General features: G+C 40.8%; 3 protein-coding genes across 3 annotated transcripts in view; all 3 read left to right on the top strand.

The window, feature by feature from the left end:
* The first annotated feature begins 27194 nt into the window (after positions 1 to 27194).
* On the top strand, positions 27195 to 54327 carry ercc6 (excision repair cross-complementation group 6). The gene is given in 24 exon segments (XM_034184311.1): positions 27195 to 27213; positions 27898 to 28103; positions 28220 to 28448; positions 31030 to 31150; positions 31267 to 31381; positions 31686 to 32403; positions 36165 to 36244; positions 36247 to 36295; positions 37373 to 37445; positions 37447 to 37529; positions 38344 to 38479; positions 38976 to 39146; positions 39652 to 39828; positions 44704 to 44820; positions 45226 to 45321; positions 46059 to 46277; positions 48068 to 48178; positions 49232 to 49351; positions 49597 to 49691; positions 50188 to 50333; positions 51501 to 52007; positions 52099 to 52267; positions 52381 to 52459; positions 52539 to 54327. Coding segments are annotated over 23 exon segments (4245 nt in total). The 5' UTR covers positions 27195 to 27213; positions 27898 to 27907; the 3' UTR covers positions 52977 to 54327.
* A 3346-nt stretch (positions 54328 to 57673) lies between these two features.
* On the top strand, positions 57674 to 62658 carry drgx (dorsal root ganglia homeobox). The gene is given in 8 exon segments (XM_034185071.1): positions 57674 to 57778; positions 58438 to 58538; positions 58953 to 59054; positions 60550 to 60725; positions 62095 to 62138; positions 62141 to 62178; positions 62180 to 62207; positions 62294 to 62658. Coding segments are annotated over 8 exon segments (912 nt in total). The 5' UTR covers positions 57674 to 57720.
* A 9193-nt stretch (positions 62659 to 71851) lies between these two features.
* Positions 71852 to 72089, top strand: part of LOC117523455 (titin homolog) — a 16289-nt gene continuing 16051 nt past the window's right edge. The window contains exon 1 of the mRNA XM_034184997.1: positions 71852 to 71880. The gene's annotated coding sequence lies outside the window, so the exon portion shown is untranslated. The remainder of the gene's footprint in view (positions 71881 to 72089) is intronic.

Raw genomic sequence — 72089 nt, 5'->3', positions numbered from 1 at the left:
AACAAACAGTCCAGCGTCACGTGTTTAACGAGGTGCTGCTCCATGCGTCCACGAGGTGGATGAAGTTAAGCTAACTACCTCAATAGTACACCAGTTAAGGATTAAAACATAAGAAAAACCTAAAGCATGCTCAAAATGTGATCAACATCTTCATAAAACACATACCGAATGACCCAGAGAGCATAAACACTTTTTACATACCTAAAAGGGGGAAATATCAATAAAGACGCTCAGACACGACGTTTCCTCGCTGGCAGCTTCATTGAGAATGAAGCATCGTGACCGCGAGCTCCCCCTCCTGGTCCCTGCAGGCATAACTAATCAATCACCATCAATCTCTCTGAAGGCTCAACAGGTGGATCCCAGATAAAATAACCTGACCTGTATATTTATGGCCATTTTAACCTTGTTTTAACCCATTTTTAGCTCTTTCCTAGCACTTAACATTTTAACAGCTCTCAGTTTTAATGTAATTCAAAATGAATTTTAAAATCATTAATGATGAAAGAGTCTTACATTTCAAGCATTTGTTCATACACTCAACAAAAATATAAACGCAACACTTTTGGTTTTGCTCCCATTTTGTGTGAGATGAACTCAAAGATCTAAAACTTTTTCCACATACACAATATCACCATTTCCCTAAAATATTGTTCACAAACCAGTCTAAATCTGTGATAGTGAGCACTTCTCCTTTGCTGAGATAATCCATCCCACCTCACAGGTGTGCCATATCAAGATGCTGATTAGACACCATGATTAGTGCACAGGTGTGCCTTAGACTGTCCACAATAAAAGGCCACTCTGAAAAGTGCAGTTTTGTTTCATTGGGGGGGATACCAGTCAGTATCTGGTGTGACCACCATTTGCCTCATGCAGTGCAACACATCTCCTTCGCATAGAGTTGATCAGGTTGTCAATTGTGGCCTGTGGAATGTTGGTCCACTCCTCTTCAATGGCTGTGCGAAGTTGCGATGACGAACTGGAGTCAGGTCGAGACCCCGATGAGGACGACGAGCATGCAGATGAGCTTCCCTGAGATGGTTTCTGACAGTTTGTGCAGAAATTCTTTGGTTATGCAAACCGATTGTTTCAGCAGCTGTCCGAGTGGCTGGTCTCAGACGATCTTGGAGGTGAACATGCTGGATGTGGAGGTCCTGGGCTGGTGTGGTTACACGTGGTCTGCGGTTGTGAGGCTGGCTGGATGTACTGCCAAATTCTCTGAAACGCCTTTGGAGACGGCTTATGGTAGAGAAATGAACATTCAATACACGAGCAACAGCTCTGGTTGACATTCCTGCTGTCAGCATGCCAATTGCACGCTCCCTCAAATCTTGCAACATCTGTGGCATTGTGCTGTGTGATAAAACTGCACCTTTCAGAGTGGCCTTTTATTGTGGGCAGTCTAAGGCACACCTGTGCACTAATCATGGTGTCTAATCAGCATCTTGATATGGCACACCTGTGAGGTGGGATGGATTATCTCAACAAAGGAGAAGTGCTCACTATCACAGATTTAGACTGGTTTGTGAACAATATTTGAGGGAAATGGTGATATTGTGTATGTGGAAAAAGTTTTAGATCTTTGAGTTCATCTCATACAAAATGGGAGCAAAACCAAAAGTGTTGCGTTTATATTTTTGTTGAGTGTAGATTAACTCCCAATTTTACTGTTTTAACTGACTGATTTTAATTGTGTATTCTAAAACTGCTTTTAATGACTGTTTTGCTGCCTCATGAAATTATCAATATCAATTATCAGTTTCTTAATAAAATTAATCTATCACACACTCCCCCGCAAAAGTGGATGTTGTCCCGACATCACAAACATTATGAACCAACAGCTCTTTACTAGGTATGGTTTAGTTGTCTTGACTGCTATGGGGGCAATGACAACATAATAGCTAGTTCTGGTAATAATACCTTTATGCAAATTGACAAAATGTATTTACAGATTATCTTAAGTGTAGCAGTGTTTGTCTGTAGTGTTATACTCAGTATCCCTGCGTGGGTAAGGGTTGGTAAACTGGAAATGGGCTCATCCACACTGTCACTGGCTGCACTTCTCTGTATGGTATGGGCTGGATCTGATAAAGCATGTCATTTGCATGTGCAGCACTATAGCATGCAGGGGTTCCAAGCTGGTCATAGGTGAAGATCTTGGGGGCTCGTCTTTCTCTTTTTGGTAGGCCATAACCTTGTTGTATGTGGTGTTCGGGTGGGTCTGGGAGCAGGGCTACAGGATCCTCATCCGTCACAGGTTCATCTGGTTGAATGACTTCATTCTGATTATCATTGTCCTGCTGTGGCCCATTCTTCTGTTGTGTCTCAGATTTGTCTGTGTATCATAGAGCTTTCCTCAAGCACTGGCTTGTCAGTACTCGACACTGACTCGTGGTCACTGTACATATACTCAAGGGGCTCGTCGACCATGGGCACTTCAGACTGAACAACTGGGTTGTAATAGTAGTCACATTCATCCTCATCCTCCTCCTGAGTTGTGGAGTCCTTGGTTGTCTCTGTCATATGTTTCTTGTGGTTAGGCATTCCTTTTGGCTGGATTTCCAATGGTAAGTGATCACATGGTAACAACAGGTTGCGATGCAAGATTCTTGACCGTCCTCGTCCTACCTCAGGTCTAACATCATAGACAGGGATGTCTTCTCTAACCTGGCGGGTCACAATGTGGATAGTGTCTTCCCAGTGGTTACAAAGTTTACCAGTGCCTTCCCTGGGTGTCAGATTGCGAACAAGGACACGAGCACCGGGATGCAGCAATGAGCTCTTTGCTTTTCCATCATGATGCATTTTACCTCTCTCTGTTGACTTCTTTGCATTCGCTTGAACAATTTCATATGCTTCCTGCATTTCATTTCTCCATTTTTCCATGTACTTTTCGGTGGTCAAGTTTTCCTGTCTCAGAGGTGAGACCAAACAGGAGATCAATAGGTAGCCTTGGGGACCGTCCAAATAAGAGGTAAAAAGGAGAGAAACCTGTTACCTCACATCGTGTGCAGTTGTATGCATAGATCAACTTGTTCAAGGATTCTTTCCAGTTTGCAACTTTGCAAAAACAATGTCGGACTCTGTAATTTTCTCTGGGCCCCTCCCCAATCAGACCGGGAGTGACATGTTTAGCCGCATGTTCTCCTTGAATTGCTGGCTGTCTGAGTGGTGTCCAAAAAATGAGGTGGGCTTCATAGATAATTGGCAAAGCTTCTGGGGAAAACCTGGTCTTGTTAGGAGAGACGGCATCCATCCCACTTTGGAGGGAGCAGCTCTCATTTCTAGAAATCTGGCTAATTTTCTTAAATCCTCCAAACCGTGACTATCCAGGGTTGGGACCAGGAAGCAGAGTTGTAGTCTTACACACTTCTCTGCAGCTTCTCTCCCCCTGCCATCCCCTCATTACCCCATCCCCGTAGAGACGGTGCCTGCTCCCAGACTACCAATAACCAGCAAAAATCTATTTAAGCATAAAAATTCAAAAAGAAAAAATAATATAGCACCTTCTACTGCACCACAGACTAAAACAGTTAAATGTGGTCTATTAAACATTAGGTCTCTCTCTTCTAAGTCCCTGTTGGTAAATGATATAATAATTGATCAACATATTGATTTATTCTGCCTAACAGAAACCTGGTTACAGCAGGATGAATATGTTAGTTTAAATGAGTCAACACCCCCGAGTCACACTAACTGTCAGAATGCTCGTAGCACGGGCCGAGGCGGAGGATTAGCAGCAATCTTCCATTCCAGCTTATTAATGAATCAAAAACCCAGACAGAGCTTTAATTCATTTGAAAGCTTGTCTCTTAGTCTTGTCCATCCAAATTGGAAGTCCCAAAAACCAGTTTTATTTATTATCTATCGTCCACCTGGTCGTTACTGTGAGTTTCTCTGTGAATTTTCAGACCTTTTGTCTGACTTAGTGCTTAGCTCAGATAAGATAATTATAGTGGGCGATTTTAACATCCACACAGATGCTGAGAATGACAGCCTCAACACTGCATTTAATCTATTATTAGACTCTATTGGCTTTGCTCAAAAAGTAAATGAGTCCACCCACCACTTTAATCATATCTTAGATCTTGTTCTGACTTATGGTATGGAAATAGAAGACTTAACAGTATTCCCTGAAAACTCCCTTCTGTCTGATCATTTTTTAATAACATTTACATTTACTCTGATGGACTACCCAGCAGTAGGGAATAAGTTTCATTACACTAGAAGTCTTTCAGAAAGCGCTGTAACTAGGTTTAAGGATATGATTCCTTCTTTATGTTCTCTAATGCCATATAACAACACAGTGCAGAGTAGCTACCTAAACTCTGTAAGGGAGATAGAGTATCTCGTCAATAGTTTTACATCCTCATTGAAGACAACTTTGGATGCTGTAGCTCCTCTGAAAAAGAGAGCTTTAAATCAGAAGTGTCTGACTCCATGGTATAACTCTCAAACTCGTAGCTTAAAGCAGATAACCCGTAAGTTGGAGAGGAAATGGCGTCTCACTAATTTAGAAGATCTTCACTTAGCCTGGAAAAAGAGTCTGTTGCTCTATAAAAAAGCCCTCCGTAAAGCTAGGACATCTTTCTACTCATCACTAATTGAAGAAAATAAGAACAACCCCAGGTTTCTTTTCAGCACTGTAGCCAGGCTGACAAAGAGTCAGAGCTCTATTGAGCTGAGTATTCCATTATCTTTAACTAGTAATGAGTTCATGACTTTCTTTGCTAACAAAATTTTAACTATTAGAGAAAAAATTACTCATAACCATCCCAAAGACGTATCGTTATCTTTGGCTGCTTTCAGTGATGCCGGTATTTGGTTAGACTCTTTCTCTCCGATTGTTCTGTCTGAGTTATTTTCATTAGTTACTTCATCCAAACCATCAACATGTTTATTAGACCCCATTCCTACCAGGCTGCACAAGGAAGCCCTACCATTATTTAATGCTTCGATCTTAAATATGATCAATCTATCTTTGTTAGTTGGCTATGTACCACAGGCTTTTAAGGTGGCAGTAATTAAACCATTACTTAAAAAGCCATCACTTGACCCAGCTATCTTAGCTAATTATAGGCCAATCTCCAACCTTCCTTTCTCTCAAAAATTCTTGAAAGGGTAGTTGTAAAACAGCTAACTGATCATCTGCAGAGGAATGGTCTATTTGAAGAGTTTCAGTCAGGTTTTAGAATTCATCATAGTACAGAAACAGCATTAGTGAAGGTTACAAATGATCTTCTTATGGCCTCGGACAGTGGACTCATCTCTGTGCTTGTTCTGTTAGACCTCAGTGCTGCTTTTGATACTGTTGACCATAAAATTTTATTACAGAGATTAGAGCATGCCATAGGTATTAAAGGCACTGCGCTGCGGTGGTTTGAATCATATTTGTCTAATAGATTACAATTTGTTCATGTAAATGGGGAATCTTCTTCACAGACTAAAGTTAATTATGGAGTTCCACAAGGTTCTGTGCTAGGACCAATTTTATTCACTTTATATATGCTTCCCTTAGGCAGTATTATTAGACGGTATTGCTTAAATTTTCATTGTTACGCAGATGATACCCAGCTTTATCTATCCATGAAGCCAGAGGACACACACCAATTAGCTAAACTGCAGGATTGTCTTACAGACATAAAGACATGGATGACCTCTAATTTCCTGCTTTTAAACTCAGATAAAACTGAAGTTATTGTTCTTGGCCCCACAAATCTTAGAAACATGGTGTCTAACCAGATCCTTACTCTGGATGGCATTACCCTGACCTCTAGTAATACTGTGAGAAATCTTGGAGTCATTTTTGATCAGGATATGTCATTCAAAGCGCATATTAAACAAATATGTAGGACTGCTTTTTTGCATTTACGCAATATCTCTAAAATCAGAAAGGTCTTGTCTCAGAGTGATGCTGAAAAACTAATTCATGCATTTATTTCCTCTAGGCTGGACTATTGTAATTCATTATTATCAGGTTGTCCTAAAAGTTCCCTAAAAAGCCTTCAGTTAATTCAAAATGCTGCAGCTAGAGTGCTGACGGGGACTAGAAGGAGAGAGCATATCTCACCCATATTGGCCTCTCTTCATTGGCTTCCTGTTAATTCTAGAATAGAATTTAAAATTCTTCTTCTTACTTATAAGGTTTTGAATAATCAGGTCCCATCTTATCTTAGGGACCTCGTAGTACCATATCACCCCAATAGAGCGCTTCGCTCTCAGACTGCAGGCTTACTTGTAGTTCCTAGGGTTTGTAAGAGTAGAATGGGAGGCAGAGCCTTCAGCTTTCAGGCTCCTCTCCTGTGGAACCAGCTCCCAATTCAGATCAGGGAGACAGACACCCTCTCTACTTTTAAGATTAGGCTTAAAACTTTCCTTTTTGCTAAAGCTTATAGTTAGGGCTGGATCAGGTGACCCTGAACCATCCCTTAGTTATGCTGCTATAGATGTAGACTGCTGGGGGGTTCCCATGATGCACTGTTTCTTTCTCTTTTTGCTCTGTATGCACCACTCTGCATTTAATCATTAGTGATCGATCTCTGCTCCCCTCCACAGCATGTCTTTTTCCTGGTTCTCTCCCTCAGCCCCAACCAGTCCCAGCAGAAGACTGCCCCTCCCTGAGCCTGGTTCTGCTGGAGGTTTCTTCCTGTTAAAAGGGAGTTTTTCCTTCCCACTGTAGCCAAGTGCTTGCTCACAGGGGGTCGTTTTGACCGTTGGGGTTTTACATCATTATTGTATGGCCTTGCCTTACAATATAAAGCGCCTTGGGGCAACTGTTTGTTGTGATTTGGCGCTATATAAAAAAAAAAAAAAAATTGAAAATTGATTGATTGATTTGTAGCAATGTTCTGTTGAATCGCTCGACTTGCCCATTTCCCTGCGGGTGGTAGGGTGTCGTTCTTGATCCAAGTACACCACAGTTCCTTTTCAGCTGGGCGAAGAGCTGGTTCTCAAATTCGCCACCTTGATCGTGATGTATCCGTGCTGGCAGTCCAAACTTTAGGGCATAATCATTGAATATTCGATCTGCAACTGTTCTCGCAGACTTAGAGGTGGTGGCATAAGCCTGTGCAAAACGAGTGAAGTGATCGATTACCAGTATATACTCGTATCCACCCTTACATTTATCCAGGTGCAGGAAATCTATTGATACCAGTTCAAATGGCTGTGTGGTTACAATACTGGTCAGAGGTACCCTTGTTTCTTTGCTCGGTGCCTTTTGTTTCAGGCAGGTACATGACCTTGCGACATAGTGTTCAATTTCTTTCTGCGTGTACGGCAAAAAGAATCTGTCTCTGACTAGTGATGTTGTTCGATCGATGCCTTGATGGCCCATCTCATCATGCAACTCTCTCAACACGGTGGACTGAAACACTTCAAGTAATACAAGTTGTGTTTTGTTTGCTGTCTTCCCGCGAAGAATGCTATCTTCATCAATGTGAAGTCTCTCCCATTCCCGCAACAGACACTTACTTGGCATACTGAAGGCATTAAGTTCATGCACTGCTGGCTTAGTGTCTCAGTTTGCACTGCATCACCGGACCAATGTTCTTGTCATTGAGCTGTGCTTGTTTGGCCTCGGTTGCTGAGAGTGGCTTGTGCACCTCCTTGCTCACAGCTGTACAATGGAAGGGAGTAAGCACTGAATAGACAAATGGTAAGCTGGAGTCTTGAACGTTGATAGCTTGGGCCATCGCTGCAACACAATCTGATGCCAGTTCCTCGGTACATTGTCCCATCACCTCCTCAATATTTACAGGCATCCGTGACAGGCTATCGGCATCCACATTTTCTTTACCTGGACGATACCGAATGGTAAAGTGAAAGTCTGAAAGCTCCGCCACCCATCTGCATCCAGTTGCGTTGAGCTTGGCACTTGACATAAGTGAGAGGATTATTATTACTGAAGACAGTGAATGTAGGCGCATAATACAGATAATCCCGGAAATTTTCTGTGACTGCCCACTTTAAGGCAAGGAACTCCAACTTCCCTGAATGAAGATGGTAATTCTGTTCAGCAACAGTCAGTGTTCGGGAACCATAGGCTATCACACGGAGTTTGTCATTCTGTCGTTGGTATAGAACTGCCCCGAGGCATCTGTGTGGAGTACAAATGGCTGTGAGAAGTCTGGGAACCCAAGGACTGGTGGCTCGACTAGACATTCTATTAGCCGCTCCAAGACATTTTGATGTACCTCAGTACAAATGATTGGTTTATGTGATGGCACTCCTTTTGTCTTTCTTGTGACTTGTCTTGTGTTTGTTGCATTTTCTGTCACATTGGTGTCTGCTTCTGTGCCTTTCAACAAGTCATAAAGTGGCCCTGCAATACGGGAGAAATCTTGTATGTACTGCCTGTAGTAACTTAACAAGCCCATGATAGCACGTAGCTCTCCTATATTGCTTGGTTTTTTATCTTTCAAAGCTCTCACTGCAATGGTGTCAGCAGGGTCAATCTTGCTACCTTCAGCAGAAACAACTCTTCCCAGGTAGCGGACCCCTCGCTTGAATAGTTCGCATTTGCTAGGCTTTAGCTTTATCCCATGCTTCCTCAACAACTGAAGCACTTTGCGGACATGGTTGACATGCTCCTCAAAAGACTATACGCAAGTGTATCATCCAAGTAGGGCACACAGATGTTGTCTCTCACATCCTCTAAGCACTCCTCCATGCACCTTTGGAAGGAAGCAGGTGCGTTCATCAGCCCAAATGGGATTCTTATCCATTCGTAGAGGCCCCATGGTGTCACAAATGCAGTCAAAGGCTGGCTGTTCTCGTCCATGAAACCTTGATGGTAGGCCTTTCCTCGGTCTAGTAATGAGAACCATGAATTGCCACCAAGGCTGTCAAGGATGTCCTGCACTCGAGGGATCGGCTGTCTGTCAGGGTGGGTCTTTCTGTTTAGTTCTCGGTAATCTATGCAAAGTCGAAGGCTCCCGTCCTTCTTCCTTACACAGACCACCGGTGATGTATAAGAAGAGTTCGATTTCTTCACCCATCCCTGTGCAATAAGATTGTGAAGATAATCTTTCATCTCCTTATATAGTGGTTTTGGCACAGATAGGTAGGTGCGTGCTACAGGATCCATATCTTTCAGCGATATGCTCAACTTCAGTTTCTGTATACATCCGATGTCATTGTCTGATTTTGAAAAGGAGGAGCATTCATCGCGAAGCATGTCCCGCACCACTACTCTCTCAGGTTCATTCAGGTGGCTCAAATCAATTGGTGGATCCCATGGAGTATCAGTAACTTGGTCACTGTCTGCATTAACTTGACTCACTGATAATGGGGGGCAATTATCAGGTTTCTCCAAAACAGTAGCTGGATACACAGCCTGAATCTGATGACGGGTACCCACAACAGTCTTTCCTGGCAGCTCAATATCATGATCAGTGGGGTTTTGCACATCAAGAACTACGTAAGGCGAAACACCACTTCTGAGCTTTATCAAAGTTTCACAGAACTCAAGGCCCTCAGACCACTGGGGATTTATGTCAGGCTCAAACAGGAGTGTAGTGTCTTTCTTAGGTGGCTGTGTCTGTACCTTACAGTCAAGCTGAATAGAACTATGTTTTGGAACTGTGACTTTCTCTTTTGTGGTTTTCACGTCATAAGACTGTTCAGTTGTCACCAGGTCAATGAAGGTTACGACATTTTCCTTGTCAAGGCTAGGAAAAGCTGCTTCAAGCACCCCATGCAACTGCTCGTTTCTTGCAGCAGCCAGTTCTTTCGTGTTGGTTTTCACTACTTGCTCAATGACATTATAGCCTAGGATTGGCTGTGAAAGGCTTCTGCCTTTCATCACGAGCATGGGCACAAGTTCTTTGGGGTCAGCTCCCTCTGCAGCCAAACCAAAGGTGACCTCAATGAAGCCTTTGTAAGGCATATTTTGTCCATTAGCAGCAGTGATTTTCAAATCATCAGGTGCATCAAGTAGCTCAGAGACACTTAACTTTTCATGTGGTAAATGACTCTTTTTCCACTTTTCATCCATGATACAGACTTGGGAACCCGTATCCCACAGAGCTTGTGTCCTACGACCTTGTATGTAGCACTCAACAATGCAACCGTTTCCCTACCAGTGCAACAGTTGAGACTGTCTGTCCTCTTCCTTGGTGTGAGCAGACCGGGAACTTGAGTGAGAGTGGTGGTTTACTTGTGCATGAGATTTTGGTTGCACTGTTTTTGTGTCTTGGCCAATGCTCAATTTGACAGTTTTTGGAACAGTAGATGTCTTTTTTACATGATGCATTGTCGAAATCTTTGATGTTTTTCAGAGACACCACAGTAGGAGCAATACTTGTGGGACAATCTATTTTTGGTGGTTACTCCCTGTCCCGTGGGGGCAACCCTCTTTTGTTTAAAGAACCATCTCCGTCTTTTCTGTTGTCTCTCACCTTACAGCCTGCGAGGTAATGTTCATTACTACCACATCTGAAGCAATGGGTGCAATATTCATGTCCACTTTGATGGCAGCCACTGCACTTTCTCAGGCGTGCACGATTTGTGGCAGAATAATGGGGTTGTGGGGCAAACCGCTGTTGATATTGTGCTGTGTCTCCTCTTCGACCTGGTCCTAGGGAAGGCCAGAAGCTCTGTGGTGGAAAATGAAACTGAGGAGTGGAGATGCATTTTTGTGCTGTGGGGGAGGCCAAATACTGGGCCTGTGTTGAACTGGGCCGGGGAATCAACTCTGATTTGTGCAACTTCAGCGCCCAGGTTTTCAGTACTGTCATATCAGAACATAATTCTTTCAGTTCATTTAGTACATCAGTTTGGATTCTGTTGGTGGGTTCAGTATTGTGATTATTGTGATTTTTCCTTTTTGTTTCTGCATGTGATTCATTCGGCTGGACTGAGTGCACAGTGGCTGGCCGCTGTTGGTTAGTAATTTCTTTTTGTTTTGTCTCTCTGCTCGTTTGCACAGGCACGGTTGACTTTTTCGAGGAGAAGCTCATCACTTGATGTAGTTTGTTGCAGGTAAGGTTGGAGGTCACTTCTAATACTGTCATTTTGCAGACCTGTCAGCACAGTAAGAAGAAACATGCTTTGGACAAGGACAGGATCATACCTAAGGCCAGATTCTGCTTCCTGTGAAGCAAACAAAATTTTCTGCCTCAAGTCTAGAGCACGGATCAGGAATGCTTGAGGAGTTTCCTTGCTGCTTTGGACCTCTGATGTTAGTTGTTTGTACAGTTCTGGTGCACCGTTTTCTTGATAGTGAGACCTCAGAATCCTTCTTAAGCTTGGTAGGGTAAGATTGGCTTTGCCCTCAAGATAACTGCATAGTTGCAGGCCCGGTGCTATGGCCCTAATCACTGCATCAACTATCTCAATGTCGGGAAATCCCTTGCTGATGCCTTGTTCAATCTGGTGTGCTAGGCTTGAGAAAGTAAGTTTGTCTTTTTGTCCTGGCTCACCAATCTGTCCTGATATTTTGAACTCTTTGCTCCACTGTACTGACAAACGGGGTTGGGAGAACTGTTGAGTGTGTTTCATTTCAACGTTAACTCCATCATCCACTGACCTTTTGGCTTCACTGCTTTGGCTTGGTTTCTCTTGTTGTGAGAGTGCCAGTGCTTGTTGTAATCTCTCGATTTCTTTTTTCAACAACTCTTCTTCTGATAGTTGAACTACATGCTCTTGCACCACTTCCGTTTGTTTTGCATCTTTGGCTGCCTGTTCTGGTGCAGTATTTTGAGGGGAATGTTGCAATTCAATAACTTTGTCTTTTAGGCCAAGTAATTTAGACATGCCTTGGTCCTCCAGTTCATGTAACTCTGCTCTCGCCAGATGACTGGTGATATGTGAGATAAGAGAAGAGCGATTCTTGCCTGATACCTTCTCAAATTTTGCACCAGCAATAGTTAAAAAGTCACAACCAAAGCATCTTTTGTTAGTGTGTACAATGCACGGCCGACTTCTAGTTTCAAATTCTCAAGCTCCGAAAAATCCATCCCAGTCGCTGGCCCGTGGACAATGTTAGGGTGATGTAGATCCGTCTCCTGGCAGAATGGACAACACAGCTCTCCTGGCACCAGCGGTTAGCCTCAGAGTCTCTCTCCACAGATGGAACACCACACGCTGTCATCCACCCTGGCTGAAGATATGGGGGGGCTGAATGATAACCAGGGACGTCTATCTGGGACAGCTGGCCCTCGTCACACTCATCCCAGCGGTGCCTCCAAAATGTTATACCCTGAAAGGGGGAAATATCAATAAAGACGCTCAGACACGATGTTTCCTCGCTGGCAGCTTCACTGAGAATGAACATTTGTTTCAAAAATTATTTACAAATATACAAAAGTTCCACATTCATTCTGTCCTTTAACAGGTAAGTATGTTTTTCTTTAACAGTGAAGCAATTTAAGTTTTCTACTTTCTGCTCAACAGGTTAACTGAAACACCACAGGCAAAAACTGTGAAACTGTCCTTTACAATAATGAACATCAACTTAAATTATTCAAAATGAAATGTGTCCTAAATTATAAAGTATATTTTAACATTTGTCTCTTTGTTAAATATGCGTTAAACAGTCACTCGGTGAAATAAACCCACAAATACTGTGATAACTATAAAAACACAACACAGTAGCAGCAGCATACCATAAAACAAACACAGTCCAGCGTCACGTGTTTAACGAGGTGCTGCTCTGTGTCCACGAGGTGGATGAAGTTAAGCTAACTACCTCAATAAGGATTAGTTAAGGATTAAAACATAAGAAAAACCTAAAACATGCTCAAAATGTGGTCAACATCTTCATAAAACACATACAGAATGACCCAGAGAGCATAAACACTTTTTACATACCTAAAGGGGGAAATATCAATAAGACGCTCAGACACGATGTTTCCTCGCTGGCAGCTTCATTGAGAATGAAGCATCGTGACCGCGAGCTCCCCCTCCTGGTCCCTGCAGGCATAACTAATCAATCACCATCATCTCTCTGAAGGCTCAACAGGTGGATCCCAGATAAAATAACCTGACCTGTATATTTATGGCCATTTTAACCTTGTTTTAACCCATTTTAGCTCTTTCCTAGCACTTAACATTTTAACAGCTCTCACAGTTTTAATGTAATTCAAAATGAATTTTAAAAATCATTAATGATGAAAGAGTCTTACATTTAAGGCATTTGTTCATAGATTAACTCCCAATTTTACTGTTTTAACTGACTGATTTTAATTGTGTATTCTAAAACTGCTTTTAATGACTGTTTTGCTGCCTCATGAAATTATCAATATCAATTATCGGTTTCTTAATAAAATGAATCTATCACAAAAGCAACATTTTTTTGTGGGCTTTGACAGTGAATACATCAAAATGGTTAAAATATGTGTTTTACAAGGATGCACTAAAATGAATTAATGCTGCTGTATTAAGTGGACAGATTTACCAAAGATAATATTTTGAGGAGGAAAGTCAGAGGGGTTTTGGTGTGTGTGTGCATGACAGACAAACACCAGATGTGAAGCCCAGCACAGCGTGAGAATGGGTCTCAAAACATGGATCTAACCACAGATTTTATCCATTCCTTTCGTGTGGCCAGGAGAAAATTCTGAACAAAGCATGTGTCCTCTGCCCAAAAAGCGTGGAACCGGCCGTGGTTTGTGGGTCTGTGCTCCTGACATGCGCTGTCACTGTGGAACCTTATATGTAGACAGGTGTGTGCCTTTCCAAATCATATCCAATCAACTGAATTACCTCAAGTGGACTCCAGTTTAAGCTGTAGAAACATCTCAAGGATGATCAGTGGAAAGAGGATGCACTGAGCTCAATTTTGAGCTTCACAGCAAAAGGCTGTGAATATTTATGTACATGTGATTCTCTTGTTCCAGAGAGACAGTTTTCCATTTATATCAAAAATATTGTCATTTTGTTGAGAAATATGATATTAAAGGGCAGTACCTTGGCTTAGTGGTTAGCGCTGTTGCCTCACAGTGAGGTCTCACACTGGCATATGACCACTGCCAGTAGATGTCAGTGTGAGCAGCCACACATTCGCTAAAAATGATGGACTTAACTTAAATTTTCAGTTTTCAAACTGCCTTTTTTTACAAATGAAAAAAAAGACATATTTACAAATACAGATTTATTTGTAAAACCCACCACACATTTTAGTAACAGTGTGTTATACTGACCAGCCAACCCTGATGTCAGGAACTAATGTACCCATAGTGCAATGAGGCATGTGTGTCTAAAACGCTAAACCTTCAAAATTAGTGCATTACTTTAAAACTAAAACATATAGCTGACATTTTCACTTTGTAAAACGACAGACGTGATGTTAATTTCAATAACTTGTCCACAATTAATCTGTTTAAAATTATAACCATAAGTCAAAACTGTCAGCCTGTGCAAGACTCCAGTGAAATGACCGGCAGGTCTGTATGGTGTGAAAAGAAATTATATATATATTTTTTCCCCCCTCTTCTTTCTGTCTGATCACCAGGTCTCTTTTGCTGAGAGAAGGCTGATCTGAGACAGAAGCGCTGACTTGTTGATGTGTCAGGAGCTGCCGTGTACTGAAGTAAATACTGAAAGTTAGCTTTTATCTGTAACTTCTGCTAATTGTTTTTTTTTTGTTTGTTTGTTTGTTTGTTTGTTTGTTTGTTTGTTAGGTTTTTTGTTTGTTTTTTGGTATTTATTGGTTTAGCTTTACACAAGTTATCTTTTCAGTTAGCAGATTAACGGTTATCGAAGCTAACCTTTTGGTTAGCTGTGCCCACCACTGGGTAAATTGTAAACTTTAAACTGAGTGAGAGTGTGACTGTGTTTATCTGTCTTATGTGGCCCTGCGGTAGATTGGCAGCCAGTCCAGTATGTACCCCCACCTCTCGCCCAATGACAGTTGGGTCCCCCTGGACTCTTATTTGGAATGGGGGGGGTGATATACAAAAAGGAATGAATGTGATTATAGAAGTGTGACAACTAGATTTCCAGAGTGCCTGTCTGCAGTCTGCTCAGGTTTTAAGGGGTTAATAAGATAAATGTTCTATAGAGGGAGAGGCAGACATGGGAGTGCTGCACAAACGGTTCCCTTGAGGCCAACATCCTGAGAGACTGAAGCTTTAATGCATGCTTTCATTTCACTTTCCTGTGAGTACTGAATAAAATTGTATGCGCACCATCTAAGATTCGGAAACTACAACAACACCATCACTCTTTGTTAATGTGATTGGATTATAAAATCTGTACCAACATTTCTAATTTTGTCACACAGCTTCACTGTAAAAAGCTGTAAAGGTTTGACAAAACTGATTGCATTAAACCATTATGTATGCATGCATCAAAAAATACTTTAAGCCAGTAAAATTAACTTAATTGAATGTTAAATGGAATTATATAATCATAATGTAACACATTATAATAATTCTGCTCAAATATTTTGCACTAAATCATAATGTTCCTGGCAGAATCAGAAATATTTACACCCATACATGGTAGCACATGGAGTGGGGGGTATTTTTAGACATATCTTCCTTTGGAGTTCAGAACAATGTTTGAAACCTGAAACATGTTTCAAAGCATACCAGAGAAGTGTTTCCCATTAGCATATTTGTCACCTTCCCCAGTCCCCCCCGGCACACCTTCTATTCTTTGTTTCTGGTCTTACTTTCCCCTTCTGTTGAATATTTTCGTCTCGTATTTGTCCATAGAGTGGACATCGTATTTCTCCCCACAGCAGCCACAAGCATACAACACTAGTATGGGGGGGGGGGTGTTTGATTTTTATATGCTCTAAATTCCAGAGAGAGTTATTCTTTTTGAATTTCAGCTGTATCACATGTTGCTCTTAACATGATACATGAGGCTGGATAGTGCAAAATGTAATTTGTTTTTGTTCACTCGAGTGTTATATGGTTTTGAATAAAGCTTCCTCATCAAACTTGTTCACTTCATTACCAAGGCTTGACAGATCTATAGGCAAGGGTGGTCAGCTGCTTGAAATAATGGTTCTGCTGTGACAACCCCAAGTAAAAAAACAAGGGAGCAGGCGAAGGGACTTACTATGAGTTACTTTTAAGGATAAACATAATTACAAGTAAATTGCCCATGAGTGCAAAGGACACAAATGCAAGTTTATTTTTGGCTGTCAGCCCATCTTATTTTTGCTAAAAGTTAACTTCTCAGATGAATAAACAGTCAAGACCTTGCCACGCATTTGAGCAGCTTTTGTTGCCATCTAGTGATTGATGTGAGCATTTCAGGGCTTCTGTTATACTTCCTACTTCCGTCTATCCATTTTCTATACTCGTTTACCTCCAGTTAAGGGTCACAGGAGGGTTGAAGCCTATTCCAGCAGTCATAGGGTGCCAGTCTATCACAGGGCCACATTTCCGACTTGAAACCTAAAATTCAGTTAAAAAAAAAGGCATTTATAAATGTCAGAAATGCATGATTTTGTTGGCAGGCACAGCTTTGACATCCCATTATTTATATACAATTTTACATTTATTAATATATAAAAATTTAGATTTTGAGAGTTTTATGATTCTTGAGTTTTAGGGGCGTGAAGGTTTGCCTTTGGTGGACTATAATTTCTCTTGACAAAGACAGTTTACAGCTGTGAATTTTTTTTTTTTACATTTATTAATATATAAAAATTTAGATTTTGAGAGTTTTATGATTCTTTAGTTTTAGGGCGTGGAAGGTTTTGCCTTTGGTGGACTTTAATTTCTCTTGACAAAGACAGTTTACAGCTGTGAATTTTTTTTTTTACATTTATTAATATATAAAAATTTAGATTTTGAGAGTTTTATGATTCTTTAGTTTTAGGGCGTGGAAGGTTTTGCCTTTGGTGGACTATAATTTCTCTTGACAAAGACAGTTTACAGCTGTGAAAAAAATCTGGCAGACACCCGAATGAACTTTGAACCTGTTTTTCTAAAAACTTGAAATTTGTGGGATAATAGATTGGTTCTCACCCACTTGTTCTGTTAATTTTTTGCACTAAAAGATGGTAGCATTTGTTGTTTTTGAGTTACTATCTACACAATCTCACTCACTCATGGCTTTCCAACTATATGCATTTACCCGTGCAGGGAATAACTTTGGATATATTAAATATTTTGATGATACAGAACTGGTTTATTTGCATTTATTTCTTTAATATGTTTTAAATTCTATCCTTAAAATTTGCAGTTGACAGTAAATCCAGTCTAGCTTTTAATCTCATGGGTTCATGCTGGTTCAGGCAGTCATCACAGCCCAATCCACTTCTCCTGAGCTAGATCTTATTTATAAGTCTTTGTTTTATAAGGATATATCATTTTCCAGTGGTGAAGTACAGTACAGGTTGGCCGTAGGTTCAAACATTAGTCAACTGATTATGGACTATTCCTTTCTGCCAAGCTGTCCTTGAGCAAAACACTGAAACCTAAATGATTCCCTAAAGTCCTCAGCCAAAGACCTAAAAAGCTAACTGGCTCCACATACAAGTGCAAAAATGTGTTTGTCTTTGTGTTATTTAAAGGAACCTTATGAATGATACAAAATACTCAAAATCAAGTACATATGACAATAAATGCATGTATTTAATTAATTTAAATAAATGATGGAATTATTTGGTGTTAAATCTTATCTGATATGTTCGTTTTCTCAAACTGTCTGAACTCTTCAAGTTTTATTGAAGTATTCTTGCTGTAATAAATGACATTCTATTGAAGGGTAACTTCAGGCATATACAATATATTGCTTTTGCTAATGCATGGTTTTGCATTTGCTGTTAAAGGATTTCAAGGTCTTGCATTTGATAGCGTGCGAAATCCTTTCAGCGTCAACTGGATAAACTCAGAAATGCTTGGTCTTTGTTGTACAGCTAACCTAACAGATATACGCATACATTTAGTGGAAGACCTCAAGACTTCTTTATAATGAACTGCATTTGGGATTTGAATCTACTCCACAAAATAAAAAAGCGTATTTGGCAAGAAGCACAGAACTCCTTCCAGTTCCCAGAACATCGAGAGTATGTCTCAACATGCTGACAGGAAGAGAGAGAACTGAACTTGGGACTTGACATAACCCTCAACACATTAACTAAATCCAGTTCTACTCACACTCGACCTTGCCTTTGTCATCCCAAATGTGAGCCAGTGCAACGAAAGTATAAATCAAGCTCACTTCATATTTTGTTATTGTTGAAATATGTATGGAGGTCTCAGATTTTGGCACAACAATAAATTAATTCATCTCCATTCGCATTTACAAGTGAAAGAGGCAGTAAGAAAAGAACGTAGTTACAGATTTGCCACTGGTTCCTGTTGTTGTTATCTGTTATTTCACTTTTCTAAAAATCTATAACTACACCCATAAAGGTAATCGCCCAATGGATAAATCTTGGGTGCATCACCACATACTTCATACCACATAGTACTTTTTTGCCAGTAACCAAATTATAGAGAAAAACCAACATAAAGTGTGTTAGTGAGGCATTGGGCCACCATGTGCCACCAGAAAACCATTAGTATGCCTTGGCGTGTGGTTCAGTAAGCAGCCCAAAACCTCCCACTGGTGTTTGAGTGGAGATGTGTTGACTGTGAACGCCGTAACATGAAAAACATCATTTTCACACTCAAACCATTCATTGACCCCTTATGTCCAATGGATGGAGGCTTTCATTATCTTTCTCTCATTTATTCAGTTTTCCATTAATTGGTCACCTGTCTGTTTCTGATTGGATACTTAGCACAAACTCACAACAACAAATAACTGATATAAATAATAACCAAATAAAGAATTGCTGTGTGGGCAAAAGCACATGGCAGCAATGGGATGTGAACAATCTGACTTTGACTACTAGCATTGAAAACTATGAAAACACATCTTACAGTCAAGTTCAAAGAGAGGCAAATTTATTTAGGCAATTGAAAAAGTAATACTGGTGACAGCAAAGAAGTAAACATTAAGATATACTATGTGTGTAATAGAACCAGTGAGCATGAAGACAGTAATGGCTTTAGCAATCTGTCATTTGACCCCAGTGACCTTCACCCAAATAATTGCTCTATGGCTGACCTTACCAAGGCAGTTGTGAAACCCATGTAAGCGTAGGCAGCACTTGGTCAGAATTGGGTTAAAAATAAAATTTCTTGACCTTGAACTTTGCCATAATCTTCAGTCTCAGGGACAACCTTCACTAACATACCAAGTTTGGGAGAAAGCAGTAAAAATACCTGGAAGGAGTAGTTTAACAGGCAGGCAAATATGAGCTTGACCATAATGACTTACCGTTGCCAAATTTGACCTTCCCTGTGCAGTTTCTGAACCTACGTACATGTGTGTGTCAAGTCTGGTGGAATACTGTGGGAAAAAAATGATGTTGACACAGTTTGATTTTCTGTTGATCCATAAATGAATGGAACAACCTCAATCTACATTTGTATTAAAGGGAAAAAAAATAGGCTACCTAAAAATTTGGCAAAGCACTGTGCCTGTGCATACATAACAATGTATTGCATATGTAACAATAATAAATATCCTGACAGATCTGTAAAGCAGATGTGGAATGAGAGGGCAGCATTTAACAGGTGCAGAAGTCAAAAAATGTGATTAGATCTGACACAGCATTATGATTTCTGAATTCCAAACAGAATACAACCAGCTCTCTATGAATAAAAAAAGCTGACAGAGTCTCTCCTGGCTGTGAGGCACCAGGGCAAAGTAGAGTCATAACTCAGTTTAAACCGTCTGGACGAGAAGCAGGACTTTATAGACTGGACCTTTTCCTGTAGTGGGAAATTTACATTTGGCTAGTTACTCATTTGTCCTCCTCCATGAAACCTCCCCATCTGCTCTGTGTCTTCAAGACTTCACAGATGAACTTTTTTGGGGGGCACCAATCCGCAGCCCATCGATCATTAGCTGTGCAGCATGGATATGTTTTAACAATTTTTAAGAAAAATCTCATTAACTAGAATTTCATGTTCCTATCCTATTCTGGTCACCTGGTTCCACTGACTGAAATCCTACATGCTACATCACAACACTATTATCTCTTGAGTTGCATGGAAACTATGTAATCACACATGCCAACTTGCACACACATCACATACATAGAGTGTACAGAGACGAGGCTGCAGTTCAAGTGGTTTTGCTGTGACACACAGGCCTTATTCTCATTGTGTCTGCTGTGGTTTGGCCCAGCTGGTTTGGAAGTCTGTTTTTGTGTGAAATCCCTGTAATGTGTCGCTACAGCTTGAGTGAAAGTGTCAGAACCAAATTGTATGAATGTTTTTTTTTTTTTTTTACCTTTAAAATTTTTATGCAACAATAAAGGCCCATTCTAAAACTGAATTTTGTCAAGGTGCTTCAGTAGTGTGTGTCTGCACTGTGGTTATGAGTGAAGAAATGCACATTCGCACACACCTGCTGCAGAGTGAAATCACTAGCAGATGTGTTAAGACAGCTCGGCAGTGGTCTGATGTGCCCGGATGATAACCCCGTCCACCCCTGAAATTACTCTCAGACTCACATACAGACATGTTCTAAGAAGGGATACACATGCGGGGCATTAGTACTACCAGAAATCAATGTGCATATTAAGTAATATGGAGTAAATACATACTAATAATCATGATTGAAATTATAGGGGGTACTGGGGGAGTGTGACCCCTAATTAAGACTTGGACCCCTTAAAAAGAGGTAAAAACAACAGTTTGGAGGTGGGGTGGGAGGTATCAAATATTTATATATCCTTCTTGCCTGTAATTGTTACTGTTGCAATGGCTCATTTTAAGCCAAGGTTCCCGTGCGTGGCACAAACCAACGGAAACTGTAATAAGTTACCGTGAGCAGCTATCCACCTTGTTTAATACACTTTACTTTCTTACCTTGAGAGGTTCTGAATTGGACTGTGTCAGGTGCTGGTGGATGAATAACAGTATATGATTTTAAAGCTGTATGGCCTTTCAAATTTTTAAGATTTAAGTCATTAAGAGAATTTTTTTTGGCACCAAGTCAAGTCAAATCCACAACACCACGGAACCACCCCGCGTTCTAGGTGACAACTACCCAGGCAGACAACCGGTCCATTCCCACATCTCTAACATAACCATCTATCTTGACCCGCTAATGACACCACTATAATTTTATTTATTAGCCTTTAAATAGGGCATTCATAATATGACATTGCCAATATGATCAAAATTTGTATTGTCTAGAAAAATTACTAAACAGTTTGCCTAAAGGGGAAAATTTCAAAAGAACAGACGGTCTTGAACTACTTATGGTAGCGACCCATACAGTCTGTGATAGATCACGTGGAGGGCTTCCCCCAATTTGCAAGGGATGCTTGGAAGCACATGGTGACGGCCAATCAGAGTAGAGATGCAGAGTGATGTCAGCTAGATGGTCTCTCAGAAAAAAAAAATCCAACATGGCAGAACACGGCTTATTTCTGTATAAATCTAATGTTTCTCATATTTTTGTAAAAGTTAGCGAGAAATAAACACTTCTAAATCAAATCACGCTTTTTTGAAACCAGATAACACTTCTGAAGTGATTTACAAGACATCATATGGATGTTATCGTGCACACCCCGTGTAAGCGCATCGCACAAGGTTAAAGGTAAATTCCAGGAATTTCAAAATGTCATGCATAGGCACTGCAGACAGTGTCATAAGGAAAATAAAATATTCCTTATGGAATTTTATCCAGGTAAATATGTTCTCTTCATTAAAATGTGTTGTAATTTTACAACATGGTAAAAAAAAAAAAAAATGAATAAACCTATATTATAATGCTTGGATTTCAGTAGAAACTACATTTTGTCAGTTTTGTGAAATTTGAAAGGCCGTACAGCTTTAACTAATGGTAGCTAACTGAAGCTAACATTCATCTTGCCTAACATTAGGTATCGTTAGCTAATGACTCCCCTGATGATCATTGTATAATTCACACTCCGGTATAAATACAGACATAATGAGGCTTTTTGTCAGTTGGTTTGTTAAATGCTTTAATTTTTTAAACATATCTCTTCACATTAAAACATTGCTAGCAAACATGTTTGAGTGCTCTACTCATCTTTGTTGGAGAGAAGTCCATTTAAAAAAAAATGTTTAAAAAGTTATCCGTGAGAGTTATGGAGCTTTTCCCTGCAACCTTTGTTGAACATTCGAGAAGTACAAGTAACCCTATTGGGTTGTTGTTGTTGGCAGTTTCCTCGCTTGCGAGGATAGTGGGAAGGCCTTTATTTTTATTATTATTTTTTTTTTTTAGTTTATTTTCTACAAGCCCTCTGGTGGCTGAAAAGTCCGATGCGGGATGCACAAGACCTGTTACACTTGGGGCAAATGAACACTTGTTGTTTGAGTATAATAGACTCCATGCTGGGCAATTTGGCTCTGGTAAGGATGTCCTCATTTGAGACGTAGTCCTGCCACTTGATCCCGAAGATGTTTCGGAGACAACGCTGATGAAAGCGTTCCAGTAATCTGATCTGCTGGCGATACAGAACCCAGGTTTCAGCTCCATACAGGAGGGTAGGGACCACAATGGCTCTGTAGACCTGCACTTTTGTGGAAAGGCGCAGTGCATGATTCTGCCAGACTTTCTTTGAGAGTCGACCAAAAGAACTGCTGGCCTTGGCAAGGCGACTGTCTAGGTCCTTGGCAACAGATGCGTCGTTTGAGATAACACTACCGAGATACGTGAAGTGCTCTACTGCATTCAGGCTGGTACCCTCGATGTTGATTTGGGGTGGTGTATATGCTGTATGGGAGACCGGTTGATATAGCACTTCTGTCTTTCTCAGGCTGATGGTGAGGCCGAAGGCTCTTGCTGCTTCAGCAAAACAGTTGACAATGTGCTGCAAGGCTTGCTCCGTATGGGCGACGAGGGCACAGTCATCTGCGAAGAGCAGCTCCATGATTAGCTGTTCTGTGATCTTAGTGTGGGACAGAAGGCGCCGCAAGTTAAACAGACTTCTGTCGGTTCTGAAGCGGATATAGATGCCGTCTGTCAAGTCTTCTTTGGCCTCACGAAGCATCATGCTGAAGAAGATGGAGAACAGAGTGGGCGCGACGATGCAACCTTGTTTGATGCCATTTGAGATAGGGAAGCTGCCGGACAGAGTCCCGTTGTACTTCACTTGTCCCATCTGGCCTTCATGCAGCTGGCGGATGATGGTGAGGAGCTTTGGAGGGCAGCCAAGACGTGCAAGAATCTTCCACAAACCCTCACGACTGACCGTGTCAAAAGCCTTGGTTAGGTCTATGAAGGCTGCATAAAGGTCCATGTTCTGTTCTCTGCACTTCTCCTGGATCTGTCTCAGGATGAAGATCATGTCGGTGGTTCCCCTGTTGGCCCGAAATCCGCACTGACTCTCGGGAGTATTTTCATGTGCTATGGTAGGGGTAAGCCTGTTGAGCAGCACTCGAGCCAAAATCTTACCTGCTATTGAGAGGAGAGTGATGCCCCGGTAATTAGAACAGTCGGACTTGTCGCCCTTGTTCTTGTACAGGGAGACAATGACCGCATCCTGAAGGTCATGTGGAACCATTTCCTTTTCCCAGCAACTGGAGAAGAGAATCTGAAGCTTGTCGAGGACTGCCTCACCTCCATTTTGGTACACCTCTGCTGGGATGCCATCTATGCCAGGAGACTTCCCTGGATTCAGCTGCGTGGTGGCCTTTCGGATCTCTACAAGTGTTGAGGGGTCATCAAGTTCCCATTTCACCTCCACCTGGGGAATCTTCTCGATTGATGACTCTTGCACAGTGCGCTTGTCACTGAAGAGGTTTTCAAAGTGTTCTGACCAATGCTGCATAATGGTTTTCTTGTCCGTCAGAAGGGTGGAGCCATCTGAGGAGTGCAGGGGTGCTTGCACTTGATGTGCTGGCCCATGGATGGTCTTAAGGGCTTCATAAAAGGAGCGCATGTCTCCGGCATCGGCATGTTGTTGTGTCTTCTCCGCAAAAGCTAGCCACCAGTCGTTCTGCAGTATGCGGAGCTTGCTTTGCAGTGTGGAGCAGGCATTTCTGTAAGCTGTCTTGGCAGAGTGGGCATCAGGTTTAGCTAAAAGAGTCTTGTGGCATGCACGTTTCTTTTCTAGTAGTTCCTGGATCTGTGCATCAGACTCATCAAACCAGTCTTTATTTTTCCTGGTTGAGAAGCCCACTACTTCTGCTGCCGTCTCCTGAAGGATGGTCTTTAATCTCATCCACTGTTGTTGAGGGTCGTCAGGCAGGCCTTCTTCTCCACCCAGTCTCTCCTCTAGTTTGGCCTGGAACTCCATTTTTGTGTCTATGTCTTGCAGCTTGTGGACTTGTAGCTTCTTAAACTGTGGGCCTTTCTTCTTAGGAGGGGGCTTGAAAGTGAAAGCAATCTTGGAATAGACCAAGCGATGATCCGTATAGCAATCCGCGCTAGGCATCACCCTGGTATGTAGTACGTCTCTTCTATCATGCTGTCGTGTCAGAACGTAGTCCAGAAGGTGCCAGTGTTTGGAGTGTGGGTGTCTCCAGGTTGCTTTGAAGCTCTCTTTCTGTTGGAACAGGCTGTTGGTGATCGTCAAGTCATGTGCAGAGCAGAACTCCAGTAGCAGGCGGCCATTTTCCTTACAGTTGCCTATGCCATGTTTCCCTAGCACGTCCTTCCATACATCAGAGTTGCGGCCCACTCTGTCGTTGAAATCTCCCATGATGAGGAGCTTGTCCTGGGTGTCGACGCGCTGTAGAAGGTTGTGCAGATCGCTATAGAAAGCCTCCTTAACTCCGATGTCGGCCTGCATGGTTGGGGCATACACACTAACAATAGTGGCAAAATCCTTGTTGTTGATGGGGAGCCGGAGTGACATGAGTCGGTCAGAATGTCCAACTGGCAAACTGTGTAACCTATGTGCTATGGCGCTCTTAATCATGAACCCGACCCCTGAGAGTTGACGATCTTCTTTAGCCTTCCCTGACCAGAACAGTGTGTAGCCTGTGCCTTCCTCGGTGAGTGACCCTTGGTCTGCAAAGCGCACCTTGCTGAGTGCAGCAATGTCTATGTCAAGCCTTGCTAGCTCTTTGGCGACTAAGGCTGAGCGTCTTCGAGGACGATCGCTATTGTCTGAGTCCATCATTGTGCGTACATTCCAGCACGCAATTTTCAGGTTCTTTGTTTTTTCTTTTCGCACCGCGTGTAGTGATGCCCGTTGGCAGCGGTGAGCCAACCGGGTCTAGTGAGACAAGCCATGTTTAGACCACCTTTTCTAGGTCTGTCTCCATGTGGAGCAAGCAGGGCTATCCCTAAACAGGGCTGCTTGGTCACCTAGGGCCCTGCCGGATGATGCTGTTGTCTCGGGTCAGCAATCAAACGACCATAGCTCCTGAGCCGCCTGCATGCAGGATCGAGACTGCAGCTCCCAGTGCCATCATGCACCTGCTGTTTTCGCCTCTTCCCATCGCTGCAGGGTTTTCCTTCCCGCCTGCGCTCGTTGCTTAAAGTGGGGATCAGTTCGCGCACACCACTTCCACTCTTTAGGCAAGGTGGCACTCCACAGTGGCACAGACAAGCTGAGATGGCTGTGGCAACCACCAGGCTGTAGGTTTTACATCAGAGTGACCTTCTCCTAGCCTCTGGCTAAAGAACCTTCCTCGGAGGCACGGGGGCAGTAACCCAGGCTTGGGGTTTAACATCAGGGTTTTCCTTCCCCTAGGTGGACCGCCTTAACAGGGTTAATGAGTCCCATCTAACCACTGCTATAACCCAATCAGCTGGGAGGCTTGTGATGGCTGGAGCGCCTAGATCCCGTATAGGTCATGGACCTACCACTGCCATACTTGAATAAACAACATCTGTGTTGTAAAACAACAACAACAAAAACACAAAGCCAACCTACTCAAAACCAAAGTGAGTGCAGCTCCAGGAAAACCTACCTGAAACAATCTAAAACTGACTGAAAATAAATCTGACTCAATCTAAACCAAAAACAATTCATCTAGCGCAACGTAACTATAGCTTGTAAGCTAACAAACGGAATATCAAATCAAATCAAATTTATTTATTTATTTATATAGCGCCAAGTCACAACAAACAGTCGCCCCAAGGCAATTTATATTGTAAGGCAAGAGCCATACAACAATTACAGAAAAAAAAGAAGACAAGTTGGGACATGCCTATCTCGGCTTTCAGTGCTTACCAGTCGAGTGAGTATAAGAGAAATTGTGGAGAGCTGGGCATGTCCCAACTTGTCCTTTAACACTCCGAAACGGAGGTGTTCCTTTGTCTCGCTTCATCAGCGAATCGGTCGTGACTCGCGAAGCCTCTGCGCGGTTTTCCATGACAAAATCTCTTGTTAAAAGTGAAATCTGCCGGAAAATGGCTGATGTCCAGCTCTTGTGATAACCAGAAAAATTGCACACGACGGTCCCGGCTCCACACAGCGATCCGTTTAGAAATGATGTGGTGGTTTCTGCCTCTCGATGGCGGCTCGGAGCGCTGCGCATAAAGCTGTAGTAACACTCATTCTCTGTGAAGCCCGTAAAATTTTCACCGAAAGCCAGATACATTTTTCGAATGGTTTCCAGCTGCCTGTCTCTAACAGTTTCTGAAAAAATTCTGATGGAAAAAAAGCCCAAATCATTCTGCCATTTCCTCGCAATGAAACAACGACGAGAGGGGAAATTGGGAAAGGGTTTTGAGCATGTGCTGTAATTTATTATGGCGTGTTGTTTGTACTATAATTGTTTAAAATAATGCACTTTTTGTTTTTGTTTTTGTTGTTTTTCTTTTTTTGGTTGAGTCAAAGACTCAATAAATGTAGCAGAACTACTGAGAAAGCATGAGTAAATATGCTAAAAAAAAACACACAAAACGGCAGTTTTAAAGGTGACCAGGAAGCGCTAAACCAGTTTATATGTGAGAAAACAAATTTCAAAAGCAAAAATAACATATTTTCAAATGTAAATTCATTTTTATTTTTTAAAAAACGTTTTCTCAGTTTTTATTTTGTTTTACAAATTCAATTTCTTTCTTTCTTTTTATTTTAACGTCAATAAATTTGTTTTCGACAATGAAAATTTGGTTTGCCCTTCCCAACCACCATACAACACGCTTCTGTGACACTCCTTTAAGGGTCTATGGTGACAGCACACCATACAAGCGGTTTCGTGCCGCCATCTAGTGGCCGACTACGTCTGCGTTTGTGTATCACTGGGGGGCACTGTCCACGCAGTTAGTACTTGAACGGGGACGTCATAAAGGAAACAGGAAGCCTGGTCGGTAGGCAGTCACTCGTCATTTTAATGTTGTGTAACAATATGTTTTGTGAGTATTTTTTTAGCATTATCCACAACGCGTATTTTAATGTATCGATCCACGGTTTAGGTCTCATTTAAAATGTGGTAGGTGGTTTGTAACTGGTCGCCGAAGCTCCGTGTTAGCTCGTCAGGTTAGCCTAGCCACGTAAACAATAGAGAGCTGTCAGAGATTTTGTCTTTTTTAGCCCCAGAACTTTTTTATTCTGGCTTTTCCATGAGTTTATCAAATTTATGACTGTCTGTAGTTATTTCTTTGTTTAAATTGTTATTCGATAGGCCTTCCCGAGTGTGTGTATTTACGCCATATTAAGCCAAATTTCTCATTTGAATTAAATGCCAAAGTCTTAATTACGGATTATTGTTTATGACATTTACATTGTACAGGGCATCTTTATAACCAGTGAAGTTAAAAGCAAAGTGACGTGTTTTTTTTTTTTGAAAGCCTACTTGGCATCAAAATATATTCATTTATTGACCTGAACCTTCGGACTAGTGGGATGTTCCTCATTCAAGTACAACTTCAATTACATTCACGTCGGCTTTGCTGACTCCAGATTCAGCCCTGTCTACATAACTTTCTGATTGCAGTCAAAGCTGTGTTATGTCTTGATTTTTTTGAGACTTGTCCCCTGTCGACTGTGTGTAGCTACCTCACTATGCCAGTAGAAGGTTCAGAGGACCAGGTGCTTCCTTCCATCTCCAGCCCGGCCAGCGCTGCCCTCACGCCAGGACGGACAGAGGAGGATGGAGCCAACAGGGGATCAGCGCTCTGCTCTTTTCTTGAAAAAAGTCAGGGATCTGAGGCTGCTGCAGCCTATCCTGTCAACACTGGACCTGGAGAGAGCAATAAGGGTGAGCACTTCAACCTGAAGGACCAAACACTGTCATCTCTCAAACTTATTTAAGTATATGTTTCCCTGTATTAGTCATTAGACCAGTTAATACATGTGTATCTACATTGTGTTTAGGTGGGAAGAGACATGCAGGTGTGCTACAGATTGACAGACAGCGAATCCAAGCAGCATCAGCCAGTTCTGGAGCTGATGAACTTCAAGGTCTTGGTGTGGCTGTGTATGACCAGGATGTCCTTGAGCAAGGTGTCCTCCAGCAAGTGGATGAGGCAATTCAGGAGGCAAACCAGGCCGCTGCTAAAGCTGAGGCAGAAAAGGAGTACCAGTCTGTGCTGGATGATGTCTGGTAATCCAGCGATCCAGAAAGCAGTGTACTATATAGCAGTTGGTGAATGGTGAAGTGTAGGCACCCCTTGGACTTCTCCAGCACACTGGCATCCTCAACACTCAGATGAGGTGTTAAGATTATTTTCCATGAGCTTTAGGTGACCATTGCAAATCATTCCAATTATTTAGTTCCTCCATTAGTCAGCTGTGTTTGGAAGGCACTAGCATAAAAAAAAATCTGATCAGGGTTCCTATAATAAATTCCACTGAAACTTTGATGTCATTGGCCAGTGTAATATTTGGATTATATATTAACCTTAGATGCTTAGATTACTATCTTGACTTCATGTATGATGCTGTGATCTTTGAGGAATCAGTTGATACCCTGATTGCAGCACTTGAGAAAGTGTACAATGAATCTGAATGTCTAGGTTTATGATGGTTCTGGATTAAGACTTAAGATCCATGTTTTCAATGACTTCCTGGACTCAGCCATCAGAAGTATATCTGTACTGTGAAAGTATCAGATTGATAGAGAGACTGATCTCGGTAGTGACATTCATGTCTCTGGGTCCTCGGCCTGAGATCAATAGATGCCTGGGATGAGCTTATGGAATCATGAGGTTGCTGGTCGGGGTGTTTGGTGATGCCACAATCTTTGCAGGAAAATCCAAGTCTTCAGGGTCCTCATGCTTCCTGCCTTACTGTATGGTCGTGAGACTTGAACAGTAAAAAGTGACCTAAGGTGATGATTTGATGTCTTTGGTTCATTGTGTCTTTGGAGGATCCTTGGATATTGTTGGAATGACCTTGTATCAAACACACTTACTTAGGTAAGATGAGGAGCATCAATTGGGTAATTTGGGAACATCAGCTATGGCATTTTGGCCATGTGGCATATTTCTCTACACATTATCCAGCACATGGGTGGCTTGGTGTTGAGGACCTCAGCACCAGGAGAAAGTCAAGGGGCTGTCTATGTTTGACCTGGCTGTGGCAGATAGATGGTTACTTTCTGAGTGGTGGTGATGATGAACTGGTTGTTTGCCAAAGGGTGGCTGGCATTCGAGACCCAAGGCAGTATCATAGTAGGGTGAATGTGGTGATGTGTGGCACTAGCGCAGGCTCCCAGACCTGACCTGAGTCGAGTCAAGTCTGGGAGCTTGCACTGGTGTTGCTCTTTGCCACATCCGTGAAACCTGACTGGTCCAGAAAACCAGTCCATTTTTCACATCTCTAAAATAGCCATCTATCTGCCGCAGCAATGTGAAACGTCCCTTGGCCTTCTCCAGCTACACTCAGGCATCTGTGCGCTGATACTGCACAGAGAAATGCGCCACATGGCCAAAATGTTGAAGCTGATGCTCCGTCACAATGCAAGTGACACTCCTTATCTAGATCTGACCTGACTTTAGGCAAAAAAAACACCCTACACAATATTACATGCTGGCAGCATGGTGGCCAAGCAGTTAGCACGCTTGTTTCAAGAGCAGAAGGTTCTCGGTTCAAGGCCGCTTGTGCCCATTCTCCATGTAATGTGGAAGGGCATCTGGTATAAAACATGCAGATCTATCTCTGATCAGCTGTGGCGACCCCAAGTGGAACAAGGAACTTACTTAATTACACAATATTATATGATATTATACACTACTTTATTTAATTTCTCTCTCTCACTGTGTCCCCCCCTCTCTGTCCTGTGACATACCTTTGATTTATAACTCTCAGTGAAGCTATTGTTTTATTTTAGTTTTTCCCAGCTGTTGATTAAACAGACTCACAGAGCTAACCACTGAAGCTTGCTGGTATTAATTGAAAGCAAAGCGTCACATTACAGAATGTTGCGTGATTGTGTCATGCTTTAGATGCGGAAAAGTTTACTCACTGTTCATTGGACAGAAATAATTTTGTACCAGCTTGTAAGAGGAGTCTTACATGATTGAAAGCCTAGACAGCTTACTGACTCTGTGAGAGATGGAGAAAGCAAAAATAATGGTATCACATCAGGCTTGTTTATAGAACTGAGAGCATCAAACAGGAAATTCTCAGTTTTGTTAGTATTCTGTTGACTTAAATTTAAATTCGGTTAAGTAGATCTATAGGTAGAAAACTGAGTAAAAAGGGTCTTCAGAGATTGAGTGAGAACTCTTATTTGACCTGTGATGTAAGTAGAAAAGCAACACAATGTTTGCACCCAAAACTCCAAACAAAGTTCCCATTTTGATCAACACCACGGTTTGTGTGGCTATTTTGGTTAAAATAAATTGTGCACAACAGAGGAATGTCTTCACGCTTTAAAAATGAGAGTTCAATGAGCGTCATTTTCCACCTGGTATTAATAGGTGTCTCCAGTTGTCCATGTTGAAATCCGATTGAGATCCAGTGTCCAGTTAATGTCACATTTCCTGTGATTTGCACAAGTCAAATTCAGTAATTTAGTCTCTAAATCATTGTGTTAACAGCAGATAAACTACATTTTTACAGTTCCTTTATAACATGCCAGTTGTGTGTTGTTGTTTTTTTGTTTTGTTTTGTTTTTTTGAGGGAAGAAAACAAAAAACTAAACCAAAGGGATTTGATGAATCTCCTACTATGGATTTCAGGTCTGTGACATCAGCTCTGAAACACATCAACAAGATTATTGAGCAGCTGTCCCCCTATGCCACCTCCAGCAAAGACGTCTGTAGGAAGATAGAATCTGTCAAACGACAGAAGGAAAATAAGGTAATGTACAGAGCGTGATGTATTTGTAACATTGAAGTGGTATAGTGTACACGATAAGGTTACATAACAAAATTACATAGTGTGACTGTGGATGACAAAAATACCTACAATCTCAGGAGAAACAGCTGAAGAAAGTCCGAGCCAAACAGAAGAGACTACTGACCATTCTGGGAGGAGAGGACACTGTGAGGGTTGAGGCTGAGCTTTTGGTAGAAGAGGATGGGGAAGAAGGTGAGAGTGAAGTTGAATTTGTTATAGCCGTTCGACCACAATTTGACACCACCAGGGGAATTTCTGAAAGGTAATGCAATTGAAAGCTTCAGCGCACAGCAGTGTGACAGGACGCTGTATTCATTTAATGTATTATTTGTTTAAAAATTCCTTTGTCAAGGAAATCGTCTGTTTGTTCTCAAGTTGAATGAAACTAGACAGATGAACACATAAGTGGTATGCTGGTTCACTTGGCCTTCCATACATAGAAAATGTTTGATGGTCATATGTCTTGCCGTGTCTGTCTGTCTATGTGCTCATACAGAAGCTGGACCATCTACCCTGGGAAGCATGCTAATGCCGGCTCAGGAGACAGAATGGGAGGAGCTTATCCGGACAGGCCAAATGACTCCTTTTGGTACACGAATCCCCCAGAAGGAGGAAACGAAGAAGCCTCGAAAAGTGATGCTTGCAGAAAGCTCCGCCTTTGATCAGTATTTGGCCAACCAGGCCAAGCTGGCCACTGAAAGAAGGAAATCTGTCCCTCTAAAGAGAAAACGCAACTCTGGACACAGCCCTGATGTGTGCACAAACAGAAAAACCAAGAAATTTGTCACCTCATCCAAGGACAAGAAGCTCCAGAAGCGCATGAGAAAGCTCCAGATAACTGCGCTGAAGACTCACCCGAAGATTAGGCCCAAGGCTGAACCCCAACACGTAAAACCAAGAAGGAAGCATCACACTGAGCAAGAGGAGACTGACAGCGAGGGGTCAGACTACCTGCCCAGTGATGAACTCATGGATCCTGACCAAGATGAAAGGGAAGCTATGGAGGAGGGCTTTGGAGAGGAGGAGGAGGAGGATGAAGAGTATGAGTTGAAACCATATGTAAGAAAGGATGAACGGAAAAGGAGGAAGAAAAGGGAAGAGAGTGAGGAAGAATATTGCCCAGACAGTTCAGAAGAAGAAGAAGAACACAGACATGGTAAAGGGAAAAAATACAAAGATGACGGCGATGCAGACTTCTACAAATGGAGAATAAGGTGCGACACTGACTCACTGTTGTAAACAATTGTGTCAGTTTACACACAGTTAAACAAGGTAACAACATTTTGAAAGCAAGTTAATCTGCATTGCTTTATTTGCAAGCAGTGGTTTGTGTGCAATAAGTAATTATTGCAGCAAAGGTGTACAATGGATTTCATCCACAATCTATAAGAGAATGCTGATATCATGCACAAATTACATGCTCAACTAACACCAGATTGAGCCTTTAACTTTGCACAACGATTGTAATGGCATTGGTACAAATGTACTATTGTTATTCCCTTTCGCTAAGGAGAAAAGCAGTTGGTTTCTGCTGGCTCCATAGTGCAGAAGGAGAGTTAATCCCAGATGAGATTGGCAGCTGTTTCTTGACTAAGCAAATTCACTCCCCGCTCCTCTTGCCTCTCTACTCTCACACTGGCCTAATTATCCTCCTCCACATGGTTTTTCTACACTCACTCTCTGTAAAGCTCAAATTAATGGAAGAGCATCTCTAATGAGATTTCATATTTATAGCTGCCAAATAAATTGTGTTGGCATGTGTCCTTTTTTTCTGCACAACACACATTAAATGTCAGCTCACCAGCACAGGCATGGCATCGTTGGCGAGGCGAGCTTGTGTATGTGGAATGATATTATTAGAATGGGTAGTATTTGTAGTTGGGTAGTAGGGTGGAGTGGGGGCAGAAAAGTGTAATTAACTGAACCAATGCTTAGTCTTGACTTAATTAGAGAGTGTGGTCTCTCAGGCCCAGCTAAGGACCAGTTTTGTAGAAGGGTGTCAGGACTGGCCCAAATGAAGATGGATTCTTATTCTCTGCACCTCACACCTTTCTGGGGAACTCGCACAACTAATTGTCTGTATCAATCTTCATTTGCTGCGTGACGACTGTGCTCTAACTGCCCTCTCTTCTCCACTATTGCAGCCGTTCTCCTTTACATTTCCCTTTTTTACTGTAGATGTTTACCACTCATGGAAATACCCCCAACTCAAAAGGGGGAAAAAAAGTGCCTTTTATACACCTGTATAGGCAGGTCTTAAAATAAAGCATGCTTCCATCCTTTTCCTATACCTGTTTGGGATTCCATGGTGCTGAGGTCTGCCCCAGCATGCACTGGGACAAGTCTTAAAGAGGGTATGCCAATATTGGCACATAAGTCCCCTATAGACTGCTTTTCCCTTGTGATGAACAAGGAAGGCATGTAGGCACAATGGAATCAGTCAGCAAGTAAATGTGTTATTGGGTCTGTAAACTTCACACCAGTAACTGTGAAAACTGCTCAGTATTCAGCTTTGAAATCTTGCATTCTGATAGAGGTGAGGGCATGCGAGCCTCCTGGTTTGGGCCATTTGGCATTTTTAATTTAAACTAAGAATTTTTTATTTTTTATATTAGATTCAATAGTGCAGCCAGTCTGCTCTGTGTATGCCTGACTTAGGATCTCAGAAGCTAAGCACAGTGGGCCCTGGTTAGTACTTAGATGGGAGACCTCTTCAGAAAGGAAACTGGAGTTGCATCAGGAAGGGCATCCAGTGTAAAATGTGTCAAATGTCAATGTGGATCTGCTGTGGCAACCCTAAACAATCGGGGGCAGCCAAAAGACCACCATATTGGATTAAATAATAATGTTGAACATATGTAGGCTTGTTCAGGCAGCACATGTAAAGTAGGCCTTTTGTTGGTATGCGATTTATGAAGCCTTGTTGGTAATTGCAGGGTCTTGATGGCCACTAAGACCGCCCTTGCCTGTTGTATATCCACCAGTGGTGGGCACAGCATACCAGAAAGTTAGCTTCGATAACTGCTAATCCACTAACTGAAAAGTTATCTTTTATAACGCTAAACCGATAAACCACAAAAAATTTTAGTAGAAGTTACAACTAACCGCTAACTTTTAGTACTGTCGGCTACTGATAAGCCAGTTTCGAGTTTAAGCACCGCTGAAGCTTCTGAGTAAAATCAAAAGCGATCACAAACCCAAAAAGGAACAACAAATGAGAGCTTCTGTCTTACATAGTCAGACGGCTGTGAGATCATTCCTCCTTCAGCAGAAGCAAGCGGAGCGAGCCGGTGTTCTGACGAGATGTCATTCCTGTTGAGGGGCCAGCCCTCCGCGCAAATGTGCATGCGCACTCATGCGCCGTTCTCTCTACCCAGACTTTCACACCTTCCCCCGTAGGGTTGACATGCCTCTCTTTATCATGTTGAACTCCCCGACTGAGCGACTGAGGAATGAAAATACAACAGCAATAAGTGTCTTTTCAATTTTAAAAAGTTAAAATTTGTATGTGCACGCTGTATTTACACCACAATATTGTCAGGATGCTCAACTCAACAGAACATTCACACATGGACTTGAGCTCCCCCACTGAAGGAAACGCGCACAAGTTTTGTCTTTACATGAAAATACAAGAGCACGCTGTATTTACAGCACAATATTGTCGGGACGCAGAACTGTCGATTTATGTGACCAGACCGCACATCTCGACAGAACACTTTTTTCCCCAAAAGGGAAAAAAGTCATTTACTTTCAACTTGAAAGAAGGCAGACAGTGTGGAGGAGACATGAAGCGCAACACACTTTTCACTTATGGTTTTACTTCTAAACAACGAATTCCGGACAGTTTGTTAATATTAACGGTAACTGTGTCATTTGTACAGAGAGAAAATTTCACACGTGACATATCTTTTAAAGGAATACACTAAATTCTGAAGGATTGAGCTTTAAATACCCATGTGCCGAAAGGCGTTATGGGAAATTCATGTCTCTCTCGATCACTCCACCCCCACCCCCGTCAATATGCATCGAACACTGCTATCTACTGGATGGGAGTGTGAATAGCAGCCAGTGTTGGTTGTGAATTATTTCACAAACAGAATTTCAGTTTTGCAAATGCCTTTTTTTTTTACAAATGAAAAAAATTACATTTTACAAATAAATAAATCAACCAGTGAAGGAGACTCATTTTTCCCATAATGCCTTTTGGCAAGTGTGTCTGTTAAAGCTCAAACCTTCAGAATTTAGTGAATTCCTTTAAAAGATATGTCATATGTGTAATATTTTCTCTCTGTAAAAATGACAGTGGTACTGTTAATATCAGTAAACTGTCCAGAATTAGTTGTTTATGAGTAAAACATGAGTGAAAAGTGTGTTGCGCTTCATGTCTCCTCCACACTGTCTGTCTTTTTGCATGTTGAAAGTAAATTACTTTTTTTCCCTTTGGGGCAACAGTAGCTGACTCGCTCTGCTCTCTTCTGCTCAGGAATGAGTGAGCTCATAGCCATCTGACTATTGCAAAATGCGCAACAGGTAAGTACTAAAATGTATGATTTTGATTCACTATGCCAGCAAAAAAAGAAGTTAACGGACTGAAAGTTAGTGGAGCTAAATTTAGCGGAAGCTAAGTGGTCCACTGATGGTTTTCAAAATTAGCTGAAAAGCCAATGTGCTAACAAAAAAGTTAGCTTTGCTAATTAGTGTTTAGCAGATTAGTGGAACTGTACCCACCACTGATATCCACTATGTAGCACATAGTTTATCCTACAGTATCTGTCATTTATTAATTTTTCAGGATTGACTAACAACCTGAGGGTTGCTCTTCCCCTATCTAGAGGTGAATCTTGTGCTTGTTCATTGACATCTGGCTCAGAGTTTCTTGTGTTTGCTTTGGCAGATTGAATGTTCAAAAAACTTCATATCAAAATTTTGCATGTCCTAATGTGTAGGCTGACCGTTATACGCATTTTCATTCTAGGAGATGGAAGAGACAGCGTCTTCGAGAAAGAGAGGAGAAGAGGCAAAGGAATGAGGAGGTTACAGATGACAGTGATGCAGAATTGATGAAGGATTCAAAGTTCCTGGGGCCCTTTGGAAAAAGCTTTACAAGTGAGTCAATGTGTGATACAAACACTTTGGGTTCAGTTTTCTGCTAAAGGACACTTCAACACTCAGAACAACTTGGAAATCAAGCACACTCATCCTCCTGTTTGAAATTAATCTATTCTACAGACTGTGCTATAATTGTGCCAAGACATTTAAATAAGTACTTTGCCAAATAAAAGTTTCTAGATTTTTACTATGATTCCCTTAGTGTGATGCAGATTAGGGTCTACAACCCCTCTTGGCAGAATGCCAGTCCATCGTATATTACTTTCCCAGCCAAAACTAGTACCCACTTAGAGCCGGTTGGACTGGAACTATGCAGTTGACTTATCCAAACATTCAGACAGGAAGCGTATCTGGACTCAACCCAGATCTAAATATTAGTATCCCAGCTCTCTTATCATACTGACCTACCGATCTACTGATGCACAGCTCAGTCGAATACGAAGTTGATCTTCACCTGCATTGTCCCAGTCACTCAGGTGTAAATGGGTACTGACCTGGCTGGGGAAGTAGCCGGTGTTGACCTGGCATCACACCCAGAGTAGTTACAGACTCTCATGCACTTCGCGCTACAAAATCTGGGGGGATATACTGTCACCAATGGCCCCTTCATCTATGTATCTTCATCTTGCAAACTGAGCATCTTCACTGATATGCTAATACAATCTATTCATCAATCCATTTTCCAAATCCATTTATTCCAGGTAAGGGTCAAGGTTGGAGCATATCCCAGGAGTCATTGAGCGGGAGGGTGGGTATATCCTGAAAAGGCTGCCAGTCTTATCGCAGGGCCAACACAATATAGACAGATAACACATTTCAGTGTATTCATTTAAAATATTTTGCACAAGGTGGTATTGGCTTTCCATAATTTTTTATTTATTATTTTATTTTGGCCAAGACAACTCCTACAATGTAAAAATATATATCAAGAATAATAGTAAAACATTTACAACTTGAAAGTAGACTTTCCGATGATTGGGCCACTGCCATTGCTATGCATTTTGATGTCTAGAAGTATTGCTCCTGGGCTCAGTTGTCTTCATTTTTTTAGTTATATGTGTATGATGTGTGCAGGTACCAGCAGACAGGTGTACGGTGGATGTGGGAGCTCCACTGTCAACAGGCTGGCGGCATCCTGGAGATGAGATGGGATTGGGTAAACCATTCAGGTCATCAGCTTTCTGGCTGGACTGAGCTACAGCAAACTGAGGACCAGGGGATCGAACTACAGGTGCAGACACATAAACGCACCACACACACACACACACACATACTGTGGACAGCGACTGTGTGTCTGTATGGTATGAATATTTGATTAGAGGGATTTTCTGCTTGAGAGTGTCCATCTGAATTATTAAACATGTTTCAATTATCCGAACTCTTTACTTTCTTACTGCGGACTTGAGAGAAAACACTGACACTGCGTGTGTGTGTCTCTGTATCAGCTTGCGAATGTATTTGGAGAGTGCAAATGTTAATGTGAGTCCATCATTGTGGACACTTGAATTGAATTTTGGACTCATCTCATGAAATAGGGGATGGACCGAATCAGATATGGAAAACACAAGGCGGTGGTGGTAATAATCAGAGTTTACTGCACAAAACAACACCGCATTTAATAGGTGGAGCTTTCCCTGATGGTCAATACTTTGTCTGCTATAGACGCCCACAAATTGATGTTTGCAAACTCAATTATGGCTCTGTATCAATAGCTTCCACCAGGCAGAGTTCTGTGCCAGCCCATTAGTGTATTTTTGTGTGTTGAAGAAAGCTCTTGTAAAGTGAAGGTGAAGCATGGTTTCTTGTGGAATGCAAAGCAAGAGATCAGTGGAGGTACATTCAGCTTTGTGTTAAAGGCACCACTTGTGCATGTTGAATGTATTTTCATTATTTTGCTTATTTTAAAATACTGTTTTTGTCTGTGGCCTGACATATAAATGTTGAGTTTAACTATCCTGGAGATTTTATAAAATTATGACCCCGCCATCCTCTGTTGCTGTTTTTATCATGGCTTTAAGATCATACAGCGAGGCTGTTTCATATAGGTATGCTGGTCTGGGTCCTACAATCATCGTGTGTCCTGCTACAGTCATGCACCAGTGGGTGAAGGAGTTCCATAGGTGGTGGCCTCCTTTCAGAGTGGCTGTCCTACATGAAACTGGCTCCTTTACCAGTAAAAAGGTCTGTTTTTTTTTTTGTTTTGTTTTTTGCTGAATTTCGCATTCATGTTTGACCTCAAAATTTTCTACAGTGTGTGTTTTCCCTCTGGGGGGTGCTAGATCTCTGTTTATGCAGCATTGTTTAACCTGCTCCTCAGCTCACATATGAAGTGTTCTGCTTAGATACTTTTGAATTTATAAGTATCAAAGATGATATTCCTTATATTTTGAATCATTTTCTGGGTGATGTAACACAAGCAATGTTAAATCTGCTGTTTCTCTTAAATACCAGTGCAAATCTAAAAAACAATACAAAAAATGAGCTGGGTATTTATATTATTTTTCTTTTATTTGTTCTTTTGCCTAACAGATTGTAATAACTTAACAAGGTTTTATTTTATTTATTTGTTTTGTGGGGGTGTCAGATTAAGTTGAGCTGATTTGATTGATTGGAATGCACAGACAAAGAACTGTATTCTTGAGGCCTTTTGTTTTACATTTTTCTTGCCATCTTACAGGAAAACCTGATTCCAGCGATTGCATCAAGCCACGGCATCCTAATAACTTCATATTCTGCAGTGAGGACCCTGCAGGACTCCCTGCAGCGTTACGATTGGCACTACGTAATATTGGATGAAGGCCACAAGATTAGAAATCCTAATGCCGGAGTTACAACAGCCTGTAAACAGGTATTGTTTCACCACACCACTAAATTTTTTAATTATTAACTAAAAGTATTAATGATTTTTGCTTATGCTGAATTGAAAGAGCAATCTGTTTTTATTATGATTTGATCTATTTTTTCTCTCCCTGCTGTGCTATATGCTAGGTGGTGCCTACACATTGACATGCTAATCTGAATTTTCATGACGTTAGAAGACGCTCTCAATAGCAGTGGTTCTTAATCCAGGAGCCACTGATCAGCACATTCTTCTTATGTGTGCTCTACTCACAGCTCATTAACTCAGTCACGTGTTCAGACAATCAGAAGATGGCAGTCACCATAAAAAGGATCAAACAGGTGTCAGTAGAGCAGGGAGAGATGTAAAATGTGTAGGTCAGTGGTCCCCGAGGGCTAGGGTTGAGTACCACTGGTTTTTACTGAATTATTCTTTGATACAGCAACATTAAATTACTGGAATGTCACATCATACTTTAGGAAGCTGTAACATTATTCTTCTTTCTTCTCTCTAGTTCCGTACTCCACACAGATTCATCCTCTCAGGTTCTCCCATGCAAAACAACTTGAAGGAGTTGTGGTCTCTTTTTGATTTTGTCTTCCCCGGCAAATTGGGGACATTGCCTGTCTTCATGGAGCAGTTTTCTGTACCAATTACCATTGGTGGCTACAGCAATGCCTCACCGGTACAGGTACTGGAACACACATGACACCAAGACACATTTTTAAAAGCAAAGAGCAAAAGTGTGGAGGATTGTGATTCTTTCTTTACCGAAGGAATGCTTCAACTCTGCTCTTAAAGCTTTCACACAAAACACAACACTAAATCTTTGAGACTTTCCTTGTGCTAACATACACTCACTGACCACTTTAGTAGGTGTGGACTGTTCAGCTGCTTATTAAAACAAATAACTAACCAGCCAATCATGTGGAGGACAAGAAGATCTGCACAAGTTCAAACCAGACATCACAATAAGGAAGAAAGGTGATTTTTGAATGTGCAGGACTGAGTATTTTAAAAACTACTGACCTGCTGGGATTTTCACAAGCAGCCATCTCTAGGGTCAATAGAGAATGGTAAAAAAAAAAAGTGTTGGTTCTCTCGGTAAAAATGTCTTGTTGATGGTAGCAGTCAGAGAAGATTGACCAGGCTGATGGGGACTGATGTAACAGCACCAGTTATTCAAGCGACCACTCGCTACAATGAAAGTTTGTAGAAATAGACCTTTGAACACACCTCAGCAAACTTTAAAGCTGTTTGGGCTGCACCAGCAGAAGACCACTGTCAGCTAAGAATGACAGACAGGCTGCAGTAAGCAAGAAGTAGAAGCCCTTTATATGCCTTGAAGCCTGGTGGAGCCAGTGCTTTTCTCCAGAGTTTGTGGCTCTCCCCCTTGATGGGATGCTAATTCAATGCAGGTTACTTCCCCAGCCAAGGCCAGTGCCCATTTCCAGCTGGGTGGACTGGTACAATACACATTAAGTGTGTTATCCAAAGACACCAACAGGTATCCTGAGCGGGATTCAAACCCCGGGTCTACACATTGGCAGGTCAGCTCCTTATCCACTGAGCCACCTGCTCTCTAGTGAGGAGGAGATCACCAAACATGGACATTTAAAGACTGGGGGGAAAAGTAGCTTTGTCAAAGAAGTCTTGATTTCTACTGCAACATTCACATGATAGGGTAAGTATTTGACATAAACAACATGAAAGCAGGCTCAGTCCTCTCTTGTGTTATCAATTCCAACTGGTTATATTACTGTAATGGTGTGGTAACTGTGATGCTATCATGCCAATATGGGCCAAAGTTTGAGAGTAGTGCTTCTGCACTTTGTTGAATTTATGCTAAGTAAATAATAAATAATGCAGTTGTGAAAGTAAAAGTGGGAACAACTCAGTACTATAAAGGCATACCTAATGAAGTGGCCAGTGAGTATGCATCCAACAACAAGCCGTCCTACGATCAAACTTTGTAGCATTATTGTGCAGCTGTATAATTTTCAGCATGAAATCCTGCACCTGCATTGTCATTGCAGTATATCAAATACAACATTATAATTGATATACTAGATATATTCCAGCTTGCGTGATTTCAGAAGATGCTGCGCCCTGCCCTTGCCCTCCATGCTCTGCCCTACCACGTATGTGTCCTGCTCTCCCACACCCTACCCAAATTTTGCCCCTCCTTCCTGCTCAGAAGTTCCTCCAGCGTTGTCTAAGTGTGTTGGTGGCTTCCTTCACTGGTCTGCTTTATGTACATTCAGTCCTGTAAAGTCTTTTGTGCAAATAATCTGAGGTCCTTAAATGGATCGAGTTTATCTGATTGCCAGAGATATCCACATTAAAGCTGGAGAAAATAAATGGTGCTTCATTTTTCATTCATTTATTCACATTTTTTTCTTAGTTTGGCGCAAAACTCCATAAGTGAGCGTCATGTTTTATTTGGATAGTTCAGGCTGAAAGTTTGTTTTGTTTGTTTGGTAAACTGTTGGAGCGGACCTTTTACCACAGTATCACACAACTATAAATCCAAAACATCAACATGAAATTGTTTAACAATTTACCCTCGGTCACACCCCGCATGTTCATTGATGAGAGAGGGAAAGATGACAAGGATTCAGTCCAGTTCTCAGATTGACCTCGCCTTTAATACAGAGAATGAGCCAAAGTAACATAACAGAGAGTCTTTGGGTTCACGCTTAGTTTGCCCTAGCAGTCAGGCTCTGAGCATGAACCCCGTCTACCTCTCCCTGAACCCATATATACTATCTGAGTTTCTGTCTAAACATTACATCACTACATTAAGATGTTGTATTCTTTCTTGATTGGTCCACTTCTCGTCCTGTGCGCAATGCAGTCTTGTTTCTTCTTGTATCCCAGCGCTGATCGTGACCTAAAAAGGAAATATCATACAACCCCCCCCTCATCCTGATTGAGCTGCACATGTCACCCCTGCCTTAATGCAAAAAACAACTTGACCTCGTCTCCTGATTGCCCAGTAAGACAAACAAACTTGGTCTTGTCTCAGTTACATGAATCATCAGAAAAATAGAAAAATATGTTTTCACATCCCATCTCAATACTGGTTTATCAGCACTTTTTAGCACACAAAAGCACAGTGGTTTTATTCAGGTCACAATAGAAAGACAAGCTAGCATAAGAAAAAGAATATGTAACTAATAAAGAATAAAATCACCATAATATTTTTACAATACTTGACAGTCGTGTAACTTGAGTGTGTTTGGCCGTTATTTTGGGGGATAAGAGCAGCAAAAAAATTAGGTGAACAATCCCCAAGTCAGTTTTTTACTGGTAGTTTAGTTTTGATTTTGGTGTCAAATTTTTCCCAGCGTGCACAATTCTTTCCCTTATGAATTACATCAGCATAAGTTAGAAAATTATTTAACTCAGTAAAATAGAGTGAAGGAATATTTAATCTTATTGCACATTTATTCACATTTTGTTTATGAAGAAAAAAAATTCAAAAGGAAAAATATGACAATGCCAGCATCACATGGTTTTTTTGGCACGCCTACCCTCTGGCAAATTCTGCATGCTGAAGTTGCTCTCCATTCTTTGTTCCACCCTGCACCTTTAAAAGCTGGCTGGAGCACTATCACGTGTTGGAATGTCTTGACATTAATGCATTTGATGCATGTGGATCAGCCTTCTCTCCAGCTTTTTGTAAGGATTTTGCACATTATGATTGGATGCATTTGGAACCATTGATGTGCTATTACTTCACAGACCAATATTTTGCATTTGGGTGCCTGTTACCACACAAAAAGAGTGATGGCAAAATGAACAGATCATGGCATGTGCAAATTGAGCAAAACGAGACCAGCCACGTGTGCATCTCTGCACAATGTTTGAGGCATGATTGTAAACAAAAGTGGTGCGGCAACAAAACAGTTAAGCGTGGCTTATGATAATGTAGGTACATGCAAAGGAACTTCAGTACATCCCGAGTGTGTGTGTGAGAGAGAAGGTAGAAGCTAAAGTGGAGATCCAGTGAGCTAAATTGTAGCTCTTTGTCATTAGCGTCTAATCGTTAATAACCCACTGACTGCATGGATTTAATTATTTAAGATTGCTATTGATGCTTCTTCCGCTGTCGATAATAAAAACCTTTACTAATTATTAATGTTATTAAATGGTCAGAGAGGGCTGAGCCCTGCTGCCTTATCCTCTTCTCAAAATTCTCAGAGCAGCAAAGCAGATTCTTAGTTGATTCACTTGTATCTACAATTAGACGTATTTGTGCTTGGCTAGGGCGGGGCTGGACCGTCTATTATAGAAATGTGCATTTATACCCCCATATGAACCCGTGTGGCAGAAATCTGTTTCCTGTGCTCAGTGAGCTCTAAATCTCACCGTGGTATTTTCCCCTCCAGCTTTACCAGCAGTTTCTTTGATTCCTCTGTGGACCCCAGTGAGTTAATGTTTAAAAGACTAACTGGCCTTTAGCACTAACCCGGGGAATGGTGAAGAAGACCATTTACAGTTATCCCCCCGTTGTGGGGAGGGAGCAAGTGATTCTCCAGCTCCCCTTTGTTCCAAATGGAGCAGGCCAGCAGTGCTGATGAAAGAGGAGGATTCCGTCCCTTGAGACCATCAGCACTCTGATCAATGCTTAATGGCTCAGACTGCTGAGAGGGGACACCTACACTGTGGAGGGTGATGAGGCGAGGATGAATGACAGCTCATGCCTCAGGAAGCATCCACACTGACAGCTGTGAGTGGTGTGAAGTGTCTCATGCAAGCGCTGCCACAATTATCGATTATTAATTATTAATTAATTAATCTATTTTGCTCATCAATTAATCAGTTTTTCTTCTTCTTTTTTTTTTTTTAAATGTCCAAATTCTATACTTTCATCTTCTTAAATGTGAAGTTTTTGTGGGTTTGTTCCTCCTTTCTCACGGTAAACTGAATATTTTTGGATTGTGGATAAAACAAGACATTTGAGGACATCCTTTGCTTTGAGAAACAATTATTTTTCACCATTTTCTGACATTTGATGGACCAAACAACTAACGAATTAATCCAGAAACTAATTAAAAGATTAATCTATAATGAAAAATGTGTTAGTTTCAGAGTGATGAAATGCGTTTGGATTTTATTCTCTATTGTGTCTCAGGAAGAGACAAAGCAGTGTGAGTTTGTTCTATAGTCCCCCCCATGACTGCCTTTTAATTTTTGGCACATTATATCCTTTATGTTGGGATTTTTTAACATTCGGAATATACTTTTTTTTAATCACAAAATATTTGAATCCGAGGTTGAACGTTATTTGTAGAATTTATGGTTACTGGTAAATTAACCACAGGATAATCAACTCATCCAAATATAATCAATAGCTAATAAAAAAATCATTGGATTATTTGAGAAAAAAAAAATAATTGACAGATTCTTTTATTACAAAAGAAGCATTAGTTGCAGTCATATTTGGTACACAGACCCCGAATGTAGCCTTTTCTTTTAAAGCATACATTTTTGTCGACTGTCGTACAAAAGCAGTCAATTTATTCTTCTTCTTCTTCATGTTGTTATTTTTCATTTTCAGGTCCAGACAGCGTATAAGTGCGCATGTGTGCTTAGAGACAACATCAATCCTTACCTGCTCCGAAGAATGAAGGCAGACGTCAAAGCTAATCTGTCCTTACCTGACAAAAATGAACAGGTATTCACAATACAATCAGACATTTGACCCTGTTCTGTCTGAGTATTGAACAGCCTCTCTTGCCCGGATCTCTTAACTGGGGAAGTGTTTATCTGATTGGACGTGACTGTATGTGCCACATCTAAGGAGTATTTGATGAATGTGCATGGCTCTTGTCAGTGTGAAGCCAGCTAATAAAGTTCCAGTAAAGTAAAAGGAGCAGGTATTCATTAAGGTAGCCGCTCTCTGGTCTGTCCTTGTGGCTGATGCTGTTTGACTCCCCAGTTTACTTCAGCTTATTAAGTCTGTCCCTTAGGAGGCAGTTGGCTCCAAAAACACACAGCTTCTCTTGTATTTCTCATCAAGGGGCTTTAGAGGAGGTTTTTGCAGCTCATTATGCACTCTTCTCCCTGTGTGTTTCTGTAGGTTCTGTTTTGCAGATTAACAGAAGAACAACGGCAGGTGTATCAAAGCTTTTTAGATTCTAAAGAAGTCTACCAAATGCTAAATGGTGGCATGCAGGTAAGCCTTACTTTCAGAATTCCAGTGAGGTTCACTGCATTCAATTTATGTTTATTCCATTTGAGTTGACGCATGATGCGTAATGAGGGCAGGGAGGGTAACAATCTCGGTTGAGGAAAAGACTTCCTGGAACAAGACGTATCAATTATTTAACCCCTTAACTGATAAATTTCACTTCACCTCTCTCACTCACAGGTGTCTTAATGCTGTAAACCCCTCATACACCTCAGAGATCATCATCTTGAAGTGGCATCAGTGGACTTTTTTTTTTTTGCCAGATAAATGTTGTTGTTCCCCTAATAGCTTGACTGTAGCGTTCTTTACAAAGGTTGTATATTTGGTCTTCTCACATTAGCTGAACCCTAGAGAGAGAGTTGGCCATTCATTAGCTGTGACCCAAATGGACATGGTTGGAGAGCTAAGGGGTGACCACAACAGATTGTGCATGCAGACACACACACACACACATATTCAGCGGTCAGTCCATTAACCACCATTAGTAATGCAGTAACCATTGGGCTTTCATCAACAAACACTGCCTTTATTGTACGTAAATAAATTATGTAACTCATTCTTGTAGACTAAAGTAAATGTGCTCATTTGTTTAAAGGTGTAATATTGGAAAATGTACTATCTGCCAGCCTTCACTGTCGTCTTTGTTCATCAGTTTTCTGCTTGTGTAAGTGTATTTTAGAGTTTATGCCTGTTTTTTTTTTGTTTTTTTTTATGCTGTTTAGGTATTCTCAGGTTTAATAGCGCTGCGTAAAATCTGCAACCACCCGGACCTTTTCTCAGGTGGCCCCCGGATTTTAAGGGGGATCCCAGAGGATCAACTAACTGAGGAGGAACACTTTGGGTACTGGAAACGCTCAGGCAAGATGATAGTGGTGGAGTCACTGCTGCGCCTGTGGTTCAAGCAGGGACAGCGAGTCCTGCTCTTCAGTCAGTCTAAACAGGTTAGAAAAGCATGACACTGCCTTTCTTATTTACATAGATAACATCTAATGTACTAGTTAGGGCTGCAACTACCAAGCATTTTTATAAAGGCTTGCTAGTTGCAATAATTTTGGTCAGTCTAACTTATTTTTTCAATTAACAATTTTCTTTTTTCAATTGATTATTTTCTGATTATTTGGCTGCCCTTTGGTTATTCATAACCATAAATTTTACCAATAACTTTCAAGTATGAATTCAAATATTTTATCATAAAAAAGTATTTATTTTACAATTTAACAAAAAATCCAAGCATGCAAAATATAAAAAGTACCAAAAACATTATGTAAAAAAAAAAAAACCTTGAAGAAAATCATGCACACAACTTTGTCTCTTCCTCAGACGCGAAAAGCAAACAAAATTCTAACATACTTAATAGGGCTGAAATTAACATTTTTTCATTATCAGTGAATCCTTTTGTTCTTTGGTCCATAAAATGGTAGCGAATGGCGAAACACGTCAGTCAGTTCACTTCACCACAGCACCTCTTCTGGGCCATGAATGGTAGTCATCTTCATCAGCTGAAATTTCAGTCAGAGAACACGGCAGAAATCAATCACCCAGAACATGACATCGAAATTACAGACAGGATGCTAATGTACTAACAACATTTGGTCCCACTCCAAATAGAGTTAAATAAACTGTCATTGTGCGATTTCACCAATATCATTATTGGAGTTGGTTAACTTGCTTTAAGACTGTGCTAGTTTAGTTTACTCTGTTTAGAGTGGGACCAAATTTAGCCCCAGCAGTCTATTTTACCCTGCAAAATTTACTGTGAATAAGAACATTTGCAAGTCAATATCTCTTGGAGTTTATTTAAATCCATCAGTAATGCAGTACTGTTTGGTGAGTTTGTTTATACCAGGCTTACTTCAAAACAGAGGGATAATGAAAGAAGCAAGCAAGCGAGGGAAGCTTCCAAGAGCCCAGTGACAACTCTGAAGGAGTTACAAACTTCTCTGGATGCAGTGTGCGAAACTGGGCATAGGTCAGCTTCACCAGTTACAACTTCATTGGTAGAGTGGAAAAAGTTAGGATTCTTTGTCCTTGTATCCGTCCCCTGACTTGTCTTAAAAAAAAAAAAGTGGGAAAAGTGATGATTTACTCTAGATGTGTTATATTAAAGGATATGCACACTTGTACTGACTTGTATTGCATTGATTTAATACTTTTGGCCCTGCCTTTTTAATATCTTTCAATAAATATTTGTTTATGATTGCTCATAGGATGAAACACTGTATTTTTCAATTTAAACATAACACGGTTATTGCAAGACAATAGAATTTTGAATAATTTGATATTTTAGTGATACTGCACAGGGTCTTGATCACACCTGTCGTACTGTAATTATGTCCTATTTTTTACACAACTATTGACATTAATGCACTTGGATGTTTTTTTTTACAAGAAAATGGATATTTCTGCCATTTCTTATCATCTTTGTTTCATCTTCTAAATTGTAACAAATCACTTCCAAATGTCTGAGCGTTTGTGTTGCCTACTTACAACCAGATACCTGTGTATAAAAAAAACTGGTGAGCGCATGAGTGTGTGCGAGAGGCCCCAGCTGTTTGAGTCAATACCAATGAGATTATACCTCAAGGGGAACCTGAGACCCTCCATGTCAGTATCTCTGTCCATGTAATATTAATCTGCTCTAATCCTTTTAGAGATAATCCACAACCTCAGTCCTTCTTTTTGTGCTTCTGTTTTTCCTCTTTTATTACCTTCTAACATTTCCCATCTCTAGATGTTGGACATCTTAGAGGTATTTGTAAGGGAGAATAACTACACCTATGTGAAAATGGACGGCACTACCGCCATAGCTTCTCGACAGCCCCTCATCGCTCGCTACAACGAGGTAAGGATTAGTCATCCCTAATGGTTCTAAGTGTTTCCCTCGAAAATCCCCTCCTGAAGGACCAAATGGTACTGGGGAACCCTGCTCACCCTGAGGTGAAAACACTAATTGATAGCAATCTGCTGCTCACACCAGATATACCTTGTTGTCCATATTGAAATGTAAATGTCAGGAAAAATGACTAAGTATTACAACATTGCATCATCACTCTGTATCTTCTAGTAATGAAGTAACAACACTGATATGCTATTAAGAGTTATAACTCAAACTGTGATCTGGTCCTCAAGGACTTCCTGACCTTTGCATTTTCCATCTCTCCCTGTTCTGCTAAAAGTTGATTCAGGTGTGCTCTGCCAATCAATCAATGTTTTGATTGATAAACAACCCTTAAGTAACAATGAAAGGAAATGTAAAAAAAAAATATTTATGAAAAAGCTACAGTTTGTGCTGGATTTCTACATGTGTTACATATGCACATAGGTGGCTTGTTTCGAATACTTTTAAATATATTAGGGAGAATTAAGGCGCCACATGTTAAGAGTTATTTATGTGTTCAATTCTCCAGATTGATTTAAAGTTGAATGGCAGGAAACAGATTTTATTTGTTTCAAATTGCTTTAAACTCTAAATACACCTGGAACTGCACCACTCTCCATCCAGAGATGGGAGTGGTGTCTTCTTCTTCTAGCCTTCCATCCTGTGTACTGACATGGACTCCCAAAATTTCCTGTATATTCGTTTTGTCAATTGTGTCGATAGTATGGTACAAGCAGAGGGTCACCCCTTTGAGTCTGGTCTGCTTAAGGTTTCTTCCTCAAATCATCAGAGGGAGTTTTTCCTTACCACTGTCACCTGTGTGCTTGCTCTTGGGGTTGCTAAGGTTAGACCTTAGTGTGTGAAGTGCTTTGAGGCAACTTTGTTGTGATTTGGTGCTATATGAATGAATGAATATTGAGTTGAACTGATTATCAGAATGATTATAAAACTGAAAAATATGCCAACTTTCCTTTGTTTTTTTTTTCTTTTCTTTTCTTTTACTATCGTCTCCTACAGGACACATCTATATTTATATTCTTGTTGACGACTAAAGTTGGAGGTCTGGGAGTCAATCTGACTGGAGCCAACAGAGTCATCATCTATGACCCAGACTGGAACCCAAGTACCGACACACAGGTTGGATACACACACATACACACTCAAACAAAAGATTTAATAGGTTTGTTATTTAGTTTTTATTGCGTAACTTGCGGACCTATTTTATTGGAAAATAACTTGCAACATTCCCACTGGATTCCTTGTTTTCCTGCTTTTCACAGTTTCACATTGTTTGCTTTCTGCTCCTAGATTAAAAATACCTCATCTATGTGTTTCAGGATCAATCCTCATTTATTTGTTTTCATGCATTATATTGTTTATAGGCGCGGGAACGAGCATGGAGAATTGGCCAAAAGCAGCAAGTGACCGTCTACAGACTGTTGACTGCAGGGGCCATTGAGGAGAAAATATACCACAGGTCAGCAACACTTCCAAAGTATTTTTAGTTTGTTGAAAGTGCTTCTTCATGCATGATATCAATCATAGAACTCAATAAACAAAGGGCGAAAGTTTCTTTATTGACATTTGTTGTTGCTTCCTCACACCCATTCTTCTGTTTTCATTGTCTTTTCCATTGGCTTCACATTTGCGAGTACAGGTAATGACATGACTAATTGCTCACATCACTACTGTATCCCAGTCCTCAGTAATTGAAAAGCTTTGCTGCATTATTAAATGGCCAATCTAGGACTTGTAAACTGTTGCTCTGTTGGCTTTAAGTCTGTAAATTGCTTTCAAAAAGCAAATTGGAAGAACTGCTGGGATTCAGTTTTGATACATAAAATACTGAGGTTAACTAATTTTCTCATCCATCAACCAAAGTACTCTGTGGTGACAACGGCTCAGGGACGCCTGCTGAGGTAACTGTTGAATAGTGTAGTGTGTAATCCAGTATTTGATCTCTTATTCTTCAGGCAGATTTTCAAACAGTTTCTGACCAACCGAGTACTTAAGGACCCAAAACAAAGACGCTTCTTCAAGTCAAATGACATCTATGAGCTCTTCACACTCGCAGACCCCAGTGGAACTCAGGGAACAGAGACAAGTGCCATATTTGCAGGTGTGCAGATTTTTGTCCACCATTCTGTTCTTAGTAAAGATGTCCTGATCAGATTTGTTTTGCCTCCAATCCCTATCAAAGTCATTTAATATTCAGTATCTGCTGACATTGAGTTCCAATCCTTGTATTTAATTTGATATTACACATGCACAAAGCAGAATACCGTCTTATTAAAATCAATCCATTGCATGTGTTGTCACTTTAACAGCTCTGACATGCATTCAGAAAAAACACCTTTAATCCAACTTGCTTCTTGATGTTTGTATTTATTTATCTATTTAAACCTTAAATAAACAGATGATTTATGTCTTATCAATTCTACTTAGTGTGGAATTGTAGCAGTAAAACTAGGATAGTCAGAGTAACAGTGACTAAATTATGTTTTAGTCACATAAATTCTAAATATTATGATCATTATGATTACTAGTATTATAATTGCTCCTGTTATTATTGTTGTAGGTAAAAAAAAAATATATAAAAAATGTCTTCAAAAGTGGATCTTTACTATGAGGAATGGGGTGCTTTAGACCCATCTCCTCTCTGGCTACGCACCTGCACTATCTGTAAACGGAAGGAAAACAGATGTTGCGACATGGATATCTTTTTTATTTTTTGTGGATATTGCTACCTGATTGGCCAGGAGGAAGGTCATATCACACAGACCATCCATCAGAAACAGACTTGTTGTGTATTTGAAATGTTGTGAAATACATTTTGAAAACTTTCACCGTGGCAGCACCGAGCACTGCCTGTTATCACTCTGCACTTGTGAGCCAGACTGACATGCACTGTAGATGATCTGTGTGTATAAAATAGGCTTATTGCATATTTAAAACAGTGATAAATTGCTTTTAAAATGTGCACCATGGCTTTGTACAGAGCGATGCCAGCGGACCAAACAGAGGAAGTGCTAGCTCTGCACACATAAAGTGAAGCAGAGAGAACACATTTGATTAATAGGATGTAAATTATCTGATACTGATCCATCAAAAATGCAGATTCTCATCAGATTACAGCAGATCAAGACATTCCTAATTCTTAGGAACTTTTTATTTCCAATTACATAGATCAAATATATTCATATACTGTTAATGTGAAATTACCTGAATTGGCAGCATAAAATTTACTCTCCTCCTCCTCCCTGACTTTCATTAATTCCTCCCACAGGTACAGGTTCTGATGTCCAAGCTCCCAAGAAACCCAACAGGCAAAGGTCATCACTTGCGTTACACCACGGTCATCTCAAGCCCAAACACTCCTCAGACCAAAAATATTCCCCAACTCCTGCATTAACAGAGGCCTCTCCGTGCAATAAAAACTCTAAGGGTGAAATGAGCATTCTGGAAGTGAGGCCAAACATTTCAGCAAGTACACAAAATAACAGAGACCAGGATGGAGCCAGTCCAGAAGTCCCAAAGCCTGACTCCTCCAGAGACTCAGGTGTCACTAGCCATCAGAAACACAGGGAAAAGAGGAAGCACTGCCACTCAGCCGAGGCAGGGAGGCCCCCAAAAATGAAGCACAAACGCCACCGGGACGCTCGTTTTGAGGGCCATCGAATTTCTCACTTGGTGAAGCAAAGCACCTACAAGAAGACAAATGGTGAAGACAATGAGAGGGACAACCAGAAGAAATCTGACGATTATGTCTTGGCAAAGCTTTTCAAGAAATCTGGTCAGCTAATTTAAACAGAGTCCATCATTTATACAATGGTGCTTTTTTGTTTTTACAGTTATTAACCATCTCCACCCTTCTTGATGTTCAGGTATCCACAGTGTAATGCAGCATGATTCCATTATTGAATCTTCAAATCCTGATTATGTTTTGGTGGAAGCAGAAGCCAACAGGGTGGCCAAAGATGCCCTGAAAGCCCTAAAGGTTTCTCGCAACCATTGCAGACAGGCCTTCAGTCGACCCCCTCCACCACCTGCTCGGTACACAGTCGCAAAATGACACTTTAAGGTTGTTCTTGATTTCTTTCTTGATTGTCACTCAGCATATCTGAAGCACTCGTATCTTGTTTTTTTTTTTCTCCTTGCTCTCCCAGGAAACGCTTCGGACAAAAGAAGAATTCCCTCTTGAATCCACCCCCCGTTCAGTCTATCCGTCTTTCAAAAAAGTGCAAGGTAACAGTAGCATCAAAAGCTGTGTGCATGTGTGATGGATTGTTGTGAAAACGTGTTGGGGTTTTTTTTCTGCATGCAGGACGCTGCTGTTATAAAGAATTGTATTTCAACGAAGCCTGGTTCAGAAGCTCACTTCAGTGGGGAGGTGACAGAAGGGAATTCTAGCTCCGCCCCTCTCTCATCCTCCTCCCTGCTTGCCAAGATGAGAGCTCGCAATCATCTCAGCTTGCCCTCCAGCCAAAGAGAAGATGATGAAGACTCTCAAGCCGAAAGGACCGCCTCTTCCCCACCTCCTTCAACTGTGCACGATGAGCTGCTTGTGGAACTGCGGAACTTTGTGGCCTTCCAGGCACGTGTGGATGGACAGGCTGGCACCCAGGAAGTGCTGGAATACTTCCAACCAAGACTGAGTCAGGAGCAAGCCCCCATCTTCAGAGAGCTGCTCAGGGGCATCTGTGACTTCCACAGGAGCTGTGGTCAGGAAGGCGTCTGGAGACTGAAGGAGGAATTCTGCTGAGGGCAGCAGGCTGGAATTGGACAAATCTGTGTCCAAATGTCTGTTTTTTCATTACTCCCATACTTAGACTGTCCATCTCACAGAGGCATTGGACAAAGATTGAACTGCACTCCTGTCATTTATTCAAGACTATATGAGGAATAATACTGTTTTATATTAAAACGCTCTCGCAGCTTACCTGAGAAATTCATAATTGTCCAAGGACATTTTGAAAAGGAAATCTGCTAAAATGTGGAATTTATTTCAGCTGTTGTTGTTAGCATGTCCAAGCACTAGTAAAATTGTATTATGTGTTATACGGTACCATTTGAAAATTTGCAAACCCCCCCACCTTATTACTGACATCAGATTTAAGAATAACAGTCAAGCTTTGACGGTTAGAAAATGTCATATTTAACACCTTTAAAATAACGTGCTTCGTGATTCACGATTTTTCTTCACATGTGGAAAGAGATATCTTTTTTTTTTTCTTTTTTTTTTTTTAGTTCTGGTCTACATCATTGACGCCACTGATTTTTAAAGCTACAGTGTGTAGGATTTAGTGTCATCTAGTCGTGACGCTGCAGATAGCATTATGCTGTCGCAGGTCAATGTTTTGTTTCCCTTCGCCATTTTCACTGCTTTGGTGACATAAGAAATACGTATGAGCCTGGTTTCTCACTAGTGTGTAGATGAGAAAACACTGGTTCCTCTTCTTTTTTCTTCAGTCTTCCAGTTGAATTGCAAAATGCATTGAAGCGAAATGCATGAAGAACTTGTTCTATGCTTATTAAAGCATTGATTCAGTTTTTCGGGTAATTATATACTAATGAAGAGATGGTTATCAACATTATATTCCATTTCTGCTAATAAATGCTATTACATCCCACACACTAGTTTTAGAGATATATTTCAAAATATATTTAGAAATAAATGCAAATGAACATGTTTCAGCTGAGAATATTTAATAAAATGTCCAAAATTTATGAACAGCACCAAAATGCTGTTGTGTAATGATGATAGTGGGAAATGAAGACATAAAATGTACCCATGAGACAATTATTGACCTCCTTTATGAATTGACAGTAAATGATCACTTTCCAGCCATGTGTAACTGATTACATAACAGTTGCAGGAACAGTTCAGAGGAACGTGGGTGTCTTGGTGGCTTCTCTCAAGTGTTTGCATTGGCGTTCACTTTTTGAGAACTTTGTACTCTAGACCAGTTTGGCATGCACTACCATTGTGTTTCTATGTTTTAATAATTAATAAATGAACCGTGAAGCCTATTCTGTCACCAAGAATTGTTCATGTCTGTCCTCTGAAGTCTTTAAAAAAAAAACATGGATAGGAACTTGAGTTACTGTAAATTCATGAAAGGGTGCCAATAACTCCCACTGCTTCATTTTGTCTGTATTTTATTTATGGTAGCATTTTTATTTATTTATTGGTGTTAAGTAACTTTTGAGATTTAAAAAAAACAAAACAAGTCTGATTATACAAAAATGCAGCCAATCTGCTTTGTGAATGGCTGATCCCTTCAGATCTCAGAAGCTAATCAGAGTAGGTCCTGGAGACATTTTAGGAAGACAAGGAGCTGGCCATCCGGCATAAAACTTGTGCCAAATCTCAGTGCGGCTCTATGCTAGACCCTCTGAGGAGACCCTGAACAAAAACAGGAGCAGCTGAAAAATAAAGAATAACATTCTGATTATACATAATTTGTTCCTCTGGCATTTATTTTTGAAAAGATTTATAAATCTGTCTACAAAAATCAGAGCAGGTGACTCTGTGCGGACAGGGATTGGACTACCAGTTGTTCTTGGATATGATACTTCTGCTTTGTCACAGTTCATCCAGCTGTAAATGTAAACCTTGGTTGGAGAAGTGATCTGTGGTGGACTGGCATCTCGGCCAGGTTTAAGCAGGCGTGCCAGTAACGTCCAGAACTGTACTATGCAAGCAATTGCTGAGAAACATCTTTCAATGTGGACTTTAAGATAAGAAATATATATATTCAGTCTCATTTCCAAACTTTTGAACAGTATTTAAATTTGCATTTTTATCATCTTGAACGAGAACGTTTTTTTTTTGTTTGTTTTTTTTTTGACTGACCATTTTTCAAACTCCAGTCATTGTACATCAGCTGCTTCAGTAATGTCAGGTTAGATAAAACAATGTACAAGAGATGTGTCAGTACAGTCACACTGACTGTAGATTGGAATTTTTAATTGTTTTTTCCTGAAACTACTTTCATATTAAAGAAAACTGATGAAATTTGAGCACTTCAGTTGTCAGACTATATGCAGGATTTTTAAAAGGATCTGCTGTTTTGCATGTAGTGTGAATGCAATACACTTCTTAAAATTTAGTTTGATATTTGAAAATAAGCAGTAAAGAAATAAAACCCACAGAGTTACCCAGACTTAGTAACGGGAAATTGTACCTTTTTATCAGTGTTGATGCCATTATTGATTCCACCTGTTGGTCCAGTTCTTTTCTTGATTCCCTTATCAATTCCTGGTCTCTTTTCTGTGTGTAAAAATGAAGCTTTCAGAGTGAATGCAGTTGTTTTCCTGCTTGCTGGATACAGAATTTGGCATCATGATGTTACATCTGACATTTTAACACATGAGCCTGCAATGTCAGGAAAATCATGTCGGTATTGATAAAAGGAATTGATAACGTCTCGATTCCCATCCCTTGCTCAATCTGTAAATACACTGAGTAAACATTAGACCAGGGGTGGCCAAAATGTGGACCACGGCCCCCCTTGTGGGCTGTGAATGTAGTGCAAATGGGCCACGAGACATTTAAAATACCCTCGGATTTGTAATAAAGTTTAAAATTCCCCAAACGTATTTGTGATTAGAAACCAACTCAGTGCTCAGCATTGTTTTGTTTTGTGATTATTTTTAAAAATGAAACCACAAGTAATTAAATAAAGACATGGAATTGAAATGTTATTCCACAAATTTAGAGTTCATCTTAATGTAGATCATGATTGTGATTACCAGTTTTGGTGGGCCTTTGAAAATTTTCAATTTATATTTGGAAATGTTGCATTAAAAAAAGTTTGCCCATTTGACTACTTCGTAAATGTGTTTTTGAAAATATTTTTAGAAAACCTACACAAAAAAAAATACTGTAGCTTTTACAATCAGTAACTGATTGCAAAAGCTACAGCATTTTTGTTTGTTTTTATTTTACAGTGTATAAAACAGGTTTTGCATCAGTCTGCGCTGTGGCGCTGTCCAGGGTCCTGAACCGAAGGTTACAGAAAACTTAGGACGTGTATATAAAACCTATGGAACCTATATTAAAGTTCTCATATAAAGGAGTGTCAGACCAGCTGACCTGAAGTATGAGGTCGAATCCTGAGAGAGAGAATTAAAAAAAAAAACCCGCTGACGGCCTGCACGCGTACTTCAAGCCTGCACTCTTGTCAGACTTGTCTAGACCAAATATAAAGTTATCAACGTTATTTGATTTCAATTTTCTCCACGCACCTCACCGAGGTCATAATAACAACTTTATTTTCAGTGGTGCATAAATTAATTACGCGCATTTAATAACTAAAATATCATTATATTCCCCCTTTAATAACATAAACGCTGCACGCCAGGGAAAGCCTTAATAGCGCGGGGCCCTGTAACTGGCCATTATCCGCCTGTAATGATATTACAGAACCAATTACGCGCCATTAGAAGGGATTTTCTGCACTTTATGTGGTTTAGTCCAATCCCGCACTCCTCTTCTAAATTTCAGCTGCTTCTCGAAGCCTCATTTTGCCTCCACCTCAGAGACGCATGGCGTCTGCGCTCTGCCGTCCCAGATGCGCTTTAAAACTAATTGAAAGGGTCCCGGAGCAGATCATTTATCTGAGGAAGCGAAATAAATCGCGGGACCCCTTGCTGTGAACAAAATCAAAAATTTGGCCTTGTGAGTGTTCTACACGCGCAACCCCTTGTAAAGTGGACCGTCTAACGCACCCTGACGAGCCATTAACGCGCCCGACAGTCAATCTAAAACCCAAAAGCAGTCATCCTCCTTTTTTTAATATATGAAAGAACCAAATAAAAAGTGCAGCGGGTATGTGTGCATGTTTATGGTTAGGGAATAGACTTGACTCTGGAATAACAATCACTTGTGATGATTCTTTCTTTCTTTTTTTTCTTTTTTTTTTTGGCACGAGAAGATGTTTGCCACCCGGGGTATCTCTTCCTCTCTTCCCGTCTCTCCTTTTCCCTTCCCTTCTCGCTCTCTCTATCTTTCTCTCTATCTCTTTATGTTGGGGTGAACTAGACAAAACCATGATAATCCGATTAGGACCAATTAGGCGTGAGATTGTGCGACACTGGCTGAAAGCCTTAACACTGTGTCGACAGTTAAAGAGACATTTGGACGCAGGCGATGAGAGACAGAGAGACATGTGAGTGCTATGATAGAAAGAGAGGAGGGGGGGGGGGGAGCGAGTAAGAGAGAAAGGGAGGGAGATGTAGACACTCCCAGTCTGAGTCAGTGGAAGTGGAGCTGCACTTCATCTCAAGAGCTGCAAGTGACGCGCATCAGCAGCAGCATCCTCTCCGCAGGTACGATGCGCTCTGCGCAAAAACAAGGATTTCACACATAAATCTCACCTGATCGCCTCGTATTTTCCCCACAATGCTTATATTTATATAAAAGTCGCTTCTGTAGCCGCCGGAAGGTTTGCGCTCAAACTTTTGTGTGTGTGTTTTTGTAGGTTGAGAAACTCGCCGCCGGGATGTTCTACTTTCACTGTCCGCCTCAGTTGGACGGAGAGTGCTGCCGCTCCAGCGCATGTAAGTGTGACTTTTCCCAATCCAATCTAAAATGTTTATATTTAAAAGTGGTTTCCGAAAGCTTTGTTTGTGTATTTGTGTGGAGGTTTTGCTGGAGGTGCGCCACACTGCAGGCTGGAGGCCTAAGCGCACGGTTTTTGTCGGATTTTTTAACTATAATATGTGTAATAAAAATACCACAGCAGGCTATATTATATGGAAGATGATTCAGTCTACAGTCAGCGGGAGGAATCATTAAAATGCATATTTTATTATTTGTTAAAATCCTCGACTAGTGGAGATTTTTATCTGCGTAAAATAAAAGGGGTTTTCCTTGCAGATTAAAGCGTGGATATGAAGGGTTAAATGTGCTTTTGGTTGGGAAGCGCTGGTGGTTTGGCCCTGGGGCAAGAAAGGGGGTGTTTTGTTCCGGGCACAGATGTTGGGTGTCATGGCTCTTAGACCGTCATGGTTCCCCTCAGTCACCCAACATCAATGTTTCATGCAACTAATGGAAATGCAAAATGTGCCAAGCCAATAAATAACCGTGTGTTCTTTCCCCAGTAACCCCCCCCCCCCTCCCCCGGATTTTATCTATTTATTTTTGCAATCAGTATTTTCCTTTAAATGATGTTGAGTATATTTAAATATGAATTATCTCGTTTTAATGAACTTTTCAGTGAATTCAAGCGGCTTTTCCAACCACGCCCCGGCCGATTTTGATGATGGATTTCTGCGCAGGAAACAGCGCAGAAACAGAACGACGTTTACTTTACAACAGGTACTTCAAGACAAAAAACAAAAACAACAACAACAAACATTCACAGCGCACAGGATCTTTAAAATATGAAGAAAAAAAGGAGCTGGAAAAGTTTTTAGAAAAATATGAGGCCTCATAACTGATGGGATTCTAAACAATTACGCTGCCTTATACCTAAAATAAAATTAAATTGGATTTTTTTTTAAATAGGGCCTCTTTATAAATATTTAACCTTCACATGCTGACATTTCTTAATCAGTCATCATATTTAACTCACTTTGACTCAGTTTTTTCTCCATTTCCTCTCAAATGCAAAAGTTTTACATTTTATCAACAGATAACCTTTTCCAAAGAAAGAAAGAAAGAAAGAAAGAAAAACCTGAATGATAACTCGAAATAATAAACTGACTTGACTGTGTGTTATGTTGTGCACAGCTGGAGGCTTTGGAGGCGGTTTTTGCGCAGACTCACTATCCGGACGTGTTCACGCGGGAGGAACTCGCCATGAAGATCAACCTGACCGAGGCCAGGGTTCAGGTAAACGGCGCCGCGCGTCCTGGGCGCGTTTGACCGTGCCAGGGTTTGGTTAAATGAGGCCACTCCGTCATCCCGGTCATGCACTTTAATAACATCAGCATAATGACGAATATTAGATTAGCTTGATTAATCGGTCATTCATAATTAACCGGCGATAATGTTCCGCGCTGATTTGTCCGTGTCTCAAAGGTTGGAACGCATCATCTGTCTTTACGCACGCATATTACAAAAGAGATGACGTTTTAAAAGAGCGTATAAAGTCTGCAGCCTTAAAGTCTCTCTTTTTCCTCTCGACACAAAGTGCACACACAAGCACACGCACGCGCGCACACCTTTAAATTCGCCAATTTATATTCTGCTGCTCCCCTGCACATATGCGCCGTTATAAACTTGGCCAGATGTAATTAAGTTATGTGTCCTGTATGTAATTTCCTGCATTCCAGATTTGCTTTTGGGTTTTGTTGTGCGCGCAGATCTAATTGTGGGAAATATAATAGTTTGCCTTTTGTTCCCTTGGGTCATCTTACTATCGCTTAAACCCAATGGCGGGGTTGATAATGGAATCCAGTGCTGTAAATTAGGGATTGTAAACAAATTATTCCCCTCCTAATCCGATTGCCACATTCCTATTATTAAATCTGAACATGAATCCACCGCAGTATGCAGGGATATTAAACTTACATTATTATTAGAAAATAAATTTCCTTTCTGTTGTAGTGTTGTCGCCCCCCCCCCCCCCCACCTCCTTTTTTGTGTAAAGTGTCAATAGGCCTCCCCCGCATTAAGAGCACGCGGCAAATTGAGATTAATGGAGCAATTATAGGCCATTCACAGACGGGTTTGTGCGTGAGGGGGGGCGCGACTTCTCGCTGGAAGGTGCAGGGGTGAGATAAGTCCACTGGCTGTATTGTTGTCCTGCCACCAAAACGTTGTCCTTTCTTTATGCCGAATGAATGCGCGCGTTTTGTTTGGCTGTTGACATCATTTGCACCTCCGCTACAATGGGATGCAGTGCGCGCGTGCACTCGCGCACGCCGGCTCTAACCTCCATTCACACATCATGATTAATGCCCGCTAGAAACGAGTCCTAATCGAATCTGATGTTGTCAAACAATCACTAAATAGGGAAATAAACGACTTCATCATAGCCGCCTCTCTCTCGGGCTGCACAACTGTCAGTGGGAAGTCATTAAAATATGATAATGAAAAATTGCTCAATTAAATGTTGTTATAGGCGGTGACCTTCATTCGATTAAGATACAAGAACTCATGGGCTCAGCTGTGTGCGTGTTAAAGTTTTTAAGGATAAGGCTCAGTGCTTGACCTTAAAATTGATATCTTTGGCAAAAGTGCGCCAAACACTGCATGAGTGGATCAAGTGGAAATAAATGCTGGATGCAATAATAAGCTGGACGCAAACTCCCTGCATGTGGTGTTATTTCCTTTCCTCGTTTTTCACCTTTGACCTCCTTTTTTTCTCTCTTTGCATTTGCAGGTTTGGTTTCAGAACCGCAGAGCGAAGTGGAGGAAGACCGAGCGAGGAAGTTCGGACCCTGAAGGAGGGAAAGAACAACAGATGAGTGAAGGCACTCCTCCATCTCGCAGCATCAGCTCTCAGTCACCGGTGGACCAGAACAGGAAGCAGAAAGAGCCACTGGAGATGCAGCAGAGGTGAGAAAAGAAGCTTGATAGGAAATGATCATGTGGAAATTCTGCAGACATTTGGGTCTCAGCGATGGAGGTGAATCAGCATCATTAGCATCATCTATGGTTGCATCTTGTCCACATCTTGCTGACCTCCTAAGGATGAGATCCCAGAGTGAAAAAGAGAAGTGTTGGACCAGCTTATGAAAGTGCTTCAATTTATAACAAATGTATTTGGTTGATCAAAATTAAATTTAAAAGTAATATGTATTGCAACTTAATTTAGACAAACTTCATTTATTTGAGTGATACCAATTGAAGCTACTTCTTTCAGGGTTTTTTTCCCCCTTTGTTTCCAGTGCATGCCCAAATCTCCAACTGAAGTTGGGTCAGGAAGGGCATCTGGCATAAAACTCGTGACAAATCAACATGCAGATCCATACCAGAGCCACTGTTGCAAATCTAAGGAGAAAAACAAAACAAAACAAAACAAAATTCGTTTTTTAAGCATGTTGTCTGAGTCTTGCTTGTCCCCCAAAGAGTGGGTTCCTGATTCAATAAGAGAATTGCTGGACAAATTATTAAAAATTGGCAATACTTAACTGAATTAGGTTGATTCAAATATCTTAAAACGCAATGTTTATGCAAGCTTAATTTAGATCAACTTAATTCATTTGAGTGCTATTGAAGCCACTTATTTAGGGTGTTTTCTTTTTTTTATTATTTCTTCACCGCATCTCCAAATCTTCATCAGAGTTGGGTCAGGAATGGCATCCATCATAAAACTTATGCCAAATATACATATAGATCCATACCGGAGCCTCAGTTGCAAATATGAGCAAATTAAATAGAAGAAGCAAAAAGATATGAGTTTTTTTTAGCATCTTGTCCACATCTTGCTTGTCTCACAAAGAGTAGGGTTCAGTGCATCACTGAAAAAAGAGAATTGTTAGGCCACGTTTACAACAATTAATGAGATTCAGATGAATTAAGCTGACCGAAATATCTTAAAAAATAATATTAATGTTCATTGTTAACTAAATTTAGATTAACTTAATGCATTTGCGTGTTCCAACTGAAGCAAGATATTTAGGGTTTCTCTTTTTTTCAGTGGCATGTCCAATTCTCCATGTAGAGTTTGGCCAAAAAAGGCATCCGACATGAAACTTGCACAAAATCAACATGCAGATCGATATTGGAAGCTGCTGTCACCAAAAACAAAAAGAAAACAGGAGAAGCCAAAAGAACTTAGTCTATTAGTATCATGTTCACATCTCTTAGTTTTGACTGATGACTAAACTATCTGCGTAAACCAGCCATACGTTTTCTAATAAATTGTGTGCAAATAGGATGATCAAAACATCTAAACTTTACTGCATGTCTTTCTTGTGTCCAGTATCAACAGGACTGTGGGTCCTGCAGGTTCGTTCTTCCCATCTTGCATCCAGGGACCCTCCTCAACTCTGCCACCTACGCTCAGGGCCCTGTCACAGGTCGCAACGCTCAAAGGTAAAGTGGCACAGTGAAGATTAAAAAAATAAACAAATCAAGCCGCCTTGTGTCTCACTGCTGCTCCTCTTCTCGTTGCTGTTCAGGGAACGGCCTGTGCTCCTGCTGTGTGTCTGACCCCATGGGCCTGTCCTTCCTGCCGCCCTATGGTTGCCAAGGCAACCGCACAGCCAGCGTGGCTGCCCTGCGCATGAAGGCCCGTGAGCATTCTGAGGCTGTGCTACAGTCTGCCAACCTGCTAGGAGCGGCACCCGGGCCCGGATCCGGACTGGGAGTCCTGTCTGGGGTCGGCATGTCGAGGCCCACGGTGGGACCGGCTGTCGAGGTTCCCACTGCTGGGGGAAGAGGAGGAGACAGCTCCAGTCCCAGCCCGGCCACCAAGGCTCCGGTCCTGGTTAGCAGTTCTGAAAAACACCCTCACTGCTCCAAGGACACGCTGGAGAAAAAGTGATGAACTGGACATACAACACGGACTCACTCTAAGTCTATGTGATCGTGCTCATTATTACTCCCTCCTCAAGGTCCTAAGCACAACTGACTAATCCAGAAACAGCCTGGGAATGACGCTCCTGCTATCACAGTGTATGGATGCAAAACATTAAAATATTTATTTCACACTAAATTATGTGCAAGATTTAGGGCCTCGTCCACATGAAAGCACAAATGGACTTTATTTAATGGACAAACAGACCCAGCGAGTGTGCAGCAAAGACTTATTGATCCTGTGATTTGAATTAACCCCGAATCTTTTTTTTTTCTCCCGAAGACAGTTGGCATTTTGAATGTTGATGCATGTAACTGTAAGTAAAAAAACTGTGACGGCGGCACACTGAGGATGTACGGGTTCAAACAATCCTCTCTTATTTATTCTAAAAGTGAAAGTGCACTTTAATATTAATCAGCCGAATTTAGGTGTTTGACGTGTGCGACAGAGCTCCCACTCTGTTAGCACATCTGTAGACGAGCGACGCTCCAATCCTGTTTGTGACACGTTCTTTAAAACAATTAAAGATGTTGCACTCATGTTCGTCTCCTGTTGCCCTCTCGCTCCAGCCATCTGTTCTGATACATTATTTATCAGCTTCCCTTAAAGCCGAGAGAGGAGAGTAATCCTGACTCTTATTATTTATTTACTTTTAGGAATGGCGTCTCTCTCCAAGCATCCTTTTTTGTTTTAAAGAAATAAAAACCATTAAAACATGATATATGCTATTGATTAATGTTTAATTTACATCTGGAGCCCATCACCTCAGCACAGACTCTGCTCATATTCATTGATTATTAAAAAAAACTGGATCAGCTGATCAGATTGAGAACACGTAACCACAGAGGAACACAACCAGCAGTTGAGCTGATTCAATTTGTGTCCTTGAGGACTTTCAGGAAATTACTTTTGATAGTCAATAACACAATTAAGTAAACTACACACGCATTATCATGAATATTTGATAAGAAATTATGTATTACCATGAAGTACCAGCTCAATAATTGATGAGGTGACACCCTGGTGACACAGAAGAGGGAGATAATGTCAGGAGCTGTGCCAGGATCTGTGTTCGCTTCATTGCCTTTCACACCAGCATGTGTGCACGTTGTAAATACAAATACACCAATAAAGTGTTGTTATCGCTCGTTCGCCCTCTGTGATGGGTAAGATTCATGTGAGTTTTGCTTTATTTGAAAATGTTTTTCATCGTCATTCAGCAAAATGTTCGGGTGTGTTTGAGACAGTTTTAAAAATCTGGAATCTATTTCTATGTAGAACAGTCAGAAACACACTACCACTCAAAAAAAAAAACAACGCTGGATGAACTCGATTCAGTTTAGTACGTGGTTTCCAATAAATATACGTGGCCACAACTCAAACAATGCTCATCCATGCACTATGGGGTTACATATATTTATTGAGGGAAGTCCTGCCCATAAATTTAGTTCATCCAATGACTTATTTATTTATTGGAGTGTGAAGGTTCTGCATTAATTTTAGTAATTTTTCAAGATAACTCACAGATCAGTAAAAGTCCAAATTTTAAATGTCAGAAGAAGAAATACCAAAAATACAGCTCCAAGAAAGTAAAAAAGATGTTTCTATACACAGGACTGCTGTAGCAACATTTAAGGCCCTTCATGTCCTTGCATAAACTTTGTTGTTTTTTTTTTCACTTAAAAGCCTTTAGACAATTCCAAAGATTAATTAAAAAATTGCTTCCACAGAGGTTTTTCAAAACTTAGTTATTAGAAAAAAAGTTTTTTTTATGAACAGTACTGTGCAAAATTTCTCACTATCCATGTTTCTGTATGTTTTTAAACATTTATTTTTATTAGTATGTCAGATTTAAAAAAAAATAATCAACATTTCTAAATGACAATTTACAAATATATAATCAGTCAGTCAGTCAGACAATCAATCAATCTTAGTGATTTGTAAATCTTTGATATAAATGTTTTTTTCTTCATTAGTATGTCATCAACAAATAAAATAAAAACTAAATTATTAAAATTTCAAATATTAGAGAATTTTATAACTGATAATGTACAACAATGTCTGAAAACTTTTTTCTTATATAGACTACCTATTGTGCAGAAGTCTTAACCCCCCCCCTCTCTCTCTCTCTCTCCCTCAAAATTAGACATTTTAATTTAAAATGTAATTTTAGAGAATTTTCAAAATCCAGTTACAGCAATTTTTAACCAACTATCCTACAACGTCAACATCAAACAATGTCTTTACATATATACAGCATTGTGCTGAAGTCTGAAATACCTCAGTGTTTCTGCATAAAAAAACATATTTCAAAAAAGTTTTATTTGTCATGTGTTTCCCCCTACATTAAAATGTCCCTCAAGACCAAATTTGAAATTTTCAACTGTTTATTTTGGGGATTGCCAGATGTCAAAAGTTACAGATTATTTATTCATTTACTTATTTTGAAGATTCCAGTATGTTAGTAAAAGTACCCTCAATTGGAATAAGCAGGCTTGGAATATGGATGGATATTAACAAAAGTATCAGATGTTTTCAGATTAAGAAAATGTGATTACTTAGTATGTCTACAATGGAATGCATGACTCCACATAGACAATAAACACAATAATAATCCATAAGTATTGAAGTGACTGATGATGAAAAAATAGTGGGACACAGTAACGAATTCAGTTTTGAAGGTAAAGTTTGATCACATGAGATATTTTAACTTTTACAGTTTCTTGCACTTTATATTGCTCCTTTTTCATTACCTCATTGGCGGAGGTAACATTTTCATCCGTTTGTTTGTTTGTTTGTTTGTTTGCCTGTTTGTGTGTCTATGTGTAAACAGTCTGCCCACAATTTTTCATATATCATTACGAAATTCTTATGGAAGATTACTATCCTGACAGCCAAGAAATTATTAGATTTTCAATGTCATAGGTCAAAAGTCAAAGTCAGAAGAAATGTTTGAAAATTGGAATCAGAAACTGAAAAAGTTGGAAAAGAAACCCAATAACACCCCCCCCCCCATAAAAAACAACAACAACAAAAAACAATTCAAGTGTATGAACTAAATACATACTCCTGACATGTGTTCACATGTAATTTATCTTCTGAAAAGCCACTTCTAACAGGACTTTGACCTTGAAATTTTTTTCCAAGGTAACGTTTTTGAGGAATTGGAAACTAGCTGAGTGTGGTGCTCTAGTTTTGTTTTTGAAGCATATTTGTGATTTTTTTTTTTTAACTTACTTCAGATTTCTGCATAGTACTCTATAGTTGTCTTTATTAATGCTACCCTGTCATCTCACAGCAGGATGTCTTTGGTATGATAAAAAACAAAATATTCTAATATAAGAAAGCTTATTTTAAGTGCATGGCAGGGCTCCAAAGCAAAGTTGTCCTGTGACATAACAGTTAATGATAAAACAATATTCTTCCAGAAAACACACTCCTTGTTAGAAAAATGTGCCATTATGGACAATAGATTTGAGCCAATTCATACCAAAAAAAAAAAAAAAAATGTGGAAACCACATTCAGCCTTCTGCAAAATTGAATCCAGTAGTTGAGGAATTTAATCATTTGCTGAGACAAAGGACGCTGAAGTTATAATGACTCCGATCATCAAGTTTTGCATGGAGCCCATAATTCACTTCTTTAATATTTCATAAACAAGTCAAGTTGGTGTTGACATTCAGCTGTGCATGTGGCATCATTGATAATTTTCTGTCACCTAAAAAAAAAAAGTCCTGAGGTGGTTTTATGGAGCATTGTTATATCAAATTAGCTGGAGTGCGGCCAGAAAAGCAGACAAACGTGAATACGGGGGACAGCAGCTGAACTCTGTTCTTATGTTGCAGTTAATGGGCTTCTTTTGTTGCAGTAATGAAATGTTTTGTAGGAATATGGGGATATTTTATTTTTTCCCCAGAAAAGGGACACACACGCACACACACACAGTACATCCAATGCTTTTCTTGACATGGGAAACCCACCTAGTATTTTTTTGTCAAACAGGCAGACATAAAGTAGACGCAGGCCCGAAAGCCGCTCAAGGGTCAAGGGTCAAAGCACACTCATCCCCCCCTTTTAATTCCTGCAAGAGAGCTGATCAATAACCCAATCAATTAGAATCAATTAGCTCATCTCTGAATGGAGATATTACAAACAAAGCATATCTTGATGCAGCAAGTAATGTGTCTGTCTGCCACATAACTGCAGCTTGACTCATCCTGACTCAGCACCGAGCAGACACATCCTCAGACGCTTCCAGCAGGATCCCAGCACGACCACAGCCATGCACACGTGTGGTGTTTCTCTGTGCAAAAAAGATAGATTTGCAAGATGCATCTGTGGGCTTGGATACAAATAGAGTAAAATACAGGTGGCACGAAATGTGTCCACTAGAGGACGTTAGTGAGCAGACAAAAACTGCCTTGGCTTCTTCCCTCATCAAGGTTTACTTCAAATCTCAGTGGGAACATTGAAGTAAACACATACTGTTGTGAGGAGTTTTTGCTGAGTGAAGTTTTACTGAAAATTAAATTTTATTAATCAGAGCATTTTTAATACGTACGGTGTGCTGGAGGCTTAAGAGTAAGCAGCAAAGAAGATTGTGTTTAAGTTTTTTAATGCAGGTGATGATACTGGGGGTCTGTAAAGCTGATTATTTAATGTGCAAAAAAAGAATCTAATGTGGAGGAAAAGTGATGCAGAAGAACCTTATATGAAATACAATAAGAATCATTCCTTCCTTATACATAACTGATTAGTGATCTCTACCTGATAACCGGTGATGACCAAACTGGGAGCAGAAAGCTGTTGTGTGATATGAAATTTGTTCAGTGAATCCGTTTCTTATCAGAACAACACAAACAGCAACTCAAAATAATTCACAGTCCTTGTTTAAATCGTTGACACCTTCTATTTTCAATTGCACAATGCAGAATAGCTTCAGACATAAATGCAAAATAAGAAATTTTCTATAATTACAATATTTATAAAATAATTAAACTTATTGAACAGGTCAGGTCTGAGAGTATGCTCTGGTGCATCACCACCACATCGCTGTATCCACCACAGCAACAGATCGACCTTGCATCCTAAATGACAATCACCTGGGCAGATGACTATCCTCACCTCTAGACAATAACCATTTATCTGCAGCCAGAAGATATGTGGACATCCCCTTGGGCTTTCTCAGTCGCTGGGGTCCCCAACACTGAACCACCTGGGTGTTTGATCATGGACAGAGGAATGCGCCACATGGCCAAGATGTCAAAGATGATGTTCCCTCAGAATGGAAGTGATACTCCTTATCTGAGTCTCTCCCAATTGTTCATTTGGCACAAAGTCATTCCAGCAGTATCCAAGGATTGCCCTAAGAGACCTAGTACCAAACACATCGGTCATCCCTTTACATCTCTGGTTAGCATCCAAGACTTACAACCATGCAGTAAGACAGGAAGCACCAGTACACTGAAGACGTGGACATTTGTTCTCCTGAAAAGGTGTTGACATCTTCAAACACCTCAATCCAGCGACCTCATGACTCCATAAGCTCTTCTCAACCATCTCGGTCTCAGATTCTGATGACCTAAAGAAATTAATGTCAGTGCTGAGAGAAGCAAACCTCTCTAAAAGTTCAACACTTTCACTGCATGCAGATACATTCTGATGGGAGAGCCCAAGAAGTCATTGAGAGCCTAGATCTTAGTCTTGATCCAGGACAATCTCAAACACGCCAATTCCTCACACAGCTTCCGAAATGGTAAAATGAGGCTATCCATGGATTCCCATTACAGGATCATATGCAAAGTCATGACCAGTAAACCTTTCCTCACCAACAAAGGCACCTTAGCCACTGGATTCCACAACCGTACCCAACACCCAGTCCATGCAGGGTGCCAATCACTGAACAGTGGAAGAGCCAGAACACATCTCTGACAGGCATTAGTATTCACTCGGAAAATGTCAGAGATTCTGCTTCTGGCCTCCACAGCATTTACAGTGTCTGTGCATAGCATGGCTATGATGTCCAGCAACATGTTGGGCATCCCCACAAATTCTCACCATGTCCCATAGAGCAGAGTGGCTAACTGGAAAATGCTGTGCAAAATCCTGTTGCAAATAATCTTCACAAGTACTTTTCCTTCCACAGAGAACAGTGTAATACTGCTATATTGTTGCAATGCCAGTGATCCCCCTTTTCTTTTCAGTGTGTGACATCAAATCCTTTCCTCTGGTTTGTAGGGATGATAGCTGGCTCCCAGACAGAAACATTGCTGGGTACTTCCCCAGCCAAGGTTGGGGAAGTGCAGCGATCAAATCTAGGTGTGATGAACAAATAAAATGAAGGCAAGAAAGCTTGTTGATGTGCAGAGAGGGATTCAGGAAGAGAAACAAATTAGTAAGGGTGAACTGAGGACAACAATGAGGAGTGGAAAAGTAGTTTGTCTAAATAACATACCAGTGGAGGCACGGAAATATTTAGGAGAGATAGCAGTGCAGCATTTGTTTTTTTTCCTTTTCTTTTTTTTACCAGATTTTTTCATAAAAACTTGGAAAGTGAGAGAATGCCTGAGGAGTTGATGAAAAGTGTGCTGGTACTCATTTTAAGAATAACAGCAATGTGAGGAGCGGTAGTAAGTATAGAGGCATAAAGCTGAGAGGTGAAGATGTCTGAGCAGCAATATGGTTTCATGCTGAGAAAGAGCACCACAGATGCAGTGTTTGCGATGAGAGCGCTGATGGAGAAGAATAGAGAAGAATAGACAAAACCAGAAGGAGTTACATTGTGTGTTTGTGAACTTAGAGAAAGCTTATGACAGGGTGCCAGGAGAAGAGTTGTGGTATTGTATGAGGAAGTCTGGAGTGGTAAAGAAGTATGTGAGGGTTGCGCAGGATATAAACAAGGACAGTGTGATTGCAGTGAGGTGTGCGGTTCAAATGATGGATGCATTCAAAGTGGAGGTGGGATTATATCAAGGATCGGCTGTGAGCCCTTTCTTGCTTGCAACAACAATGAACAGGTTGACGGACGAGCTCAGACAGGAGTCTCCCCAGACTATGATATTTGCAGATGATAATGTGATCTATTGTGAGAGCAGAGAGCAGGTGTGGATGAACCTGGAGAGGAGGAGATGCACTCTGGAGAGAAGGAGAATGAAAATCAGTCAGAGAAAAATGGAGTGAATGTGGGAGCACAGTGGAATAGTGAGGTTGCAAGGTGTAGAGGTGGTAAGGTGGGTAGGTTTGACCATGGATAGTGTGGTAGAGAGGTAAAGAAGAGAGTGCAGGCAGTGTGAAAAAGAGTGGCAGGAGTGATTTGTGATGGGAGTGTGTACACAAGAGTGTATGGGAAAGTTTCCAAAAAAGGTAGTGAAACCAGCTATGTTGTACGACTTAAAGGATATGGCACTAACAAAAATAAGGGAAGTAGCGCAGATGTTTCGTTAGTCCGAGTGAGTGATGAAGATGGAAGGATTAGGAATAAGCATATCAGAAAGACAGCACAGGTAAGATGGACTTAGAGTCCACGTGAGAATGATAAGATTGAGATAGTTTGCAGTGTATACAGGGAGAAGGATACTGCGGATGGAGCCACCAGGCAGGAGGAGAAGTGGGAGGCCAAAGAGGAAGCTTATGGACGTGTTGAGGGAGGACATGCAGGTGGTGTGGTGTGACAGAAGAAGATGCAGAGGGCAGGGTGAGATGGAGAAGAAAGAAGAAAGGTTCAATTCCAGGTGTGTGTGCTTAAGTAATTAAAATACAAGGAACAATGAATTAGATAAACATCTAACCACTTTGTGGAAAATCATACTGCATTTTTTTACTGGGTGCATTTGACAATGTCACTTCAGTACAAAAATTTCAGACTGGTTCATTCCCTGCAATGTTTCCAAGAATTCCTAACAACTAATTTTAAAAAATATTAACCCCTTAACGCCTATTGTCGCATATATGCTACAATATTTGACTCAAATATGCAACATACCAAATTGACCAGTATGCCTGTTGTCGCATATTTGCAACATACCAGTATTATCATTATAACATAAATTATTACCAAAATACCAAAATTACGACTTATTTTTGTGCAAAAGTGAAATTAATAATCTCAACATTATTTATCATCTACTTAAAGGCAAAAACACACACAAAACATTTTTTTTATATACAGCTATATAAATTCAGGCATTAAGGGGTTAAATATGAGGCCTTTAATTTAAGCTTTCAAAAAGAAAAATATCTGGCAATTACTGACCTAAAATCAGCTGTTTGTGCAATGTCTGTGTGCGCATAAATGCATGAGTGCGCCTCCATCAGAGCCCATGTGTGTGTGTCCATCATGCTGCCAGGCCAGCCCGGCAGTTGCCAAGAATCCCAGGAAACTATCCGCTACAGCGATCTCCTATTATAGCAGCAGACTGTGAGGACGGGTAGCACAGGGGAGGTGAAAGGGGGAGTTACAGCTCCTCCCCTTCATATGACCTATGCCCATTTGTGCTGAGGTGCGAGACTGCAGCCAGGGAATGCAGAGGGAGTTTTTCAATGTGTACGTCTGAAAAGTAGAATCAGAGTGTCAGATCCACGCTGAAAGCTGAGACAGCCGATGGCAGCAGGCGGGACGATGACCAAAAGCCATTTGTCGACACTCCGTGTGGTGCTTGTCAGTTGTGTTTATTGAAGAGGGCACTGCGGGACACTTCAGTGATTTATGTCTTACCAAAACAGTCCCTCTCCACCCCGCCGCCATCCCCAGCCACAGTAGTAACTGATCAGGAGGAAACATGGCTTTTCTCTTGGTTTTGACCCCATGACCTCTAAAACAACTTGTAGCATTTGTTGGTTAAAGCCATGACTGCTAATGGTCACCAGTCAGATTTCCAGACTTATAAATAGTGTTTCATCCATCTGACACTCGACACCAGAGGATCTCGCAGACACACGTGTTAGCTCGAGCCCTCGCTCTGTCCCCTGTGGTGGACGCTCTCTCTGGGACAATTTCTCTATTTTTGTCTGGTGTCAGCGCAGAGTTCTGGTCCCTGCCTTTGGTTAGTTGCTCAGAACCCTGAGCGCAGCCCATGTGGATATTTTGGGTTCTTGTCAGTAGAAAGCCAGAAAGGACTTTTCCAAGGTGTCGGGACAAGAGCAGACTAACTGGGCCTTTTTGGCCAAAATATGGATTATATGGAAATGAAGTAAGTGTGATTATAGATGCTGAGGCGTACTGGTTTTTTTTATGGATTATATGACTGAAAGGTAAAACAGGTGGATTTCATTTTGCAGGTTTGTTGCAGAGGAACAAAAATCTGTATTATTGCATGGATGTGTTGTCTTTTTCCGCTAATTTTATACATTTAAAAATATCATCATCAGACTTATTTACATGGATTTATTTTCTTTTTCC

This window comes from Thalassophryne amazonica, chromosome 13 (genome assembly GCF_902500255.1).
Source record: "Thalassophryne amazonica chromosome 13, fThaAma1.1, whole genome shotgun sequence".
NCBI lineage: Eukaryota > Metazoa > Chordata > Actinopteri > Batrachoidiformes > Batrachoididae > Thalassophryne > Thalassophryne amazonica.
The sequence above is the reverse complement of the archived record's forward strand: the minus strand, read 5'-3'. Positions and strand labels throughout refer to the sequence as shown.